A 72089-nucleotide genomic window follows, 5' to 3' on the forward strand; every position below is an offset into this window, starting at 1 on the left:
GGAAAAGAGTTTTGAGCAAGGGTTGCTGGGGAGAAGGAAAAGGAAGAGACTTGGATCCATCTTGGGCAGGCTGGCTGCAGGCTAGCTAGGAGAATTGCATTGGACTTCAAGGCTGCACTGCTGTGGGGTATAAGCCCCTCTCGAAATGACCATGCTGCAAGATCTGGACTCCCTCCTTGCAGACTGAAGGTGTAAATAGCTGAATTAACCATATTTCTTAAATCTACAACAGTGGTCTGTCCAGTCAGCCCATGACATCATATCTATCACGTTTCAACGGATTGTGCACAATGCAACTAGAGTAACGTTCTACCACCTCATCAGTGGACCAAACCAGGAAAAACGTGAGTGCATGATCTTATGAAACCAAAACGACAAATTTAAAACATGATCAAAATGGAAGCAATAAGCTGTCAGTAATAGTTGGGCCTTGAATTAGGGGCTTTCATATCGCTATCCTGTGGTGAGCTACTCAAGACAAAAGAGCGAAGTCTCTAGGAAGGTGACAGACTTTTAGCAGAACAGAAAGCAGAAAGCACGCTGCAGTTATGCGCTCGCCCACTCTTTCCCTGAAACCTGGAATCTTCATCAATGCCATCTGAGGCGCAGAGAATGGATGTACCTGTCAATTTCAGTTTCTCTCGGTTTCTTATTTTTCCAGCCTTAGGTTCACATCTTCACTAGTTCATTTATTATTGTTAAAACCGCATGAAAATTCACTGGCGAATTAGTGCAAATTTTCCCTGAACATCTACATTTGAACACACCTTTGCCTGATATATGTATTTTTACATGCCATTTCCTCTAACAGAGTCTGTTATTTTCACAAATATATGCATTTTGATGAACACGTTGCGCAAGTATACGCATTCGTGTACGCGTTCCTTGGCCTAAGAACTAAAAAGTCCCAGCATTCTTTGTTAGAGAAGCCACCCAATCACTTTGGCTGTCCTTTTATTGTGCCTTTCCCAGCTGATTCCCAAAAGATAAGGCCTTAAAGCACCTCTGATGCACCTCAGGAGGAAAAGAGCTGGGGGCACCACTGGACGAGTCTTATAATGTGCACTCAACATTAATGTGCCTTCCAGATGTTTTGGAACTACAACTCCCATCATCCCTAGCTAACAGGACCAGTGGTCAGGGATGATGGGAATTGTAGTCTCAAAACATCTGGAGGGTCGAGTTTGCCTATGCCTGGTCAAGATGGTCTGTGAACTTAAAACTTTCTAGGGAGGTGTTATGTACTGAGCTTGGATCCTAGAACAATAGGGTGGTAGGATCCTAGAAGGCAGCAACCTGATTGGTCTACAAGAGCCGCCCAATCTGGCTCCATAGCTTCCTGCTGAAATCCTGCAATTTTTCATCACACACACACACAAACACATTATGGGGTGTGTTCCTGCTTTCGGGGCACTGTAGCACTGGGGTGCTCTGGCAATGTGCTAATGTGGTGTTTTCCAGATGTTATGGAACTACAACTCCCATCATCCCTGACCATACTGGCTCCCTCGCATCTATGCCTGTGTTAGATCAGTTTGTGTTCAGTGAGGAGAGAACTCCTACTAAGCGAGGAGTTGGGAACCTTTGAACCTCTAGATGTTTTTGGACCACCCCTCCCATCAGCCCTCGCCAGTATGGCCAATAGTCAAGGTTGATGGGAGTTGTAGTCCAACAACTCTCAGGAAGGCCAAAAGTTCCCCATCCCTGAATTAAGCCAAACCTTGGCTTAGCTCAGTGTGGTGCAGGAACATAAAGGACCAGGGAGGCTGCAAGCTTCTCTCTGGGAGCCACACATTCACGTAGTTCCACTAAGCTCTAAGCTGTAGTTTGGTTCACTGAGAACAAACCATCGTATGCATCCTGTGTTGGACTTCAAACTATGAATGCCAAAGAGTAACACATCTGCAGTTTGGTGTTGGCAGCCTCTTATAATGTGCTTGTGTGCTTGTAATCTCTGGTGTGGGAATATAGAAGCAAATCCACGAAGCTCATCTGAGATTATTAACACCTATGAATGTCAACATCCACCACATTTGGAAACAGTCAAGGAAGAGTCTTCCAGCACTTTAAAAAGTAACAAATATATTGTGGCAAAGAAAAAGTAAAAAATACACACCCAGCAAATACATTGTGGCATAAAATGTCCACAAAAGCTTATACCATAACAAATTTGTTTAGTCTTGAAGATGCCACAGGACTCATTGTTGCCTATATGTATTTGTATCTACACACTTCTGTTGCAAACATCCTCCAATTCTATACTTCATGTGTGGGGAACCTTTGGCTTTCCAGATGTTGTAGAACCTGCTATACTAATTTACCTGGAAGTAAACCTCATTGTGTTGGGACGTGGGTGGCGCTGTGGGTTAAACCACAGAGCCTAGGGCTTGCCAATCAGAAGGTTGGTGGTTCGGGGTGAGCTCCTGTTTCTCGGTCCCTGCTCCTGCCAATCTAGCAGTTCGAAAGCACGTCAAAGTGCAAGTAGATAAATAGGTACCACTCCAGCTGTTGAGTGCGGCTTAGTCATGCTGGCCATGTACACCGGCTCCCTCAGCCAATAAAGCGAGATGAGCACTGCAACCCCAGAGTCGGCTACGACTGGACCTAACGGGCAGGGGTCCCTTTACCTTTACCTAAACCTCATTGCACTCAACAGGACATATGCAGTCCATATGTCCAAACAGGTATCTAAATATTGATCACTATAAGCCACGTGTTTAAACATAGAAAGGGCAGCAAGATCTTCAGACCACCAATTAGGGGATGGTGAGTTTTTGCCCTTCTGGCTTTGTAATTCAAGTCCCTTTGTCATCGTACATTTTGAGACGTCCCCCTGTATATGCAATTTTGAGTTAGAGGATACTGTTGACTGGTTCTGTGCTGCAAATCATGTTGAGATGCACAGCTGACTAAGCCGGTGAAACACACCTGCTTCACGACGACAGAAGAAACAGTGAAACTCTGAAAATGGTTTGATATGGTTTCAGCTCTGAAACTACGACAAGACATTTTGGCAAAATACTCCAACCAACACAGGAAACCTACCTTCATTTCTATAGTGACTTACCCCCCGAATATTTGGCCAGATACTATCAGTTTATATTAAACAGTAAAATTACTCAGCAGTGGAAAAGCTCCTAAATATGAAATTGTCTCTCTACATTACTGCACTGCCCAGATATTCAAGCAGATTAAGATAAGTTTCATTTTCTGTGCGACAGTGACAAATAAAGGAACCATCACAGCAGGTGAAATAACAACAATAATATAAAAGGATATTGTGAAATTTCCTGGAGTGGCTGCTTGCTTTTATTTACAGAAATATTTGGTCAAGTGATTTGTTTGCTAGTGAAATGACTTTGCTGAGGGTGACAGTTTCCAGTGGAAAGCTGTGGCAAAGACTATTATATTTTGGGTGCCTTTCCTCATGTTCCATCATTAGATGAAGTGAATCATGGAGTTTCAGAAGGGTGGGGTATAATAATAATAATAATAATAATAGCCTGCTCTGAGGTAAGGTCTGGCACTGACACCGTATTATTTCCAGCATCAGATTAAACCCCTTTTGCCTCAGCATTTTACATTAGGGCATTTCTAGCTGGCTGAATGGTTTTTAATTCTTAACTTTAGGGAATTGTTGGTGATGCTTTATTTTGCAATTCTTGATTTTAAATTATTTTATCTACCCTGAAATCAATTTTTGGATGAAGCAGGACAGTGGCACAAAAACCTCCCTGGTCCATTCAGCCCATTCAGCTTCCACTTTGTAGAAGTCACCAGTTCATATACGGTATTTCCTGTCTCTTTGATTACATACTTGCCTTCTAGCAGGGAGAGGTGGGCTGTCATTGCAGTAGCTGCCACCCTGATTGCAAAGTAATTCTTTCTCCTCTTATGTCTGGGGTGAGGGTTAACTTTGGGTGCTCTTTCCAAGGTGAAATTTAACAATGGAGAGCAATGATTTTTAGAGGACTTCATCCTCTGCACTGGCCAGCGCCATGCAATGACAGAACCTGGACAGAGAGGAACTGGCTGAGGTTTATGCATTTTGTGGTCCTAAAGGTGGGAGTATGTCATTGTTTGCCTGTCACTTCCCATCCACAATGTAGGCCACAGGAAGCTTTGGGAACTTCACACAGGCCATGCCGTCTATACAGTCACAATAACAATGGGATGAAGGCGCCCTTCCTCCTTCAACAAGGTCCCGGGCTTGACAGACCTTCCTTTTTCCTTCTGCCCAATTTATCAAGGCAGAGATTTGCAACAAGTGTCATTCTAGTACTACCCTTTCCTGCATCTGGTTAGGACCTTTGCTGAATTTGAACAAAGGCCAATAATTTGCAGAACCATCCTTCAGATTGCAAAAGGGAACTCTGGTTATTCTTCATTTTTTAAGGGACTTGGGCTTTTGAGAATGGAGCTATGAGTCAGGGTAGTGAACCTGTGGTTTCCCAGATGTTGCTGAACTCTAGCTACCTTTGGCCTCAGCCAGGGGTGATGATAGCTGTGGTCCAACTACATCAGGAAAGTCACCTGGTCCCTTTCTTTGCTATAAATAGGCATACACATACAAGCAAAAGATATGGAAGTTAACCAACAAAGTATTTTTGGCTTTTTTTCTCCATTATTCTCAGCTGTGCAAAATTAGCTACAATGCCCTTTTTTGTTGCTGGAGGAATGCCTTATTCTTATCACTGTATGACAGATTACTGAAGGGTGACACTATTTTGCCTGGTGGGCTATACCTAATCCCAGCAATCCCTTTAGGGTGGGAGAGAAGTGTGGCTCATTTAGTATATGGCATTAAATCAGAATGACCATAGGGCTTCCTGAGTGGGTTTTTTAATGTACAAAATCCAGACCCCTGGTCCAAGATATCTATTTTCTCCATACTATCACAATCATAGGTGCCCACTGAACTATATACATGCTGCAGTTGTAAGAGTCCTTGGGATTTCGATGTGAAAATTCTAGCAGAAGCTCATTGTGCAGCCAATTGTCTCAAAGCCTAAATGAAACAATATAGCTTGGAGAGAGATACAAACATGATAAATTAGCACCTAATACAGTGGTACCTTGGGTTAAGAACTTAATTCATTCCGGAGGTCCATTCTTAACCTGAAACTGTTCTTAACCTGAAGCACCACTTTGCCTCCCGCTGCTGCCATGCTGCCTGAGCACGATTTCTGTTCCCATCCTGAAGCAAAGTTCTTAACCCGAGGTACTATTTCTGGGTTAGCGGAGTCTGTAACCTGAACAGTCTGTAACCCAAGGTATCACTGTATTGGAGTAACGTCTTAATTATGTCCTATTTCTTTTATGGAATATGTGCAGGGTTCCTCTTGAGATGCTATGAATCTTATTTCCTGGCTTCAAAAAAGGAATCTTGTCTTAGCTTGCAAGACAAACATTCCAGCCCTATAAATTATTCTCTGGCCTGGATGTGAATCAAAGCTGGAAAAGGGGGTCAAGTCATTCCTTTCTCTCTCTAACTCCCTTGTTGCTTCAGTGATGGTGGGAAGTACAGTGGTACCTCGGGTTAAGTACTTAATTCGTTCCGGAGGTCCGTTCTTAACATGAAACTGTTCTTAACCTGAAGCACCACTTTAGCTAATGGGGCCTCCCGCTGCCGGCGCACCGCTGGAGCATGATTTCTGTTCTCATCCTGAAGCAAAGTTCTTAACCCAAGGTACTATTTCTGGGTTAGCGGAGTCTGTAACCTGAAGCGTATGTAACCTGAAGCGTATGTAACCCGAGCTACTACTTTATCCCCCATTAAGGTAAAAGGCCCCCTGCTACACCTGTGAATCAGCTGCACAGGGATATATGCATAGCGCCACTAGTGTCCTGGATTTCCAACACTGCACCTGAAGTTGACTTTTAACTCTGTTATTCTGTCTTCTGGCAAACAAGCAGGAGTGAGAAGATATGTACTGTAATTTCAATGAGGTGTATATCCACAGGGATGCCATTAGATCCAGCTTGTCTCAGAATAAACCAAGTTTTGGGGGAAACCATTCCAGTTTTCCAAACACAGTTCCAAGCCTGACCACAGGTGACTTTGCTCCGTCAGAGTGGAATCTGCTTGTGACCTGTCAGATCAGTGTCATACTTTGCTGGTATGTTGATTCCTGGTCCCTTTCATCAATGTTCTAACAGGCTATTGCAAACAGAATAAAGGATAGGGAGGAGGTGTGGTCTGTTTAAGTTACTAGCAACTGCAGATGCTTCTAAAGAAAAAGGCTTGTCAACTATAAGAATGGCTTTTAAATAGTGCAGTTCCGTAAAGTTTTGACTCTCCAGTTGCCGCACTCCAACTCCCATCAGCCCCAGTCCAGCATGGCCAACAGACAGGGATGATGAGAGTTGTAGTTAGTTCAACAACATCTGGAGAGCCACAGGTTCCCCACTCCTGCTGTAAACTATATTTGGGTTTTAAATTTATTCTTTTTTTAACGTGCAGCTGTTTCAAGCTTGTTTCTCTAACTTTTGAGGTACCCAAAGCACCAGAAAACCGTTAGCTACTGTAGGAGACCAAAAAAGTTCTTAAAGCTTGTAGCTCTTTTACCTGGGCTGTGGGTTAAACCACAGAGCCCAGGACTTGCCGATCAGAAGGTCGGTGGATCGAATCCCTGCAACGGGGTGAGCTCCCGTTGCTCGGTCCCTGCTCCTGCCAACCTAGCAGTTCGAAAGCACGTCAAAGTGCAAGTAGATAAATAGGTACCACTGTGGCTGAAAGGGAAACTGGCCACATGACCTCCCGGAAGCTGTACACCGGCTCCCTCGGCCAGTAAAGCGAGATGAGTGCCACAACCCGAGTCGGCCACAACTGGACCTAATGGTCAGGGGTCTCTTTACCTTTACCTTTAAGCTCCACTTCTCTTTTTATGGGAGTATTTAACTGGGTACCAAACTGCGGGGGGGGGGGCAGTGGAAGACAGGAGTGCCTGGCGTGCTCTGGTCCATGGGGTCACGAAGAGTCGGACACGACTAAACGACTAAACAACAACAATTTAACTGGGTGTAAACATGCATAGGATTCCATTGCACTAAAGCTGAGTAGGTTGTGATGGATTAAAAACTGCATGCAGAAATCCCCACATAGTTTCTGGTAAAAAAACAACAACAGGGGTTTTGAGGGCAATGGAGGCGGAATTTGCAAAAACGGATGGGATGAAAACACGGCACACACCACAGCCGATAACACTACCTTCGACACGCCCACAAAACAACTCCTGCTTATCTCCAGCTCCGAAAACTTTGCTATAACTGGAACATCGAAATACACGTCGTGGTAAACAATGTTCCAATGTAGCCATTTACTGGAAGAAGAAAAAAAAGATCCTGCAACGAGGGCTTGAACTCTTTTCTGACAAAGTGCTGATTTGCATGAACGGCAAAAAATAGAAATATTTTATATGCAAGAGAAATAAGTCGCGGAATTGGGCTGCCCCTGCTCAGAAACTGAACGTCCACGCCCACAGTTCGCCTAGAAGCCCCAGACGCCGCTTACTCATCCTTCCAGGAATGAAAGCTCACGCTCCGCTACGCGTTCGAAAGGGCGGAGCCCGTGCTTGGCGCAGTGCATGCCGGGAGTTGTAGTCTTCGAGCCGCGGCTTAGCCCGGCGCGGGGTTAGCGTAAAAACTACGAGCCCCAGAGTCGCCGGCGGCGAGATCGGGGGGAGCTCGCTCGGCGCCTGGATTTTAACCGCACGTGGGAGTGGTTGAAGGCAAGGAGGGCCCGGGCGAGACGCAATTCCTGGCAAGGGCGAGCTCGCAACTAGTTCAAGCTGAGCTGCTTCTCCGATTCCAGCCGAGTCCAGGGGCGGCCGGGCGGAAAAACCTCCGATCATAAGACGCCTAGGAGGAAAGTCCCGGGCTCGCAGGCAGTTTTGCGGGCGGGGGGGGGAGGGGGAGAGCAGCGCAGCAAAATAACAACACAACCACCCCGTTTACCCAATTTCCCATTCACAACGGAGTAAATACTTCCTCCTCTGCCCATCGCGCATTTTTATTTTATTTTATTATTTGCGGCGTGCCACCAATTGGGCTGCTAAAGTTTCAGACCGCTTAGAGCCATGGGGAATGGGATGAACAAGGTAAAAAAACGCTGCTTATTCTGTTTTGTTTCTGGTTTTTGTTGTTTTTTTAAAAAAATGCGTTCGCGCGCGAGGTTTCAGAAACGATTCAGTGAAGAAAGAAATAGAGAGGATTCCCCCCCCCCCCCAAACTAAGCCACCCACTCGATGCTTGTTTTGATCCGTGGGAAATAGGGCGTTTAAAAGCGACGCTTCCTTTAAGGGGAACTTTCTGGATACTGAATGGCAACAAGCGACTGCTTTTGTGGTGGTGGTGGTGGTGGTGGTGGGTGGCTGGCAAACGAAGGCGCTTGAAGAAATGGGAGGCTGGGTTTGCCCCGTCTCTGCTCCCCCCCTCCGGGGAGGGCGAGTGCCGTCCGCACGTGCATCCCGACCTCTCCCCCCCCCCCGGTTGTTTACTCGGAAGTAAGCTGCAGCGAGGTCAATGTCTGAGACTTGAGGCTGCAAGTTTATTTGCTGCTGGGGAGGGGAGGGTAAGGTGCCAGCGGGACTTCCTTTTGGGCACACGCATCATCATGTGCGTAGGCTGGGTTTGTGAGCCTGTGTAGAACAGAAGCCTTACACAGTTGGGCAAGCTCGTGTCTTGCCTCTCGTCCCCAATAGTGGGGGAAGCAAACGCCTCATAATTCACGCGGCTGGATCTGCGCCAGCCTTGCCACGCATCAACCTCCTCCTCCACCACCGCACATAGTGTGCTATTTTCACGGCTCGTTTCCTGGCGGCGCATTCGGTCTTTTGCATAGGCAGGCGGAAACGCTCCGGTTAGTCGAAGAACTTGCAGCTGGGTTCCTCCTTGGCCAGCTCGTGCATGCTCTTTAAATCGCTAGAGGAGCCGCTTGCAGTCGCCTTCTCCTTTGGCCATAAGAATGGTGGTGTTAGCTTTATAGAATCATAGCATTGTATTGCTGGAAAGATCATCCCGTCCAACCCCCTGCAATGCAGGAATGGACTCGCATTTGGCCAGTGGTCAGGACTGATGGAAGCTGGAGGGTCACAGATTCCCCATCCTTGGTTTATATTAAAAATAAATAAAAAGAAGAGATCCTGGGCTTCTTGCACATTTCCACAAGGGCTGGTGGTTTGCATGTGTGTGCATCTCAGCTGCCCCCACTGATACGGATCGTGTTGGAAGTTGGTGGCGTTCAGTGTGTGATGGCTTGGTGCTGCTACCCATGGCTTCCTGATGCCACATTGTACCAAGGAGTGATGCCCGTATTGCAAAGTGGGAGGCTGACAAAAGGAAGCCGGATAGTTTCAATGTGGGGGAAGAGGAAAGAAGCAGAACACTTTGGCCAGACTTGGTTATGTCTGCCTGACAAGAAGTTGGATGATATGCTTCATGCCCACCTCATGATACACTCTGATGTCTCTCTTAATAAAAAGGAGGACACAGGAAGCTGCCTTATATCAGGAGCTGAGTTGGTCGAGTAGGAGGCTCTTAATCTCAGGGTCATGGGTTTGAGCCTCATGCTGGGCAAAAGATTCCTGCATTGCTAGATGACCCTTGTGGCCCCTTCCAGTGCTACAATTCTATGATTCTAAGTCAGATCATCGGTCCACCCAGCTTAGTATTATCTACACCAGCCTTTCTCACTTTGGGTTCCCAGATGTTCTTGAACTGCAACTTCCACCATCTCTGACCATTGGCCATGTTGGCTAGGAATGGTGGGAGTTGTAGTCCAGCAACATCTAGGGACCCAAAGGCAGTGGCTTCCCAGTGTTCCTGACATGAATATTTCCCGGCCCTTTCTGGAGATACTAAGGATTGAATCTGGGGCTGTTTCTGTACAAAGCATATTGTCTACTACTCTGCTGGAGTTACTTAGAACATAGTGGAAGTGGAAGTCCTATCCATCACTATGAAGCATCCGTGTAAGATGGTTTAGGGCTCTAATTCTCTTATTATTGTTTAAGGTACTTGGAGATGGCCTTTAATGCAGCTTACATAAAAGGCTTCCTTCGCATAGATTGATAGGATTCTCTGGCCAAGTGTGTGGGCGGGGCTAAGTAGGAAAGGTGGGCGTGCCCATGAAGAGTCCCACCCACCTTGTACTTTGATTTACCGGGCTAGATCTTGGCCCCAACAGCAGCAGGCAAGTTTGGCTGTAGCTGGGGTCATAAGTGTGCAATTAGAAGAGGAAGCGGCTGCTGAGTGAGTGGGCTTGCGAGCTGCTTTTGGCCACCTTTTTCATCCGTAATTACCGTGATGGGGCTGTAATGACTTATCGCAAGAAGCTCAGAGGCTAACTGCAAAGCCACGCACCCCTGGAGATGACCAGGCCTGTTGGTATCAATGCCCTTAGTTGGTAAACGGAGTGTACCCTTTTCCCGTAACCATGTATGGTGTAGGCAAGAGAAATCGGCCAGCAGTGGATTACTTGAATTTTTCCAAAAACACCGCAGCCCTTTGTTCGTAAGCCAGACAGGCTTACTCGCTTCCTTAATGTTTCTGACAAAAGGCAACCCCCAGAGATTGCTGACAGCTGCTGTTGCCACAATTGGATCATCTGGCTGTTGTTTGCTCCTGCCCATTGCCTGACCCGTCTATAATGCTGCGTTCAGTTGCTCGCCTGCTGCTGGAACCTCCCTGAAGCGGAATCAGCAGCATTTGCTCACATTCTTCCTCTCACACACTGTGGTCTCTCCCACCTTCTGCGCCTTCGGTTTCCCCCCACTGTCTGTTTCATCTTGTAAGCTCCCTGGGGGCGGGGATCTGCCTCAGTAACTTTGGCAAGTCATCGAAGATGCTTTGTTCCGAGTCAGACCAATGCTCTTGTCCACATGGAACCGGTAGCAAGGTTTCCAGGGGTTCACGCAGGAGTCTCTTCCGGCCCTTCTTGGAGTTGTGAGGGATTGACCTTGGCATCTTTGGAATAGAAAGCTTGTGCTTTACTGCTGAACCGTAATTCCCTCCTCTGGGATCTGATGTGCCATGATATTGTTACAAAAGTTGGGTGCCTCCCCCTCTGTCTGCCGAGCGGTGGCAAGAGCCCATGGGGCTCCAGACACAGCGGAGACTGTTGCAGCTTTAAGAAATATGGTTTATTCACTTATTTACACCTTCAGTCTGCAAGGAGGGAGTCCAGATCTTACAGTATGGTCATTTCAAGCCACCCAGCCAGCAGCCAGCCTGCCCAAGATGGATCCTAGTCTTCCTTCCCTCTTCTTTTTCCCAGCAATCATTGCTCAAGACTTTTCCTTTCACCTCACACCCAGTTACCTTGGCAACCTTCCAACCCCTGTCTCTGTCCCCTCCTCAGGTGGGGAGAGGGGGGAAGGACAGTTCTCTTGCATTGCCCATGGCCCTCAATGGCCCTAATTTGTTTCTTAATGGCCCTAGCTTGGCCAGGTCATTTTGCACAGGCTAGCCCAGGAATTCATCTGCAGTTTGTTTCTCCCTTCACACCTCAAATAATTAAAATCCTACAATTTCTTAATTTCTAGGGTTTGGGGGGGTCTCCTCCAAATCTATAAGAATATAGATCATGAACAGGAAAATTGAGACACTCCAGATATTGTTGGACTTCGGTTCCCATCAGTCGTAGCCAGCATGGCCAATGGTCAGGGATAATAGGAGCTGTAGTCTAGCAACATCCGGTGGGCCACAGTTTCCCTATCCCTGTTGTAAGTAACACTTCCCTCCCGTGTATTTAACCCTCGCCCCAAAAGCATGGGCAAAGAGTTTTATGCATCAAGACCATTTGTGGCTTCATTTCACTGTGCTTTGGAGTTCAGTGGGCAACACTGAAGCATACTGAAGTGCATTTATGAGGATCTTATAATTCTCAGGCGGAACCGCTACTAAAGTTTAAGGACTAGGCAAGCATCTTCTTGTGCCGACTTGTGGCTGTTTGCCACTGTGATCTAAATCATGGGGGAACACATGCTATTTTCTCCTCGCGTAGCATCATTTCCATTCATCCTCTTCCAAAGAATGTGCGGTGCTGATGTGGTGGCACCGTATGGAGTGAGGGTTCGAGACCACCCAAAAAGTATGGCATGCATCAAGAGAAAGTTCTGCGCAGGGGCCATGCTAATCTTCTCTGTATCGTTCCAATTTTAGTATATGTGCTGCCGAAGCGAGCACCATCAAGAGAAAGTTCTGATCAGGGAGATTAGTGTTGGTTTGAAGGGGCCAAAGTGTGAGATGGGCATGGAAACAACATGGCCTGTTTTGTGGCAATTCCTGTGCATTAGCAGTGCTACATGTTAACTGCATTTTAATGTTCTAATATTGTATTTTGTTTTTTAAGCTGTATTTCAATCAATTGTTTTTATATTTGGTGTTAGCTGCCCTGAGCCCGGTCTTGACTGGGGAGGGTGGTGTATAAATAAATTTTTATTATTATTATTAACGAGAGTGCAGCCTCATTTATCATGGCTGTAGAATTGTAGAGTTGGAAGAGACCACGAGGATCATCTAGCATAACTGCAATGCCTGAATCTTTCACCCAACATGAGATTAAGAGTCTCATCCTCTACTGGTTGAATGATCCCTCAGGACTGTGATGCGGCCTGGTCATGGTGCAAAGGCCCGCCTGCCCTAAGAAGTGTTGTGGTGAGAGGAATGGCAACTGTGGTGGGAAAGGGGAATGGCACCCTAGTCCACACATGTGGACTATGACTTGACACATATGCTGGTCATGTTGTACCTGCAGGTCCCTTCAGAGAGAGGCAAGCAATGTACGAGGGTTGCATTGTTCTGGCTCTCATGGTTCCCTGGTGAAACAGGGCGTGGAAAAGCTTCCTGTGACTTTAACTGGCATGTGCCTCTTGGTGCTGGCCTATTTTTTTAAAAAATGTCAAGTTGCATGTTCCTTGCCATTGTCATACCTCTGATATCAGCCTGTGTACATTCCTAAAACGATGAGCAAGTTTCCTGCCCCCCCCTTCTGTGTCATTGTCACAAGAAGGCTGGTCTGCCAAAGAGTATGAGAGGCCGGATAAATCTTGAGCACATTATTTGTTCAAGCTGGCAGGCTTTTGATATATAACCTCTTGCCACGCTCAATCCATGTGCCTTACAGTCTTTTGCATTTGCTTGCTTTGAGTTTGGATTTCGTTCAGGACTTGGGAATGATAGAAAATGAGGTACTGGTCAGCCCTGGCTGTCAAGCGGCTTCGAGTGACCCATTTAGTCATATGGGGGATGCCACTAATGGCCATGGCACCTTAGGGGAGGGATATATTCATCAGAGCTGCAGCATGGGGCAGAAGATTTAACCAGCTTCTCCTCTTTCACATGCTGTGTGTTCTCTCTCTCTGTGTGTGTCCTCCTTCCCTGGCAGCTATTTAAATAGGGCAAACCAAAACCACCCTAATCTGACATTGGAGCTGCTTTATAGGCCAGGAGCTGTTCGTCTGTATGTGGTTGTTACTTCAAACCCTCTTGGTGCCCTCCTCACCTCTACAAAATGGCGGGAGGGCTGGAGATCCCTTGCCGCAAAAGCCACCGTACACAAATAGCTCCCCTTGTCCAGCAGATACCACGTAGCTGGGAGCTAATAGCAGATCTGGGCTGAAAATCATACCATGGATACACATAGTCCACCCCAAAATTTCTGGCTATCAATATATATGATGGCCATATAATGAAGAGGGCATGGAGAGTTGTCCCGTCTCCCATAATCTCCAGTCCTGTTTCCACAGCCACAATCTCCTCATGTCTTTTGCCTCTTAAGTTTCCAAATAGAGACCTAGTGAAACCCTCAAGGTTCAGATATGGCCCTTGGACTGCCAGTGTCTGCTCCTTCCTCTAATTCCAAATGTGTAAGAGATAGATTGTGGATGGTGATGAAGACCCATGCTGAAGGACACATAAACCAATGGCTACAACTTTATACAGTGGTACCTCAGGTTACATACGCTTCAGGTTACATACACTTCAGGTTACAGACTCTGCTAACCCAGAAATAGTACCTCGGGTTAAGAACTTTGCTTCAGGATGAGAACAGAAATCATGCTCTGGCGGCGTGGCAGCAGCAGGAGGCCTCATTAGCTAAAGTGGTGCTTCAGGTTAAGAACAGTTTCAGGTTAAGAACGGACCTCCGGAACGAATGAAGTACTTAACCTAAGGTATCACTGTATTAAGATGTAATGTCATTAAGTTCAGGACACTTCAAAAGAAGTCAGAAACCATCTAAGGGACAACTGAGTTCAGAGATAGCTTCAAATCAAGCCATTCCCATTACTGATTTAAGTAAAGTTACAGTACTTTTGGTGTAAAATGAGTGATAGATTCTTAGTTTAGAGCAGGGTTTCCTAGCTGTTTTCAAACTACAACTTCCATCATCCCTAGCTAGCAGGACCAGTGGTCAGGGATGATGGGAATTGTAATCCAAAAAAATCCCTGGAGACGCACGCGAGTTTGAGAAACAGTGGTTTAGGTTTCTTTTACTGGTCCCCTCCCACCTTTATTAAACTGCTGTTAAGCTACGGGACCCTGAAACTAAAAAGAAAAAAGCTTCAAAGTGAAGTGGGGAAGATTGGAAGGAAAAACACGCTGCCCTTACCATGTTGCCAGACTCTGCAGATATAAACAGTGTTATGTTCCATTCTGTATGCAAATTGAACTGCGTCAGATCATGTTACCACAAGAGATATACATTTGATATTATATTTCTTTCTGTCTCACAGATTCTTCCTGGCTTGTTCCTTGGAAATTTTAAAGGTAAGTTCAGTGTCATTAGCAGTCATAGTGCCCAACCACATTTTGCTTCCAAACTTTGTGTCTCTCTGTGTGTGACAGCTTTGTCTACGCTTGCCATACGTCAGGAAAATTCCTGGCATGTCCTGGTTTTTGGGTGTAAAAATGGCATGGGGGGATTTGCTGAATTGGCAAAATGTCAGGGAAAACCTGGATGTATCGTATCACTATTTGGGGGGGAGGGCTTCCTAAAAAAAGGCTGAACAGGAATGTCAGGAATTTTACTTTTACTTTGTCTCTCCCAAACTTTGGATGGTTCTTCTAAGGCAGGAGTAGGAAACCTGTGGACCTCCTGTTACTGTTGGACTAACCATCAGGCCGAGCTACCTTGGCTGATGTCATGGCTGATGGGAATTGTATTCTAATAAAAGCCATCAAAAACCACAGGTTCCTTGCCCCTGGCCTACAGTTGCTTATGTGAAAGAGACACAAGTCTCTACCTAAACCTGTCTGGTTTTGTGATCATCACCACTAAGCTTTCAAGTGGGGTATCTGCCTACTCCTTCCCCTTTGGTGCAGAGTACATTGCCACAGCCCATAGAGTCTTGTACACTGGTGCCTCGCAAGGCGAAATTAATCCGTTCCGCGAGTCTCTTTGTCTTGTGGTTTTTTCGTCTTGCAAAGCACGGCTATTAGCGGCTTAGCGGCTATTAACGGCTTAGCGGCTTTAAGAAAAAGGAAACAAACTCGCAAGAACTCGCAAGACGTTTCGTCTTGCGAAGCAAGCCCATAGGGAAATTCGTCTTGCGGAACGACTCAAAAACCGGAAAACTCTTTCGTCTTGCGCGTTTTTCATCTTGCGAGGTATCACTGTATTTGAAGCTAGCATGGTGCACACTCCAAAATCTGAGGAAGGCAAATTCAGGTTTGCCCAATTAAAGAAAATAAAAATGGTCATGGGACAGAGCTCAGCAGGTTCTCACAGAACAATATGAAGAAGCTTTGCTGAGTGGCAAGTCTGATGCTAGTTCCCATTGCCTGAAGAGAGGGAGCTGCAGGAATGATAGTTCCCCACATCTGTTCCATCACTGCTACCTACTCATTTTGGTCTTCAGCTACCCTGCTTTCCTCAGCTCAACACAGCCTTTGTAGACATTAGCTGAGGAATGGATGAATGAGGCCCATGCTGTAAGTCTGAGACATAGTAGTATGTGAAATGGTACTCTAGGGGCAAGCTCAGCATCTGGTGCCACAGAAGTATAAGGTAAGGGACCCCTAGATGGTTAAGTCCTGTCAAAGGCGACTATGAGGTTGTGGCGCTCATCTCGCTTTCAGGCTGAGGGAGCCGGCGCTTGTCCACAGACAGCTTTCTGGGTCATGTGGCCAGCAGGATTAAACTGCTTCTGGTGCAACGGGTCACCATGACAAGTGCTAGAGTGCGTGGAAATGCCGTTTACATTCCTGCTGCAGTAGTACCTATTTATCTACTTGCACTGGTGTGCTTTTGAACAGCTAGGTTGGCAGAAGCTGGGAAAGAGCAATGGGAGCTCACCCCGTTGCAGGGATTCGAACCGCTGACCTTCCGATCGGCAAGCCCAAGAGGCTCAGTGGTTTAGACCACAGCGCCACCCTCTCCCCTGCATGGGCCACATAGCTCAAGCATGATCTGTAAGGATCATAGAACTGTAGAGTTGGAAGGGAACCCAAGGGTCATCTTGTCCAACCCCCTGCAGTGCAGAAGTTTGGAAGTTTTTACTTCTGTTTTCAATTAACCACAGTTTATGTATTGGCCAAACCTCAACAAACTGTGGTAAGACTTGACTCCGGTTTCCTGAAACAAACCAACTTCAGATTGCAGTTTACGGAGTTGGCTTGTTTCATTAAACTATTCAATAATCCATTATTCAGATTAAGCTCAGTTTAAATTTAGATGTAATGGTAAACTTCCAGCCTCCTTTCCCAGATTTGTTCATGCAATTCATGTAGTTTAGTATGACATGTGACTAATGTTGGAATATTTGCACCAACACCAATGCCAGACTGTGCATCAGTAGAGATTTTAATTTTTAAAAGTGAGGTATTGAGAGGCTTTCCCTTTTCACCTCTGCCCACAACCATTTTAAGGGGAAACGAGATGACGATGGCAAATCCTATGTCGACATACAGTACTTCTTTTTTCCTCTAAAGCTGTAGTGGGCCATGGTACATTTTCAGCCTTGTGGCAGAGTAATGGCATTTTCAAACAGGTAAAGACCGGATGGCGCGGGTGGTGCTATGGGTTAAACCACTGTGCAGCTTGGGCTTGCTGATCGAAAGGTCGGCGGTTCGAATCCCCGCAACGGGGTGAGCTCCTGTTGTTTGGTCCCAGCTCCTGCCAACCTAGCAGTTTGAAAGCACGGCAAAGTGTAAGTAGATAAATAGGTACCGCTCTGGCGGGAAGGTACCGTAAATGGTGTTTCCGTGCACTTCTCTGGTTTCGCCAGAAGCAGCTTAGTCATGCTGGCCACATGACCTGGAAAAACTGTCTGCAGAAGCGGACAAACACCGGCTCTCTTGGCCTGTAAAGCGAGCTGAGCGCCGCAACCCCAGAGTCGTTCGCGACTGGACTTAATTGTCCCTTTACCTTTACCTAAAGTCTGGATGGGCGGCAAGGAAGAGATGGCAGGGTTAGACACTGTTGCCAACTGCATCCCAAGCCACACCTTGGGAGAGTAGCACTGCTTAAATTCGTACCTGAAAAGGATCGTTCTACAGTTCCAAAAGCAGGCCTCAAACCAAAGAGGCTTAGTTGTGTAACCTTGACAGCACTATGTTTTTATCAGGTTTGACTAAAAGCTTACCCCTTTTATTGGTTCAGTGCTTTGGCAGTTGACAAGAATGTGTCATTTGGTCGATGTAAATAAACGATTAAATGGTGGATAAAGAATAAAACTGGTGAACATGGGAAGAAGGTAAGTAATGTGGATTAAATAACACGGTGGTGTGGTTTTGCGTTTGTGAGAAACAAACGTACAAACTGATCTGAGGTTCGTCGGCTGTAACACCGAGACCTTGGTGGCTAAAGGTTGAATACACCCAGCGCGGCGAAACCGAGACCTGGTATCTGTTTCCCAATTTGGTTCTTTTTAGATTTCTCCCTCTGTGATTGAGTCAAGGCAAAGAGAAGCTGGCTGATATTGCAGAGTGAGTCAGCACTTAACCACCGACTTCGAGCTGTGCAGCTTTTCTGACTTGCAACCTCTGCTGGCTGCTGCATCAGTTGGCCTGTGAAGTGTTGTCCACTGTTTCTATGGAGGCGATATATAAATGCTGGTGGTTAAGCTGCGGCAGTTTAATCCTTCAGCAAGCTGCCCGTTAGTTCACCAGGACGACTGCTGGGAACTCTTCCCAATTCAGCAATAAGATCTACAGTTGGTTGTGTTTCGGCATGCTAAGTGGAACGCCACAGGCCAATTTCTAAATAACTCTCTCCTCTTGTCTTGGTTGTTCTGGACTTAAAATGTAAGATGGCTACATTTGAAAGGCCCCTTTTTAACTGCCATGGTTTTTACGGGTTTCTTGTTTGGAAGAACAGACTAGTGCATTTGAAGCTCGCAACTCCTCACCCCAGCTATTGGCTCCCTCAATGTTCCACTGGAATTACCGATACTTCAAGTGTGGATCATGTTTATCCTTAGGCAGTGTCCAACTGACATTAGGGAAATCTTGAATGGAGAAATGTTCTAAAATTTATTCTATGAGATGTAAAAATGGCATATTCTGTAGCATGTATATAAGTCACAAAACTTCAAAACAAAGTAGGCCTCGAGTGAACGTGTTTGGGGAGGGCGTTCTATAGTCAGGGCACCATGAGGGGGAAAAGACCCTGTCACTGGTGGCGCTCCCCCTCCAAGATGTGGCACCCAGCTCTTATTGTCAGAAAGTTCTTCCTGTTGTTTAGTCACAATCTCTTTCCTTGTAACTTGGATCCATTGGTTTGGGACCAGGAGAAAGCAAGCTTGCTCCATCCTATGTGTGACAGCTCTTTAGATATTTGAAGATATCTAAAAGGGTAGAAAGATGAGAGAGTTGGTTTCTTCTGGTCTCTCCACATGAAACTGGAATCTACTCATAACATGCTCCTCCACCTACCTCAAGGCCACCAAATAACACAGCAACAAAACAAAACAAAGCTTTGTTACATTAAAAACCTGCCAGCACCTTACTGAGTCAGAGCATTTCCTATCTAGCTCAGAACAGTCTACAGACTCTGTGCTGACTGATGATGGCTCTTCTTGGTTGCATTCAGACAGGAGTCTTTCAGAGCCCTGCCTACAGGAGCCGGGAGTTGAACATGGGTCCTTGGGAGCATGCAAAGCACATTCTCTACAACCAAGCCGTGGTTCTATCTGTACTTTCCATAGACTGTAAATCCAAGCTGCCCACAAATCCAAAGTTGATATTTGCTAGGTAGGAGAGGAGCATACATCTACTCAAAACACCAATGTGTACTTCAAATGTTGAGTGTCGCTAGAACCTAGGCAAGATTTGTAGATTTCCGGGTATGGTCTGCAAGCACATGAGGTCACTGCCTTGCTGAAGGTCAACAGGCCTTGGTCTGGTCAGTGCCTCAGTGGGTCACCACCATTTAGAGCCTATGTGTATGTTGACTTGGGTTTCCATGCAGAAGAAAGGTATGGTACAAGTGTCAGAAAATATACAAATAAATGAATAAATAAGAACATAAGGTCCTGCTGGATCAGTGGCCCATCTAGTCCAGCAGCGAAGCCCGCAATATTATTATTATTATTATTATTATTATTATTATTATTATTATTATTATTGCAAGGAGGACTCTCAGACATATACCTCCACATGTGGTGGGAATGTCTCAAAATCCAACTCTTCTGGACATCATTCATACAAGAAATATGTAAAATAACTAAGCAAGTGTTAGAAGTCACCCCAGAACTGGCCCTATTCAACATCTCCCAAGACAATAATGCCCATTCATAACACAAAGAGCTCATAAACCACCTACTCTCATCAGCCAGAAGCATCATAGCTAGACACTGGAGAGACCTGTCAGGAGTAAGCATAGACCAATGGTACCAAATAGTATGGGAAACAGCCTTATTAGAAAAACTCGCCAACAAACTGAAACTGACACGGGGACAAATAGAAGAAGACGCCTTCACCCCGGTTTGGTTTCCCTTTATCACATACACAGCCCAACAAGATAATGACAAGAACCCGCCGACAGCATTCAAATCAGTCTGGCTAACCTGATCCACACCCCACTCACACACAAAAGCAGATTTCACTAGACCCAATCAAAGACAACCAACCACACCCTAGGCCAACCTCTTTCACCACCAAAGGAATACAAGTGAATAGTAAAGAGAACTCGCTCAAGTGACACTGACACAAAGCCTCACACATACACTAAGTAGAACACAAGCATTGCCACCAGATCCCACCCCCACTCAACAGTCCCCCCTCCACCTCTTTCCCCCTTTTCGTCCTAATGTAACACAAATGTCTCAACAAATGAAACTGATCTGTAGAAAATGTAACTTAGAAAAAGGGACATTGCACATACTTTTGTAAACCAAGAAATCTTTAATAAAAATATATTAAAAACAACAACGAGGAGGACTCTTTTCGTTCCCAGCAAATGGTTTTCAGAAGCATCTGTGTCCAAACAGTAGAGGTATTCAACAGGGTTAGTAGCCACTGATAGTCTTATCGCCCATGAATTCTTTCCTGCAAGAAATCTTCAATGCATATATTTTGGGTGTCGTTTTACGGTACGGTATATAGGAGGCCAGCAATACCTTTCTTCCCTTTAAAGGTAAAGGGACTCCTGACCATTAGGTCCAGTTGTGGCTGACTCTGGGGTTGCGGCGCTCATCTTGCTTTACTGGCCGAGGGAGCTGGCGTACAGCTTCCAGGTCATGTGGCCAGCATGACTAAGCCGCTTCTGGCAAACCAGAGCAGTGCACAGAAACACCGTTTACCTTCCCGCCTGAGCGGTACCTATTTATCTACTTGCACTTTGATGTGCTTTTGAACTGCTAGGTCGGCAGGAGCAGGGACCGAGCAACGGGAGCTCACCCCGTTGCGGGGATTTGAACTGCCGACCTTCTGATCGGCAAGCCCTAGACTCAGTGGTTTAGACCACAGCGCCACCCGCGTCACAGCATGGGTATATTTCTAGGTTCTGACCTATAAAGTCTTAATTAAACAACCCATGGCCTTTTTTTGTGAAGTTAGGAGAGATCCCCACCAGGTCCTCTGGGGGAGAGCTCAGTAGCTGGAGAGGTGGGTGCATTTAGGACTTGAAATGTAAATTCAGTACCTTGAATTGAGCCTGGAAATGAACCAGGAGTCAGTACCACTGGCCTAGAATTCACTCCCCCCCTCCATTTACTTTGACGTCTAATGTCCAACTTTTAAGGTCGTAATTGGTGATAAATCTAGATTCCGCCCCCCTCTATTCTCCTCATTGTGACATGAATTGTTTGTTTAAATGATTAAGAAGATTAACTGAACATCTACAGAGCAGCACTTTCCATTGAATGAACTGCTTTTGGGGCTCGTGGTTTATAATGGGAGATGCCAGGGATTTTCCCTTCTTCAGAAAACATCCTTCTCCAGTTTATGCGTTCAAAAGCTTTTCTCTGTCGTTCCCCCCCCCCCCCAGCATGGAGATGCTGTGATTAGTGACAAAGATTGTGACTGCTGAATTTTGAGCTATTATGCAGCTTTTAAAGGTGCCTGAGCCAATTTGTGATACGGTGACAATTCTCGTGATCATGTATGTCTGGTTTTAAAAGAGCCATTGACTTTCCCCAAAAAAGAACTCACCCAGCACAATCCATTTATAGCATTTATATCTTCCCGTCCCTTTAAGGAGTTCAAGTCGGCACCCATTGTTCTCTCCCCACAACACCCCAGTGAGGTAGGTTAGGCTGAGAAAACGTAACTGGGCCCAGCTCACCCAGTGAACTTCATTCGTGAGTGGGGATTTCAACCCGGGTCTCCGCTGTCTTACTCCCAGCACTCTAGTCCAGTGTTTCCCAACCTTGGGCCTCCAGCTGTTTTTGAACTACAATTCCCATCATCCCTGACCACTGGTCTTGCTAGCTAGGGATGATGGGAGTTGTAGTCCAAAAACAGCTGGAGGCCCAAGGTTGGGAAACACTGCTCTAGTCAGCACAGCACACTGTTGTTGTTGACAGAAGAAGAGGAGGAGTTTGGATTTGATATCCCGCTTTATCACTCCCCTTCAGGAGTCTCAAAGCGGCTAACATTCTCCTTTCCCTTCCTCCCCCACAACAAACACTCTGTGAGGTGAGTGGGGCTGAGAGACTTCAAAGAAGTGTGACTAGTCCAAGGTCACCCAGCAGCTGCATGTGGAGGAGCGGAGACACGAACCCGGTTCACCAGATTACGAGTCTATTGCTCTTAACCACTGCACCACACTGGCTCTCTTAAGACCATTAAGTAGCCAGTCAGTGCTTCTGTGTAGCAGCTGATGCTCAGGAAAGCTTCTCTTCTTTGTAGCTCAGCAATCCGCTGCTAATAGGGAGAGGAGCCCATTTCAAAGTTATGCTTTTTGTGGTGGTACTTGATAATTGAGTTAAATATGGCTGACTGTGCTAATGGCTTTTCCTCCCTGGTCTCCTTTTCCACAGATGCTCGTGACACCGAACAGCTGAAAAAGAACAACATAACACACATTCTTTCGATCCATGACAGCGCCAGGCCCATGCTCGAGGTAAGGGAAGAAAGCTGGTACAGCTTGAGCCATCATCGCTTCCCTCGCCACAGCCTTCTCTTAAACTCCCCGTTACATTACTCCATCATGGTGTTTTAAACTTGCCTCGTACAATGGTCAGTGCATCGTGGGCACTGTCACCTGGCTTTCACCTGATCTGTCAGGCTCCAGGGACTTGGCTTCCTCCCCTACCCCCCCCCACCGTTGGCTGTAGATAAGCAGGAAAAAGCGAAAAGAGCTCCCTTGCCAGAGCCAGGGCTTTTTTGGCCGTGGCCCCAATCTGGTGGAACGCTCTGTCACAAGAGACTAGGGCCCTGTGGGACTTGACATTTTTCTGCAGAGCCTGCAAGACAGAACTGTTCCACCAGACCTTTGGCCAAGGCACAGTCTGACACCCTCTCTCCTTCTGCAATCCTCATAGAACTCTAGCCCAATGGTTGCCATTAATTTGAGTTGATTTTAGAATGTATTTCAATTAATTGATTGTGATTTTATGTAAACTGTGTTATTTTTACTGTTGTTAGCTGCTCTGAGCTCGGCTTTGGCTGGGGAGGGCTGGATATAAATAATTTACTATTATTATTATTATTATTATTATTATTATTATTATTATTATTGAGTCTTTAATGATCACAGCAAAAGAACAAAGCACAAAGGTGTTCCCACTTCCCCCCTAGTCACTTCTGTCTTGGAACCTGATCTCGCAACCCCCCCGTTTTTGTATCGCCACCTTATCTTTTCTATGTGACCTTGGACTGATAGGCTGGACACTTTCCAGCCAGAGAGAGTCTGTTAGATCTCTCTCTTCCAGTTCTTCTTCACCTTGCTGTCCACCTCCCAGTTCGCCCCAACTTTTGTCTTCCAAACTATGCCCCTCTGCAAACCACCGTTCCAAATCTATACTGCTCCACTGCTCCTGGGCAGCTTCAGGATCCTGGTCAGGAGCAGGGCGAAGCTCCCAGTTGCCCTCACAGTTTGCTTGCCAACTTCCCAGGTTCAGCTGGGAAACAATCTATGGGTTCATTCAGACTTCCCCTTGTCTCCCCTCTTTTCCCCAGGGGAAACCCAATCTTTAGTGCTGAATTGGAGGAATTGTTTGATGGCGGAGCAATATCCTGGACAACGGATGATGCAGAAGCTCTCTCCCCCATCTGTTTTCACAAGACTTGGGTTAGGATCCTTGGGCTGTGATAATCCATCTTGCTTGCTTGCAAGGGGGGTGGAGAGGCCTGTCTTTGGATGGCAACATTCAGAAAGGTTGAAATTTACGGCCAAGAGCATAATATCACAATTAAACACACACACACCCCGCCAGCAAGAAAGTTCGCTCAGTTTGAAAGCCTAGGTTACACTGTGGTTATTTGGTGTGTAACAGGTTTGGCGAGCTTAATGGGCTGGGTTTATTCTTTCTTGACATATATTGCCATCCACTTGGAAAGTTGAATTTTCTGTGCTCGGCGACAAAGACTCCATTTGCACTATGCATTTAAAGCAGTACCATGTCATGTTAAACAGCCCTGGCTTCCCTTACAGAATCCTAGGAATTTTAGTTTAAGGGTGCTGGTAGTTGTTAGGAGAACCCCCCCCCCCAACACCAATTCCATGGTCAGAGCCAGAGTTCTCATAGTTCCCTGGGAAGAGGAGTTGATTAAACTACTCTGGAAATCGTAGCTCTGCGAGAGGAATAGGAATCTCCTACACTCAGCACCCTAAAAAGGATTCTTTGGAGGAAGCCATGGCTGGCAAGATACTTCTTTAACTGTATAGTACAGATGGATTGATTTGGATAGCACTGAGCTTAAAAATCAGTGGGAGTTGTCATCTCTTCTTTTTAGATGTGGATGCACACTTTTAAGAAGATCCAAATTTAAAGGCACAAGGGCACTCTGTCTAACATGTCTGTCAGAGTTTACAGGGTAAATTTCCACAGTAAGTTCACGATTTACTGATGGGGGAAACTCTGCTAAGAAAAAATAACACCATTCCACCTATATGCTTCCAGCAGGATAGTTTCACACGAGTTGTGCATGTATATCTTCAAAAAAATAGTCAATAAGACATTGACTTGGATTTGTTCCAGGTTATAATAGGGATGATTGTTCACTCTTAATGCTTTATCAATTGACTGAAGAAATCTGGGAGGCAATTTTATTTTTCTTTAGTTACAGGATTCAGTTGACCTCTTCACAGCTGCAATTCTGCGGGGAATGGTGCTGTCAATTTCATCATACCTCGATCCGTTTTATCAATTTACTGTCAAATTTGTGGCTTTTAAGATTCAGAGGTTTCATAGTACTGGCTAATTAAATGTTTCTCTGTTTTGAATTTGAGATATTTCTATGTGTGAAGCACTATCGGATTTCATTTGATGGGTTGATCAGTTTCCCTGTTACTAAGCACATTTGAATTTTAATTCTTATTCTCCAAGCTGAGGGCAGGACACCCCCTGCCTCTTCTGTAGTCTGTGCCCTCATAGCGTTAAAGAATCAAACAGAATCGTGATCTGAAAACAATTGCTTGGAATCTGGGGAAAGCCCAGGTTCCACTGATCTCTTCAGAGAAGCATTAGGTTTACTTGAAATGATCATTTTGACTTCGCCTGAAGAAGTTTTAGTTCAAGAGTTTACCATTGGAGTTTTAATGTTTCTTACATTTTGGTTCTCAACACCAGTAATTCAGTTGCATGAGGATCTGTTTTTGTAAGGTGATGTCAATAGGAACCACGCTCAATGATGGTCAGGGCATTTCCGAAGCAAATTCAATCTTAAAGAGTGTGATTCAATTATCACTTTTATTAGTGGTGGAATGGAACTTGTCCTGGTTGGTTATTCTCTTGAGTTCGGAAATAATTGCACAATCCACCTTAGTTGGTTGTCTTTTGAATTTTGCACAGCCTGTTTCCCTCATGCGTTTTCAACAAATATTTCAATGATAAAATAACGGCGAAATGGCTTTGCTTATTGTTGAAACTTTTGAATATTTTCAATAATAAAATGAGTCATGAGCATTTGTACTGTACTTGGGCGACTGCTCCTTAAAGCAACTGAAAGGACAAATAAACAAATTACTGGGGGGATTTTTTCCCCCTTCTCCCCCGAAGCGGTTCTTTAGCTGCACTGGGCAGAACTCTTGATAACCTCTTGTTGTGCTCGAGAAAACCTTGAGAAACCAACTGTTTCCTAATTAAGCCGTTTTGATGAAATGGCTCTCATTCGAAAGAGGTATGTCCACCCCTCATCTGTTGATGTGGCAAGTCAAAATAACACATGGGGTTTTTTTTCTGGGCTAACCTGAAAGAACTTGCCAGGTGTTTGAGGGTTTTTATTTGCATCTTCCTTCAAAATGAGGTGCCCCGGGGTTTTGTTTTTGGCTCTTAAAGTGTTTCTTGGAAGCTGTCGTTGAAAGGTTTACATAAATTTAAATACCGAGAAGTTCAATGCCAAAAATAAGGCATTTCTTTCTTTCTTTTTAAACTGCTTAATTTCAGCCTAGACATTTGTGGTCATTTAGGACAGCTCAAAAGTCCTGATTGGTTATTGCCCTTTCCATTTAAAAAAGATGATGATTCATAAGTCTCCGAGAAGACAGGCATCTAAAGTTTCAAAGTTTCTGAAGTCTCAAAGCAAACTTTCAAACGGGAGATTGGTGTTAGATCAGGGGAATTAAATATCTGATCCTAAATTTGTTTGAACAGCATGTAACTGATAGAATGTACTTAAAAGTAGATGGTTACATTTTCTTCTTTCACCACAAATTTAGAGTACTTGAATTACTAGCTTAAAGAACTTGAATAAGTATTCTTTTCACTGAGAATGTGTATCTAAGAATGAAACAATTCATTTAATGATCTTTAATGTGGACATCTGTTTCATTTAAGTTTCTTTGAAAGTAAAGATTTTTTAAAAATCTGTTGTTCAGATTCATTTATAGCAATTGAATGCAAGTTGCTATTGTAAATTCTGGAGATTTTGATCTTACTATTCTGTGTTTGCTCATTCTTTATTCTTTTAAATGAACAAGAATTGGGACTTAGTTAAAAACAACAACAATTACTGAGTGGTCTGTCTACTTCAGAATCAGAAGTGGTGTTATGTGGCTAACAAAATTATGAAGCAGAATTTTCAAATTGTTGTCGGTTCTCTATAGAGTGTTAAAACAGAGGCTAAAATACCTTTCTAAACGAATACATGGGTTTGGAAAATCTGAAATATATGTAAAATTTGATGACAGCTTTTCTTTAAAATGTAAAATTGAGTGAGTAGTTTTTATCTGGGCAAAGCCCTGGTGAGGCAGTTTACCTAGCATCTGAATTTTCCAGCATCTTGACCTGGTACCAGCATGATGGCTGTTAGAGTAATAAGAGCGAATATCAGATATTCTGCAGAGCTGAACTCTTGCTTCTTTCAGCTATGACAATCTTGAAATCTGAATACTTGCGCTAGTTTTGTTAACTCTCCCTTTGTATCGGTTTAACAGTTCGCTTGACTTTCAGGGCCTAAAGAGAAATAAAAAAGCTTCTCTTTGTGGTTACTCTTGTCTGATGAAATAGAAAACTGAGAGGAAAATGAATTTATTGGCTTCCAATGCACGCCTTTTTGAAGGCACTGGAATTTGGAGAAATTGGCCTAGTTGTATTTTGACTGACTTTTGGTTTTTGTTGGTTGATTTCCCACTCTAGATATTATGCCAGCAACCCCGTACCCTCTAATATGATGTCAGGAAATATGAGAACGCCATATTCCAGGGCTGCACTCCCCCGTGAGTCATGTGACCTGCGTGAGATTGAGATTGCAGTCCCAAAGAAAGCACTTTTTTGGATACTGCACCCAAAAAGTGCATTTTTGGGCACCACACAAGATCATGCCCCCCAGCTTTTTTTCAGGCATAGTGCCCCAAAATGTGTGAGATGGTGTTTTTTGGGGGTGAGAGGACACCCCGAAATCACATGAGACCATGGTGCCCAAAATATCCACCATGCTCTCGCAGGGAAAAATGGATGTCCCTGTTTTTCTGGGACAGTTGTGGGGTATGCAACCCTGATGTAATAAGTTTCAGGGTGAGGTTCTTGTCATGATGACCTGTGATAAGACAGGTGTTTTTTTACGGTGTTACTTAGAAGATGCCTACACAAAATTGGGAATTTGCATGAAACTGCTCATGCCTGGTAACTATGTTTGTTGCTGCTTCCCTCACCATACGTAAGTAACCCATTTTTTATGCATCTATCCTGCTCTTTATATTGTGAAATTCAATGCAGTTTGGATGAAGTTGTTCGCAGAATCGCAGAATCACAGAATCATTGAAATTGGACCTGCAGAGGATGTGATTCAAAGACCAGCTGGAATCGGCGGGGTCTTCCATTCACCCCACTGCCATGTATTCACCAACCTTGCCTTTGATATTATCTGCACCTTGAATCAGTTACACTGGTGGCTGTCGTTTCCCTTTTTCTCTTGCAGCCAGGTTTCCTTTAGTCGTCCACACTTAGCCACAAAACCCCCGATGAAGTCTGCTTGCATAATAAGCAGCAAAGTTTGTTGTTGTTGAATGTAATGTATACATATCAAAAATAGATAGATAGATAGATAGATAGATAGATAGATAGATAGATAGGTGATAGATAGATAGATAGATAGATAGATGATAGATAGAATATATGCACCAGAACAGTGACTTGCTGACAATTGAAGGTCATCTTGGGACAATTCTTAGACAGCTTGCATGAGGGTGTGCACAGTAAGGATTCTGCTTTCGCTCAACTACGACTGCAAAATAAGCTCTGCAATATATGTGTGTGTGTGTGTGTGTGTGTGTGTGTAACAATTCTTGCAAATCAGGGAGGCCGAAGGCACATGGATCCACATGTGGTGGAACCGTAAAATGGAACTGTAAAATGATTTATAACAAGCAGAAGAAAATGTTCAAATGCTCCTTCCCTAAAAAGCCAGAAGCCTTCCTGCTAGGAATTATGGGCAATGAAATTCCCAAAAAGTTTAGGAGAGTCTTTATGTATGTTACAGTTGCTGCCAGAATTTTAATTGCAAAAGGCTGGAAGGGAGAAGATATCCCATCCAAATAAGACTGGCAAAATAAACTCAGAGAGTATGCTGAACTAGCGAGACTATCAGCAAGGTTACGAGAAGTTACAGATGAAAAAATTATCAGAGAGTGGGACATATATAGAGTTTATGTAAAAGAACATTGTCAAAATATTAATCCGCTGGCAGGTATTGATTGAACTTCTGTGGGTGAATAGGATAATATTAGAAGACTTAAAGTAAGTCAAACAACATGGAGAAAATAAAGTTAAGTGTGCACCCAAGAAATATAATCTGGGAACATAATGGGAAGATCAGAGGTCACGTTGAAATCAATTGCAAAAAGATGTAAAAAGAAAATAACTGAGGAACAAACGACTGCAGATTTTTTTCTTTCTGTTACTTTTTATGCTGTCTTCAACATCTAATGATAATTTCTGTTATACAATTTTCAATTAATAAAGCATGGAAAGGGGGGGGCAATTCTTGCAAATCTTGTTTTTAAGCAGTGGCATTTAGATTGAAGCAGTAGAGCAGGTTTAGCATTCATAGCTAAAATAAGCGTAGACTTTAAGTAATGAACTTAAGGTAAAGGTAAAGGGACCCCTGACCATTAGGTACAGTCGTGGCCGACTCTGGGGTTGTGGCGCTCATCTCGCTTTATTGGCTGAGGGAAGTGGCATACAGCTTCTGGGTCATGTGGTCAGCATGACTAAGTCACTTCTGGCAAACCAGAGCAGCACACGGAAACACCGTTTACCTTCCCGCCGGAGCGGTACCTATATATCTACTTGCAGTTTGACATGCTTTTGAACTGATAGGTCGGCAAGAGCAGGGACTGAGCAACGGGAGCTCACCCCATCACGGGGATTCGAACCACCCACCTTCTGATTGGCAAGTCCTAGGCTCTGTGGTTTAACCCACAGCGCCACCCGCGTCCCTTAGCTGTGTGTTAGAAGTGCAAGGGCAGGGCTGTTCTTTTGAGGATTTCTTACTGGCTCCATCAGTGGCAATGCTAAATGAAAGCTATCTTCTTGTTCTGCGGCAGTGCAACACTAAAGCCGCTTCCAGGTGACTTGTGAGCATTGATTCTGGTGCGTTCGCACAGAATTTGTGGGGGGCTCACACGGTACCCACTGTTCACTGAGCATTTGTTCGCAGGCAGGTTACACGATGTCCCATCAAGTAGTTGTTACCTTGTAGTTTCCAATGCATTTCTCCAGCACCAGCCTCATTGCAGAGAAGTCTAGTATTGTGCAACCTGCATGTGGTGGAATCCCACACACAAAACAAGGAACATATGAGACGGGGAAGGCAAGAGTTTTGCAGGAGATCATATGCTTTGCAGGCAGGAGGAGATGAATCTCTATGTGGGTCTGGAGGAAACCACTGTAAGGAACCCTAGGACCATTGTGGTTCTCTCCTTATGTTGTTTGACTCCCAACTCCCAGTAGCACCCAGCCAGCATGGCCAATGCTCAGGCTTGATGAAAGTTGTAATTCATCTACAGTGGTACCTCGGGTTACAGACGCTTCAGGTTACAGACTCTGCTAACCCAGAAATAGTACCTCAGGTTAAGAACTTTGTTTCAGGATAAGAGCAGAAATTGCACGGCGGCAGTGGGAGGCCCCATTAGCTAAAGTGGTGCTTCAGGTTAAGAACAGTTTCAGGTTAAGAACGGACCTCCAGAATGAATTAAGTTCTTAACCTGAGGTACCACTGTACATTCGGAGCATGTTGGCTACCCTGGCCTTGGAGCATCCTAGTGCCCTCCAGATGTTGATGGACTACTGTTCCCATCATCCCATGCCATGCTGGCTGGGGCTGATGGAACCGAGAATCCAACAACATCTGGAAGCCACCATATTGGCTGCGCCTGCCCTAGAGCACCCTTCCCCAACCTGGTGCCCCCCATATGTTTTTGATTGTGCTGCCTGGTGCTCATGGGAGTTGTAGTCCAATTCATTTGGAGGATATCAAGGAAGGATGCTGTAGAGAGATGTCATTCTATATACGCAGCACTTAGCAAGATGGTCCCTTCCAGCTCTACAGTTCTATGAGTCTATAAGATTGATCAAAGGTCTGTCTTTAAGTTGGCTTCCAGTGAGCGAGGGAGTATCACCTTTGGGCCCAGCTTTTGAAGTTTCAATGTTGTCTGACTGGCTGCTGTTGAAATGTTGGACTAGATGAGACCCTTCCATGAGTTATACGTATCTAGTGAAGCAATTTTGGGGGGAAGATAATCTTTATTGATTTTATGATTACATACTATACATATACACATTACTTTACATTTACATTTACTCCTATGAGTTGACTTCCCTCCTTCCTTCTTCTGGCTTTTAGTTTTTCGCATTGTCTCTATTGATTTTGTATATTGTTCTTCTTCTTTCAACTTTATCCCTACAGTGTCTATATACAAATAATTTTTCCTGTATGTACACGTCTTGTTGTTTGTCTATATTCATTTACAGATACAATTGGTTACCTTGATTGTATTTTACATTTTAATTCATATTGTCATTTAACATCCAATAAAGTTTCTTTTAATTTCCCATTATGAAATCAGTAGAATGGAAATAGTGAAACAATTTTTAGCTTAGGTTTCTCTGTCTCTTTCTACCGAGACGCCCACTTCTAACTCTGTCTGAGATTGAATTATTTTGGTGAGGACTGATTAAGAATACGTTTTATTGTGGGGAGGGAAGGCTTCATTCAGCTCAGCACTGTACTAATCTTGAGAACGAAAACATCTATTAAAAATTAATACCCATGCTACACTGTTACTCTTTGCTTTCCATTACTTATTTAACTAATTCAATATAGCACTGCAAATAGTAACAGCCTTCCCCAACCAACATTGACTGCACACTTACTTAATCTACATTCATTTTAAGAAAGCAGTAAGTTGTGTAAAACAACACATTAGCAATTTATACCACTGCAGGACAAACAAGACATGTTAAAATGACAAATGCAACAGAAGGGCTGGAGGTAATGTTTCCACCGCCAAGATTCACTTTGACGTCTGGGTACGTGGTGGTTTGTGATCGTGCGCTGATGCAACCAGGTCTTAAAATGGCTTCCTGGGAGCAGCACCAAGTGAAAGAAGACAGTCTTTGAATGTATGTGCACTTTCTCTTCCTTGATATATTTATATTTTTTTTATGCAGGGAGTGAAGTATCTGTGCATTCCTGCTGCAGATTCGCCCTCACAGAATTTGTAAGTATTTTTTTTAAAAAATGGCAACACTAGACAAGTGAACCGTAGACCCGGTACTGTTTGATATGGAATGCCTCCCTCTTGGATATGTAAATATCTTTGACTTCTTAACGACTCCATTTTCCTTTTTATTTTTACATGGAACAGGTGGCGGTATTCTGTGCTAATCCTACATGGAATAGTTCCGCTTAAGTTAATGGGCTGGTTTGTGTCCCTTCATTTCGTTGGCTCTACTCTGTGTAGAAGTTTGCTGGATACAGCAAACCTATGTCTGAAAGTCCTGTTATTCGTGAGAGATATGTGTAATAGTGGACTCTTTGACTCGGGAGATCTGGGTTCAAATGTCTATCTGTGCCATGAGGTTTCCTAGGTAGTTTTGAGCAAGTTGGTGTCTCCTTATCTGCCATATTTCAAAAACACAAAAGTTGTTGAGCTTTTTTAAAAAATTGACCAAAATCTCCAAAAAAAGAAAAGATGATTTGAGCTATTTTTAAGGAAACTTGCCAAAATGTACACTTCTGACGTGTTGCCATATGTCTGGATTTCCTGGACATTTCAGTGATCCCCCCTCCCCGAATGCTGTTTACGAGGGCCGAATTCTGGCTGTGTCTGGGAAATTCCAGGCGTATGGCAGCCCTAAGTTTGTTGGGAGGATAAAAGGAATCAGTGCTCCTGGAAGAGTTATGCCAGGATAGAAAAGTGGTAGATAATGGGAATCGGAAACATGCTATCTGTGAGCCTGGCATAACAGTCTCCTAAAACAGGTCTGTACAACTGGAGATACACCAAGCCAAATGCAGCCAAATGTTCTAAAAAACCCTTTCTTTGTTTTTTTGCCTCCTACCTAGAAATGCAAGAATTGGGGAGGGGAGGGGAGGGGAGGAGAGATTGCCATGCACCTTGCAGGCCACAATAGCTGGCTGGGGGAGCTGCATTTGAGTTGCCAGTTCTCAGGCTGGGTTGTCCTGTCAGGTTTCTCCCCCATATCGTTTCGATGCAAATGGGCTTTGGGCTACCTTGATTCTGAAGAGTACAGTGGTACCTCAGGTTACATACGCTTCAGGTTACAGACTCCGCTAACCCAGAAGTAGCACCTTGGGTTAAGAACTTTACCTCAGGATGAGAACAGAAATGGCGCCGCGACAGCAGGAGGCCCCATTAGCTAAAGTGGTGCTTCAGGTTGAGAACAGTTTCGGGTTAAAAACAGACCTCCAGAACGAATTAAGTTCTTAACCCGAGGTGCCACTGTAATTGCATCAACTTTACAAGAACACTTGGACAGGAACCAAGTTTTTCTTCTCATCTTCACTGTTTATGCGTATGGGAGGTGAGGAGAGAGGGGGGTTTCAGCCACTTCCTGATAATTTGTTTTATAGAGAAACAAAAGTAGTTTCAAAGGGCCTGCCTGGTGCCTACGGAAGGAAACGCAGCGCTGCCTTTTTCTCTCAGATCAAAGCACTGCCTCTTTGGCCTGATGCTTTCGAGAGATCTTTTTAGTAGATTTGCTTCTCTCGTGCAACAGAGAGATCCCAAGTATCTTGAAAAACGAGTTGATTGATTATTTCAGCTCATTTTGGGAATACTGATCTGGGGAGCAATATTTGAGCACCTTTTTTCTTTCCACAGTGCTGTTGCATATATAGTTCCATTTATGCCCATAGAGCCTCACAGAGTTGTAACAGTATTGAGAGAGCCCGAGATTGACACTCCCTATATCTGCTGATCTGAAGATACAGTGCCATACTCCACTGGTGCTTGGTACATGGAATATTTTCATCAGTGTTTACTGGTGTTCCCAAGAGTTCTAATGTGGCTTAGGGAACTGGATCAGACCAGATCCTCTGTCCCCTAAATCTATCCCCCACCTTGGGCTAAATATAACAGGTTGGCAGGAACTCCTCCTGTTCAATCACTTGGCATTACAGTGACATTGAGTGATGCAGCGCTTTAGAGACCCGACAATCAGCTGCTCACTGGGACGTCAAAGCACCATGCTGGGTTCTTTAGGATATTCCTCTTTGCTGATGGTTTCTGCAGTTCCTCTTGGGTTATCTCTGTGTTAAGCCTTTGTGCAGTTCCTCTTGGGTCATCTGTATGTTAGACTAGTTAAGACTTTTTATCTATTAGTTAAGAGACTTAAAATAATAATAATTTGAAGCAAAAAACAAGATGTGACGTTTTTGTACCATTGGAAGAGTTTCCAGCTACAGATTCAATGAATTCAGGTGCATTTGGATGTCTTGAAAAGCTACCACCCTGAAGTGAATTATGTGGCACCCCGCCCCCAAGGTGAATCAAAATGTTGGAAGGTTGTGAGTCTAAGGAATGCGTAGGCAAACTATGGCCTGGGGGCCAGATCCGGACCATGGACGGTCCGTGAATCAGCGTGTTTTTACATGAGTAGAATGTGTCCTTTTATTTAAAATGCATCTCTGGGTTATTTGTGGGGCATAGGAATTCGTTCTTCTTTTTTTCAAAATATAGTCCGGCCCCCCACAAGGTATGAGGGACAGTGGATTGGCTCCCTGCTGAAAAAGTTTGCTGACCCCTGGTCTAAGGGCCTTTCCAAACTTACCATTTATAGTGATATAGTTGCTGGGGTTTTTCTGTTTTTTGTTTTAAATGGCATGGTTCCAGAACAATATACTCAAAAAATCCATTTCTTTCTATTGAAAAAAAATAATAATTAAAAAAAAATTAAACTTTTGGGAGAGATCCGGAATAGTAATAGTAATTTATTATTTGTACCCCACCCATCTGGCTGGGTTTCCCCAGCCACTCTGGGTGCCTTCCAACGAAGATTAAAAATACATTAAAATGTCACACATTAAAAACTTCCCTGAACAGGGCTGTCTTCAGATGTCTTCTAAAAGTCATATAGTTGTTTATTTCCTTGACATCTGATGGGAGGGCATTCCACAGGGCAGGCGCCACTACCAAGAAGGCCCTCTGTCTGGTTCCCTGCAGCTTAGCTTCTCGCAGTGAGGTAACCTTGTTATTTCCATTTGTGTGGCATGTGCACAATCATGGTCCCAGTTTCTGTGCAGGAGGGGTTGTTGGGTGTGGTTTGGGAGATGCCTGTCTTGCACCCCTTCTCCTTTGACCTGTGCAAGTGTCCTGTGATCTCAGCTCAAAGAAAAGAGATGGCAGAGAGAGAGAGAGATGATGATGGTCCTGACTCAAAGTCCTGCCCACGACAGCAGTCATTAGCTACAGACAAAATTTCATCACAGTAGCCAGGTTTTCCATAGCTCAGGCACAAACGTTTTTCTAATTTCCTGGTATGCCCCGCAGAGGACCTTAAGGTCTATGAATGATCATAGTTTAGAGGTCCTGGGCCCTAAGGAAGTTAGATTATCCTCCACCAGGGCCAGGGCCTTCTCAGTGATGGCTCCGACCTGGTGGAATGCTCTGTCCCATGAGACCAGGGCCATGCAGGATTTAACTTCCTTCTGCAGGGCCTGTAAGACAGAGCTATTCCGCCTGGCTTTCAATTTGAACCTGGCCTGATCTTTTGTTCCCCTTCCTTCCCCCCCTCCCCTTTCTGTGAAGATTGCCCGCTCTGGGATCCCACAGCTGGTTTTCCCCTGGTCTCCTCGCTGGCCCAAGTGGGACTAATTTAGCCAGCTAGCCCTGGTGATCATTTAATGTTTATTGGATGGATTTCCCCCTTAAATTGATTTTTGATTTTATTGTTATTTACGCTTTATACCGTATTTTATGCTGGGTTTTTTTGTAGCATCAATTAAATATTTTTAACTTGTTGTTAGCCGCCCTGAGCCTGGTTTCCTGAACCAGGAAGGGTGGGGTATAAATAAAATTATAATTATTATTACATACAGGGGTGTTGAGCATTAAACACATATATACCCAAAGGAAGCATGCTCCTAACTCCAGTGTGTACTGGGCTGGAGGAGCACAAAAGTACACAAGGGGTGTGACTAACGGACACAGAACATTTCTCAACTTGGGCACAACCCGCCATTAGTGTGGAAAGGAAAACCCCGCACTCGCAGTCTAATAATGGCAATGTGTGACCAAAGGTGCAGCCGGGGCAGCTACAAATTCACTCTTGAAAACGTCGGATCAAACAGCTGCCAGGCCACTATAAATGGTGAGCGTGGAAAAAACCCCAGTGTGATCCCTGTTTCCTAATGAGTCGCGCTTCTGGCCTGCTGAACTGGTTGTTGAACGAGCTACTAGCAGGCAGCTCTTTCCCAGAAACCAGATGTGCACTTGGCGCTGTCACTGGGCGAAAGGGCAAGATGGGGACATAGGAGCTGCCTTCTTCCAAGGCAGACTGTTAAGTCCATCTAGGCCAGGATTGTCTATGCTGACTGGCACTGGCTCACCAGTTTTCAAAGAGGAATCCCCCAGCAGAACCTGGTACCTTCTGCATGCAAAACATGAACCTAACCGCTGAGTTACAGGCTTCCCCTCCTGGCTGTTCGGTTCAGTGAGTTCCCTTGAGACACTGCAGCTCACTGTGGTTACCGTGACTATACTAGTAGATGCCTTTGTGTATGTGTGATCTGGTAGCTTTCCCAATTTAAGTAACCAAGACCCAGAACTCCTGTGCTCTGGATTTCCCTGGGCCTTCCATTTATTCCCCTGTGGCTCTCGCTTGGCCTCGGGTGGGCCACAGGGGCGGTTGCCCCAGGCATGACATTGTTAGCATGTGTGAGATTTCAACACCCAGTGCTGCCTCAATATAGCTGGGCTCTTTTGAAAACGAACCGGAAAGTTGCCTCTCCGGACAACATAATGACTCTTCTTTTATTATCTCTGCGGCTGCAATCTCCCGGGTGACATGGACACCCTTAGGCCGTTGAATATGCATGTGTACGCCGTGCATCTCCCTCCCAGCCACCCCTTCCGAGTGGTCCTGGGCACTGGCAAACCACACTATGCCACTAGGAAGGGCCCAAGCATCTAGTGGCGCTACAAAATGGCAAGAGTGAGAAGATGGGTTCTTAATAGCTGTAAGACCTGTTGCAGCAGTAAGAACAAATTCAAAGAGCCCTGCTGGGTCAGCCCCAAAGGCTCTTGTAGTTTAGCATCCTGTTCTCACAGCAGCCAACTGTATGCCCATGGGAAGCCAGTCAGCAGAACCTGATTGCTACAGCACTCTCTCCACTGGTGATTTCCAGCAAGTAGTAGTCAAAGGCATAGTGCAGGCATAGGCAAACTTGGCCCTCCATATGTTTTGAGACTACAATTCCCATCAACCCTGACCACTGGTTAGCTAGGGATGATGGGAGTTGTAGTCCCAAAACAGCTGGAGGGCCAAGTTTGCCTATGCCTGGCATAGTGCCTCTAGCAGTGGAGATGGAACATGCCCAATGTGTCTAGTAGCCACTGATAGACTTATCCTCCATGATGTGTACCTTCTCTCAACACATTGTTGTCTAAGCTGAAGATAAACCCCACAAAAGGGGTTGTAATTTCACAAGGCCGAGCTGAAAAGCTAGGGGTGGGAAGACTCTAGCCTTGCAGATGTAAGATTTAGGAAGTTTACACTCTGAGAACGATTGTGGGGATTTCTTCTGCGTTGGGTACAAATGTTTATTTCAGACTGTGCTGTGGGTGGTGGTGAAGTGTCCCCAACCGTGGAGCAGCTGCTTCAAATGAGCTACTAACACTATACAGTGGTACCTCAGGTTACATACGCTTCAGGTTACATACGCTTCAGGTTACAGACTCCGCTAACCCAGAAATAGTGCTCCAGGTTAAGAACTTTGCTTCAGGATGAGAACAGAAATCGTGCTCTTGCGGTGCAGCAGCAGCTGGAGGCCCCATTAGCTAAAGTGGTGCTTCAGGTTAAGAACAGTTTCAGGTTAAGAATGGACCTCCGGAACAAATTAAGTACTTAACCTGAAGTACCACTGTGGTTATGGTTTGGGGAAGGGGAGGGGAGCACTAAATCCTAATATTTTATCACCCATTATCCCACCCATCCTTACAACAGCTGTATAAAGTAGACTAGGACACCACGTTAAGGTCCTTGGAAGACAAAGTGGTATATAAATGTAATAAATAAATGAAATATCTCTTTATTACAGTTGACAGCTGTGGCTGTAGCTTGCCTAAGGTTACCCATAGGCTTCACGGCTGGGCTGAGATTTGATCAAGCCCAAGGAGTTGTGAGTTGGACCAAGGGGTCCTGGTGCACAGAGTGTGCTGCTAACCACTGAGCTGCTTGGTGTTATTCATACATCTGGACCACACTGTGTGTGCGTCCAGCCACATGTCACCACCCAATTTACTGGCTGCAAAAAGTGGGAGGCCAGGGAATTTGGGAAAAAGAAGTGAGGGTAGAGGGCGCTTGCTACCTCGATTTCCTTGTGATAATCACTGGCAAGGTAGCCATCATACATGCAGAGTTTGAGATGGCACTACATTTATAAAAACATAAGAAAACATTACACATTAAAAAGCTTCCCTATACAAGGCTGCCTTCAGATGTCTTCTAAAGCTTAGTTATTCATCTCCTTGACATCTGATGTGAGGGTGTTTCGCAGGGTGGGTGTCACTACTGAGAAGGCCCTTTGCCTGTTTCCCTGTAACTTCATTTCTTGCAATAAGGGAACCACCAGAAGGCCCTTGGAGCTAGAGCTCAGTGTTTGGGCTGAGCGATGGGGGTAAAGACGCTCCTTCAGTAACAAGGGGAATGTCCTTCCCAACCCAACGAAAAGATGAAAAGCACGAACAGGCCACAAATCAAACCACATCAAGTTCCACACGCCTGGGAGAACAAGAATGCCTTTGCCCTTGTCCCCAGAAACCCACTAAGTTGGTGTTACTCAGTATGTTGCATTGCTATCCAAATATTTGGCTGCAAAGGCAACCATGTCTCTCTAAAATACAGCATTGGGCAATACTGCAAACCTCTTTCAGAAGGCAAATCAGTGGGACAGAGGAATAAGAAATCCCTTAGCTTAACTGGGACTAAATCAAGTCTACGTCTAATTTTTAAGGGTCAGACACTTCAAAGAAAGCATTGAATTTATCCATGAATGCCGACTTGGAGGTCAGAGCTGCCTTGTTCACTGGTACGTATTTCATTTAAGACTATTCTGCATGTGATTATTCCTTTTTGTTTCTCAGCCTTTCCAGTCTCAGTCATGATCTTGCCTTCCGCTCCTGAAGATTGGGGGAAGCAAACGTGTCTCTGAAGCCTTGCCGCTTCCCCTTGCAATAGGCCCACTTTTGTTATTAGTTTCATGGGTCCAGAAAAAAGTGTGGCATTGAGAGCCGGGCTATACCCACCAGATTGCCCCCAGTGTTGGTGAAGCCTGATTGCATGCGTGCATGCTATACTGCATTCCAGCTGTGCATTGTTCCAAGTTTCATGGAGCATCTATGCTGCTGAAGGCATGAAGTTGCCCATTTTAGATTGCTTGTGGTGCAATGTCTTTAAAAATAAGGTTCATTGAGGGCAGGGCATCTTTACCAAACTACAATTCCCAGAAATCTTAGCAGGAACTCATGCCCACTAAACTGGTATAAGCTTGTGGCGCATTCCTGTAACAACAACAACAACAACAACAACAACAACAACAACAACAATTTATTATTTATACCCCGCCCATCTGGCTGGGTTTCCCCAGCCACTCTGCATGGCTTCCAACTGAATATTAAAAACAATACAGCATCAGACATTAAAAACTTCCCTAAACAGGGCTGCCTTCAGTTGTCTTTTAAAAGTAAAATAGTTGTTTATTGCCTTGACATCTGCTGGGAGGGTGTTCCACAGGGCAGGCGCCACTACCAAGAAGGCCCTCTGCCTGGTTCTCTGTAACCTCACTTCTCGCAATGAGGGAACTGCCGGAAGGCCCTCGGCGCTGGACCTCAGTGTCCGGGCTGAACAATGGGGGTGGAGACGCTCCTTCAGGTATACAGGACCGAGCATTTTCCGCAAATGCTCGTATTTTTGAATATTGCCATCATGTTCAGCACTGCACTGCTTTGGGAAGTATGCCTTGCTTTGAAACTTGAAATTTATACACTTGCCGAATGAGAATCATCATTATTTTGCATGGTTTGTTTGGTTGTTTTTTAAAAAAGAAAAACATGCTTTCTGTCAAACCTAACGTCCATGATGTGCTTTCAGCTTACTATAACCTCTATGTATCTACTTGTCCACACCTGCTTGGCAATGCAGCCTTGCTGGCGTTTCCAGGAGTGCCACCTTGGTTGTGGCCTACATAATGACCATCACTGATCTCGGCTGGGAGGACGCGCTGTCGGTAGTGCGAGCGTCGAGATCGTGCGCCAACCCGAACGCAGGCTTCCAACGGCAGCTGGAAGAGTTTGAGAAAACTGAGCTTGCTCAAGTAAGTACGTAAGGACTCCATGCAAGAATCAAGGTTGGGGAACTTCTCTTAACCTGAGGGGTATGTTCCCTCTCTTTGGTAGCCTTCTGGGGCCACTTGCCGGCAGTGGGTGGGGCCAGAGCAAGACATTTAGCAGCAGCTTGGCTGCAGGAGTTGCTGGAAGGAGGCCTACAAGGCCTCATCCAACCATCTTAGGGACTCCACTCTGGATTTACTCCTTAGCCTTTTCCTGAAGATATCCCGCAAGGCAGCAGAGGTTGAGGATCAGAGTTTACCTTCTCCTAGATGGGCTACCTTCCCAGGTTGATGAGCCCCATCTGCCCCTCACTTCCCTCTACAACACATGCAGAAACTGCCTGCTTGACCGTTGGACCCACTATTCGTCTCATCCACTCTATCTGCCAGAGCCTGCCTTTGCATGCAGAGGAAGTCCCAAACCATTTGAGACCCATCAGCTACCCTCACTTGGCCAATCAAAACCATTTCTTGGGGTGTGGCTGCTGTCACATGCTGGCAGCTTCTAGGAGCCACAGGTGAGAGCTGAGCGCAGGGTGGGGACTACCCCAGAAGAATGGGAATGTGTATTACAGTGGTACCTCGGGTTACATATGCTTCAGGTTACATACGCTTCAGGTTACAGACTCTGCTAACCCAGAAATAGTACCTCAGGTTAAGAACTTTGCTTCAGGATGAGAACAGAAATTGTGCTCCGAAGACGCAGCAGCAGCAGGAGGACCATTAGCTAAAGTGGTGCTTCAGGTTAAGAACAGTTTCAGGTTAAGAACGGACCTCCGGAACGAATTAATTACTTAACCCGAGGTACCACTGTAGTTCACTTCACAGTGTGGTAAGTCTTTCCTCCTATATTTGGGGGCCATCCTGCTTATTCTGCTGAGTGGGGCTGTGGACCTCTGTCCCCAAGGCCTCCCTGGATGGCAGCATGGATCTGACATGTCAAATGTCCTCTAATATATGATGCCTTCGTTAGTACATTTTGGGCAGCTCAGTGCATTTGTAAAGTCTGTTTAGCCCCTTATCTTTTAAAGGAGAGGCAAACTGGCTTTGTTAGAACATGCTTGGTAGCTCTGAATCGGCTGCTGCATATAACATGAATGTATTATTGAGTTCTGAATATTTGTTTCATCTCAAAGGCTTACCATTCCCAAGCTATGGAGGAGTAGAGTCCATGGAAATAAACTGACTTTACATCACAGAGGGACTTTCCAGCCTGGTTGTCTCCCTCCTTAATTTGAACCCTCACAGTCATTTCTGATCTGATAAAGTTTTGACTTGAAATGATGGATTGTCCTTGCATTATGCAAATGGTGTTTAGGGAGATCATAGCATGTATTTGGGTTTGGCATTTCGTGCTGTCCCCCCCCCCCTTTCCTCTCCCCCCCCCCAATTCCATGTAGGAGAAGAGTCTGCAGCTTTCATAGAAAAGCACATACTATCTTGCGAAAATATATTCCTACAAATATATTCCCCAGAGTGGCTGGGGAAACTCAGCCAGATGGGCGGGTATAAATAATAATATATTATTATTATTATTATTATTATTATTATTATTATTATTAGGGGCTGCTCCATCCATCTTGCCCATATGACAGGGGTGCCATGTCCACCTGCCATCATATATATAGTGAAGGTGAAAACCTGCCTGGGCCAAAAGTGGGGTGGCAGGTGGATCAGTTCTCAGTACCTCAGGTTACAGATGCTTCAGGTTACAGACTCCGCTAACCCAGAAATAGTACCTCGGGTTAAGAACTTTGCTTCAAGATGAGAACAGAAATTGTGCTCCAGCGGCGTGGCGGCAGAAGGAGGCCCCATTAGCTAAAGTGGTGCTTCAGGTTAAGAACAGTTTCAGGTTAAGAACAGACCTCCAGAACAAATTAAGTACTTAACCCGAGGTACCACTGTATAGCACTTTGAAAGAGGCTCTCAAGTAAAGACGAAACAATCATCTGATTGGTGGATCTTGCTGAGCCTCTTTGAAAACGCCATCTTGTGGAACACATTGCATCCCCTGATGTCATTGGAACATCGGGTGATTGGCAGGTGGGTAGCCCTGCCTACCTGTCAAACATGGCCTGTGAAGGTTAGGGGAAGTAATCTGGCTTGCAGACCAGATTGTGTTCCTCATCCCTGCTATATATGTATGCAGTGCTTTTTTCGGGATGGACGGACGCAGGGGTATGCATACCCCTAAACATTTTGTGAATCTAAATTCGGCCTCATTGAGGGGCAGTATTTCAATATGAGTAGGAAAATGAGACTACCCCTAAACATTTTTAAAGAAAAAAAGCACTGTATGTATGGGATCTGTACATTTCTCCCTTTGAATCAGGGGTGCCAACTGAAATAAAATATTGGGATGGGGAGGTAAGCCCCACCCCACATAATCACATGACATGACACTTGCACATGACATGACACTTGATGGGCAATGCCCATCAACTTTGCGGTGGGACCCTCCAATACTTTATCAGGTGGACTTTTGCCCCTAGGAGTTGGCTCCTATGCTCTGTGTTATGTATCTGTTGCCAAGAAACGGGCAGTTTTGATGTTGACTGCTAACAGCATGGAGCTCTAAGCAATGAATCCTTCTCAGCTCAGTGGGTCTCTATAGGAAGTGTGCATTGCAGCCCTGATCCCTGCTTTCCCCTGCCCCTTCAAGTCATGTGACACCTCAAAATAATGTAGCTGCCAAGGATGAGTGAGGTGCAATCCATCTCTCCTCTTCACCTAGTGCAGTCTGAGGCATTTAATGTTCGTTTCGCTTTAAGGATGGTCGTGCTCAGAGTAGCCAATATGGCTGCCTCCAACTCTTGTTGGACTCCCAACTCCCATCAGCCCCAGATATCATGACCAGGAGTCAGGCATGATGGGAGCTGGCTCTCAATAACATCTGGAATGAGATCCCAAGAGTTAGAGCCAGGGAAATAAATTGACTTAAATTCCTTCATTTAATTGTACCTCCCACCCTTAGTTACCCATTAGGGTAAGCACTGCTTTTTTTCTGCTACATGAGCCTTTTCAAAGGAGCAGAAAAAGAAACCTCCTTTGGCTAAGGTTATTTCTCTCTCTCAGCTATGTTTAGCCATTTCACAAATATTTTTAATATGATATTTTCCCCCTTTCAAAGGTTGCCGGCTGTCCCTTCCTTGTCCCCCAAGGGAAACTATTTCCTGTTTGTTTTATTTAAAGACCACATTACTGCCAGGCTTGTGTCCACCTCCCACAACCAGAAAACTGCTGCTGCTACTACTGGGTTGACTATCCTAGTATGAGAAAAGTTGGGGAGAGATGCTGCTGCCTTCATCCTTTACGCACCTTCATAGTTGGCACTCCTGCCACTCTGTCATTTGTTTATTCCCTTTCTATTCAATGTATAAATATTATAAGCTGCTGCAATCCTAAACACACTTGCTAGGGTAGGCATCCCCAACTTGCAGCCCTCCAGATGTTTTGGCCCACAACTCCCATGATCCCTAGCTAACAGGACAGGTGGTCAGGGATGATGGGAATTGTAGTCCAAAACATCTGGAGGGCCGAAGGTTGGGGATGCCTGTGTTAGGGAGTGAGCCACACTGAACTAGGAAGCTCTTCATACCAAGCTAGACTGCTAATTGATCTAGTCAGTACTTTTTTTCGGGGGGGGGAGAGTGGGGAATAATGATTAATAATAATAATAATAATAATAATAATAATTTGTAACCTGTCCATCTGGCTGGTTTCCCCAGCCACTCTGGGCGGCTTCCAACAAAGATTAAAAATACATAAAAATTTCACACATTAAAACTTCCCTGAACAGGGCTGCCTTCAGATGTTTTCTAAATGTCAGGTAGTTGTTTATTTCTTTGACATCTGATGGGAGGGCGTTCCACAGGGCAGGCGCCACTACCAAGAAGGCCACTCTGCCTGGTTCCCTGTAGCTTTGCTTCTCACAGTGAGGGAACCACCAGAAGGCCCTCACCACAAAGTTTGTATGTTTCTTTATTGTGGGCCCAAGTCACAGTGCCACAGCCCCACCCCACCCTGGCAGTGGCTAAATGTAAGATGTGATTAATAAACTCAAGCAGACATTGATCTGAATTAGAAATGGCCACAGCTTTATTGATTACAGATAGAGGTGGATTTCTGGCTCAGGCATTGGGTGTATATCTGTTCCAGACTCCACCACCCCGTCCCCGCCCACAAACAAAAAACTATTTAATTTTTAAAAGGTAATGGAACACAGTTCCCGCCAAGTTCCTGCTATAAAAAAAGCCCTGCATCTAGCTCAGCTTTATCAACAGTGATGGAGAGCAGCTCTTCAGGATTTCAGATGGAAATTTGTCCCATCCCTTCTGGAAGATAACAGGGCTTTAATATGTTGGGGATGATCAGGGCTTTATTTCAGCTGGAACTCGCTGGACCTCAGTTCCTGCACCTCTCTGACGGGTGTCATTGACATTATAAGGAAACAAGGGAGGCGTTCATGGTGTGTTCTGGCACCTCTTTTTCTAGAAAAATAGCACTGGGGCAATGTAAACTTGCATCAGATAACCACGAATTGTACTTAGATTTCTTTCTGAAAACAGCCTCTGGTAGTTCCGGGAAACATCTCTCCCCAAACTTTTGACCTTTCAAATAGCATCTAATGTCATATTACATCTTTGCATAGCCTAGGTATACCATTTTTGCCACATGTCAGACAGACAGACAGACACTCCATAATGTTTTTCTGTAAGGGGGGGGAAGGCTTGCATTAAAAAAGGACCGAGAGGTGGATTTTTTTTTGTTTTTTGTTTGCATAGATTCAAATCAACTAGATAAAAATCATATTTTATTCAAATTCCAATTACCTAGATTAAAATCGCTTAGGTATATAGTGGTTTTTAAAAAGAATTCTGTATTGACGATCCAGTTTTGAATGCAAATTTTCAGTTCGCTTCTTTCCCAGAAGAGCTAAAGCAAACTTCCACCTCCACATTTATCTTTTCACAGGACAAGAGGCCTCCATTTTAAGTGCTGCTTCCCATATTATTCTTTTTTATACCCTTTAAATATTTTTCTAGTATAGGTTCTTGTATTTTAAAGAGTGTTTTTTATGTTTTCAGGGTGCCTTCTGATTAATTGAAGGCCTATTTAGCCAATCATAACTAAAAAAAAAAAAAAAAATCCAATGGCAGGGGGACATTTGGCCCAAGTCCCTGCTTGACGCAGGAAATCCAGAGCTAGGATATGTTCACCTTACTGTTTCCTCCACACCCTCTGCTCGTTTCTGAAACTGCACTCACGTGGCATTAGCCAGAATCCATATTGATCCACAGATTCTTACAAAAATACTGTTTTTTGGTGTGTGTGTTTCGCCTCTCAAACCAGCTTCAATCCAATTAGAAAAAAATGCCAACAAAGGTCCGTATAGTTAAAGCTATGGTTTTCCCAGTAGTGACGTATGGAAGTGACAGCTGGACCGTAAAGAAGGCTGGTCGCCGAAGAATTGATGCTTTTGAATTATCGTGCTGGAGGAGACTCTTGAGAGTCCCATGGACTGCAAGAAGATCAAACCTATCCATCCTTAAGGAAATCAGCCCTGAGTGCTCACTGGAAGGACAGATCCTGAAGCTGAGGCTCCAGTACTTTGGCCACCTCAAGAGAAGAGAAGACTCCCCAATACTTTGGCCACATCATGAGAAGAGAAGACTTCCTGGAAAAGACCCTGATGTTGAGAAAGATTGAGGGCACAAGGAAAAGGGGATGGCAGAGGATGAGATGGTTGGACAGTGTTCTCGAAGCTACAAACATGAGTTTGACCAAACTGCGGGAGGCAGTGGAAGACAGAAGTGCCTGGCGTGCTCTGGTCCATGGGGTCACGAAGAGTCGGACACGACTAAACGACTAAACAACAAGGAGAAGGGGACGACAGAGGACGAGATGGTTGGACAGTGTTCTCGAAGCTACCAGCATGGGTTTGACCAAAATGCGGGAGGCAGTGGAAGACATGGTCCTGGCGTGCTCTGGTCCATGGGGTCACGAAGAGTCGGACACGACTAAACGACTAAACAACAACAAGTGTTGTTCCACCACTTTTTTTTTAAGCTGTGTACGCACAACTGTAAGCCACAACCCACACCTATCCTGTAGCAACATGTTTGACCAAACTGTGGGAGGCAGTGCTCTGGTCCATGGGGTCACACCAAACAACAACAGTTGGTTCCACAGTTCACCTGTACACAGTGGCATGTCATAGGCAGGACAAGGGGGGCTGTTGCTGGGGCGCAGGTTTGTGGGGTGCATTTTGCTCCTCATACCGCCCCTGCTAGCCCCACACTGCTTTGTGAGTCCAATCACTCATCCCAGCCTCTCAAAGCAGTGTGGGGCTGGCAGGGCGTTAGAAGGATGCAACAGGCATGCACCCTTAAAATCAGCCCAGACTGATTTTATGGCTGCAGGCTTGCCCTTCTGCCTCCTCCTCATGCCCTCCACATACTCCCCCGGTATAGCCATGCCCTCCATCCCTCGGTGCCTTGAAGACACGCTTCGCCACTGCCTGTATATACCGTTAAGAATTTTCTTTTAATAGTCACCTGACATCTTCCTTCCTATAGCTTATGTCTACTAGGCAGAACAGAGGTTGCCTTTTTTCGATCAAGGGCCATATCCACTTGGAGAGGATCTGTCAGGGGGCCACATGTGAACAGTGGGTGGGGCAAAGGACAGGTGGGAGGGGCCAGAGCCTAAAGTGGGCAGGGCTACCCCTTTTCCTCGCTCTCTTTTTGATGCTGCCTCCTCTTTCCTCCTCATCCAACAGCGGAGGGAGATATTGCCCTTGCCAGAGGTCTGAATGGCCACCTTTTGACATTAGGTTTTTGACATTAGGCCGAGGGGTTCATGAAACGAAGCTGAGAGACACATGCATCCAGGGCCAGATTTAGGTTTGATGAGGCCCTAAGCTACTGGAGGTAATGGGGCCCTTTATATGTCCAGCTGTCCTTTGTCAGCAACAAATTCTCGCTATTTTTTGTGTTGAATATATGCTATATGGTAATTAATGGACTTAATAGTTATCTAAAGCCATTTGCACATGCAGAATGTAGGCACCCTATACATAGAAATGAGCAAACCAATGATATTTTAGGGAGCAGGCTAGCAGGCGCGATCCATTACTTACATTATAGGAGCCTATACAACACAAAACACTGTTGCTGTATGTAGGTTTTATTTTATTTGTTTTTTATCTTATATTTTGGAAATGTACATCCAGGTTTTTTTCCCTTTAAATTTTTTGGGGGCCCCCAAGAGAGTGGGGTCCTAAGCTATTGCTTGTTTAGCTTAAACATAAATCCAGCATCCCTCCCTGAGATCTGTAATCATTTGCAAATCAATTTTAAAACTACCTAAAACATTTAAAGCCGCTCAAACCCTTTTTATGTTATGCTGTGTTTCAATGTTCTTCTTTGCCTTTTCTTTGTTTCGTCCCTCCAGGTCAGAGAGTGGCTCAGGGCTGAGTATGGAGAAAGCCCATTGCAAGACAAGCAAGAAGCCCAAGATCTTCTGCAGAAGTTCAAGGCGCATGCAGCAGCAGCAGCTCAGTCAAGTACTTCTGGAAGGCAGTGGAATGATAGCTTTGCATCGGTAGCCTCCTTGTCAATGCCTGCTCCTCAGTAGCAGCAACTAAGACACTAATGCGTTGCTTTTCCGTGGCTTCGTTTGGACAACATGATAAATCATCATGGTGGGAATGAGCCTGAGTATGTCTGGGACTCACGCCTTTCCCCTCCTCTCCTCCCCGCACAACCACACAGAGAATGGAGGTTTTAGATTAACCACAGTTTCGCTTGTGTCTGAACCCTAAATTGTGGCTCATCATAACTACGGCTTGTTGAAACAAGACAGCTTCATAAACCATGGCTTGACGTTGGATTGTTTCAGAAAATTATGTCCAACTATTGGCATGGATATGCCCAAGTTTAGAGGACACAATGAACGGTAGTTAATCAAAAACAGAAGTAAAAAAAATCCTTGTGGATGTGCTAGAGAGGGGAGGGAGGAAACATGTGAAGCCAAGGCCCTCCTAGACTCATTTCCATCACAATAAACCGTAGTTTAATCATGGTGTCTGAATGCAGCCAGTCACTAGACAGAGCACCTTTGATGCCCTCCTGCACATGCACAAAGAGGACTTGTTTTGTATGTGTTGGCTCCATGATGAGATGTCTTACGTTTTCTTAGTAGGCACATCTCTGAGATATGAGGAGCAGGACTCCAGAATTCCCAACTTGGCACCACACTCGCAGGTTGACATTGGCTTCCATTGTGTGGGCACCAAGCCCCACTTTCTCTCCCAGTGGCTGTGTAAAGAGGATGCCACATTCTAACTGTCGAGATGCCAAATTGTTTTCTATGTATCCCTCGCGTGTTCTTCAGGTTGTCTGTATAACCAGGGTTTGGCACAGCTGCACTTTTCAGAGTTTCTGGTTCTTTCGGCACGTAGTGCTCTAAATAAGGGCAGTGCGTTTCATGGAGGCCTTTGTGCTCACCTTGAGCTCTGGTTTTGCTGCAGGAAGCCCCTTGGCTGAAGAGGCAAGCCATTTTCCAATGTAAAAAAAACCAGCTGCTCTCTTCAGCGACAGGGAAATGCTGCAGTCCCATCAGGGGACAAAGCCCTTGCTGTGTGCATGGTTGTCTCTTCTTGTGTATATCCCTTCTTAAATTATCTTGGAATGTATGGCTAATAAAGTTATATATTTTGCTCTAGAGTGAAGCAGAAGTATCGCAACTAACCTCATCAGTATTTATTGTCATGGCTTTCACCTCAGAGAAGTTGTTCACTCAAAATATTTTTATATTTTGGAGGGATCTGAAAGTATATTGCAAGATGTATATAGAGAGAGAAACTAAAGATACAATGGCTGTTGTGCTGAATTAAAGTTCCGAATGTTATTCTCACAGTACTACTGAAAAAAGGTTTCTTGTATATTAGTCAGCTTGATGGAGTTCCATCTTTAATTGCACTCCCCAATGGCATATATTCAATAAAAGCTCCAGTCTTTTTCTAAATAAAAAAAGCCAGTGTTATCTCATTGCATTTTTCTGGATAAGAATGACTGCGGTTGACATCAGTTGTTGGTGATGCCACTGAATGATCAACCAACCTGAGTGTGTTATGGAATCTGGACAAACTCCCAGAAGACAATCGGATTTGTGAGCTGTGTCTTATCTACAGGGGAAACGAGCCATCTGGATTCATCATGGCAGTAAAAAATGCCCCACTAAAATTAAGAAGTGGGGAACCCCCTCCCAAGATTGTTAGGGCTAGAATTTCTTTAAAGTATTGCAGATCAAATGCTTAGAATACTGGTTGCCTGAAGCAGTGGTAGCAGGAGGAGTAAAATCAATGTCCTATAGCCTGATAGCAATTTCAAGAGCACGATGACACTATGTGCTTAGGACAGGCCATAGAATCCTGGAGGTACCCCTAACAAACTACAGTTCCCATGATTCTTTGGGGGAAGCCATTGGTGTGGATGTGCCCCAATTCTTCATATGCCTGGAAAAGGGTGTGGTTGCCTAAAATCCTGAATCGGAGCACTCCATATGGCAACCTCTTGTTGCTGGTCACACTTGTAGCACTTTAGTACTCAATGTGCTTTAAGTACTTTACCTTACAGCCACAGAACAAGGAAGGATGAATGCCAAACAAGGTATTTTGTACTGTATTGTAGATGGGGAGGGTGAACAATAGGGAGAAGAGAGTTTGGTTAAGACACACAAAGCAAGTTCACTCCCATCCTGTCTTCAGCACCAAACGATGCTCAGAATTCACTACGTTACAAAATATAACCAAATTTAAATAAAAAAAAATATATGTTGATTGAAATATTTCATTAATAAGTATACTATGAAATTAAGCAAGCCTCTTACAATTCGTCATAAGGCCTACCAGTAAAGTATAATAGCATATAATAAATCAAAAAGGGTCCCTCCAAAATTAGTTCATGGCAGAATCAAAATCTGAACTAAGTTCAAGGCAGCTTACAGTGAATCTTGCTTCAAACTAGTTTCCCATGTTAATAAAACCCTTTGGGCTTTATTGCAAATGCCTAGCCTCTACCTTTATGTTCGTTCATTTTTATTTTGTGCTTTTTTTGGTAACCCACCTTGGGACCATTCATGGAAGCGTGGGCTTGTAAGTACAAATACATTTGCAAAGTAAGCTTTGCATGTGAAAATGTGCTACTCCCTTGGCTCACTCTTTCTCGCTAGATCAGGAGTAAGATTTTATATGTTGCAACTCCCATCCGCACTGAACAACATGGCCAACAGTCAGGGGTGATCACAGCTGTCGTTCCCAACATCTGGAGGGTACCATGCTAGCTATCACTACAGTAGATTATTAAATACTGGGATCTAATGAGTGGGGAAACCCATCCAGATGGGTATAAATTATTATTATGATTATTATTAACCTCTCATTGGGTGTTTGGCATCATGGGCTGATCACAGAAGGAGACTGACTGTATACCTGACCTCCTGGTGCAGCTTTGCTCGATTGTTACAGCATATCTGGAAGTGGTTGTGGTGTGGTTATTGATTTAGCAACAACGAAAAGGCAGATTTGAAATGCCTTCTTTCATTTCTGAAAAGCAAGTATCTGGGGGCATTATCAGATCGTGATTTTTGTGTCACCTATTGCACCCTCATCGTGGCTTGCTGCCTTGGCCACCTGGCTTGTTTTCATTGGGTGTGATGCTCTCCTAATAGAATTCACAGGCTCATGTCCTGACAAGCCTACAACCTTTCCCACCTGGGTTGCTAGGAAACAAGCTGAAGAGATGAGGTGGACCAGGCATAGGCAAACTCGGCCCTCCAGATGTTTGGGGACTACAACTCCCATCATCCCTGACCACTAGTCCTTGTAGCTAGGGATGATGGGAGTTGTAGTCCCAAAGCATCTGGAGGGCCGAGTTTTCCTATGCCTGAGGTGGACCAAGCAAGCAGAAGAGAGGCATGAGTGCAGGCAGGTGAGACCTCAGGGCATATGAAGAAGAGAGCTAGTTTTGGTAGTACTGACACTACTTGATAAACATGTAGGTTTCTGCTCCGCTTTCTATAGGCAGCTTTTTAAAATCTGAACAGACTCAGTGCCTCTCCTAGGGTTATATCCATGGCTAGTCCACACCAGAGTAGACCTACTGAAATCCAGTTGAGTAACTGAGCTCCATTTCAGTGGGTCTACTCTAAGTAAAAACATAGTCGGCTACATACTTGTGTACATGTGCTGTTGGTGTCTGACAGGAGCTGTCCAAAAATATATGGAGGGCACCAGGTTGGCAAATGTTGTATAGGCCCTCAAATCAAAACAACTGAACATTAATACAGACGTAGAACATGTCTTCTTGAAAATGCAGGCCCTAGTACTTAACAGGAATGGGGTTTTGTGTTCGTAGAAACCCATATTTCCATTTGGTCTGAAGGCCCACCCACCCTTTGTGACAAACCATCCCTGAGTGATAAAAGAAAGCGAGAAGGAAAAAACCCAAGAGTTGATGATTCAGACAGGAGTGAGGACAACCAGTCATTTGAGATGTGTAGATGACCATAATTGTCATCCTTGGATGTAATGATAACATGAGGGGAAAAGAAAGATCACATTCATTGGCCACCAAAGACCGACATTCAAAAATCCCACACTTCCCCCTCTCTGGTTGTCTCAGAAAGAAGACAGCTCTCTGGTTCTGTCACATTTCGGGGCTGTGGCTCAAAGCAGCTGAATGGCTGGATGTTGCTGAGGCTCATGGGATATCCATACACCCTAATACGAATAAGGATCATGCTGGCCTAGATGAAATGAAAGCACAAGGTAATGAAATGTCTTTTTCAGTTAACACTGGCATATTTGCCATGCTGCACTTGTGTCTCACATAAAAACCGACAGAACTTTAAAAGTGATTTTAAGAGACTGGACCATGCCTGTGTTTACAACTTCTGATTCTAAACTCTGGTGTTGCTGTTAGAGGCCTTGCTATGTATGTTGCTGCTCTTAGACCATGGGTAGGCAAACTAAGGCCCGGGGGCCGGATGCGGCCCAATCGCTTTCTAAATCCGGCCTGTGGACGGTCCGGGAATCAGTATGTTTTTACATGAGTAGAATGTGTCCTTTTATTTAAAATGCATCTCTGGGTTATTTGTGGGGCACAGGAATTCGTTCCTCCCCCCCCCAAAAAAAAATCTAGTCCGGCCTCTCACAAGGTCTGAGGGACAGTGGACCGGCCCCCTGCTGGAACAGTTTGCTGACCCCTGTCTTAGAGATTAGGGCTGCAGTTCTGGCCCCACTTACCTGGGAGTAAGTCCCTTTGAACCCAATGGGACTTACTCTGAGTGGACAAGTTTTAGGATTGCACTGTCAGCATCCCTGTAGAACAACAATTACACAGTTACGGCACATCTCTCTGGAAGGCCAGCTGTTTGTTCAGAAAATGGGTGGGGAAAACCTTTACATTACCATACTTTTGATGTTTGGCATCGGTGTGTGTGTGGGTGTGTGACTGCGGGAGCATTCAGAGTCACTACTAGCTGTATTAATCTTGAGCTTGCATTTGTTATCAGTGTGGCTCTGTTGTTGTTTTATTGAATCTTGATGCTTTCCCTTGTTTTTCTGCTATATATTAGGATGTTAGAGGAGCCTGGAGGGGCTGACTGTGAACCAAAAGGGGGGGCTAGGGATGGGGAAACAAATATATCTATCAAACATTTTTTGGTATCCTGGGGCATTTTTGCCACTGATTATGAGAGGGAGTGAATAGCATTTAGGTCAGGTTGTGCAGGGAAGAAGGTGCCCATCAGGAAAGTCAAGTGTAGTGTTAGGCTGAAGGACCAGGTCTAAGAACACCCAGATTCAAGTCCCAGCTAAGCCACGGAGCTCCCTGGTTGAGTTTGAGACACTCATCATCTCTCCGCCTAAGCAACCTTACAGGGTTGTTGTGAGGATAAATCGAAGGGGAAAGAAATCCTTTCAGGAAGATATGGGTAGAAGTGTAAGGTAAAGGGACCCCTGACCATTAGATACAGTCGTGGCCGACTCTGGGGTTGCAGCGCTCATCTCGCTTTATTGGCCGAGGGAGCCGGCATACAGCTTCTGGGTCATGTGGCCAGCATGACTAAGCTGCTTCTGGCAAACCAGAGCAGTGCACGGGAACGCCGTTTACCTTCCCGCTGGAGCAGTACCTATTTATCTACTTGCACTTTGGTGTGCTTTCGAACTGCTAGGTTGGCAGGAGGGTAGAAGTGTAATTAATATTAAACGATCTCCTCCTTCATCTTCACATTCTTATTCCTTCCCCTCCCCTTGCTCCTTAAGTATTCAATTTAAGAGGGATTGTGCCTTCACTTCCAATTTGCTTCCAGTATTAATTGCTTTGTTTGATTTTCCCACCTGTTAGGGCTGCTCCTTGCACCACAGTCGCAGTTCAGGGAAAAACACTACCTGCTTTGAAGATGCTACTGTAAACAGCAGCGAAGCTTCCCTAAACCTTGCAACTAGCACTGTAAAGTTGGCTTCACTTTTTTTTTCCCCTGTGAAAGCTTATGAAGGCCCCCCAGTGGCTGTTGCTTTCAATAGCCTCTTCTGGATGACTCTAGACTGAAGGACAATAAGAGCTGCCAGGTTAAGTCTTGTTTGCCCAGGCAGATGGAAAGGGGCATACATTTGCATTTTGGTCTGCTCTTTGGTTTTGGTCTTTTGCATTTATTATTATTATTATTATTATTATTATTATTATTATTATTATTATTATTAACTTGGAATCCTTTTGGGTGAAGGGCTGCTTAGAATTTTTAATAAATATCTCTAGTAGAGAGTTATTGGGGGGGGGGTCTTCCTTCCAAATTATTATCCTTAGTAAACATGAGTTATTGTTGGGTGATGGTTGTTGTTTAAATCATTCTGTGTTTAGAGATGGGAAATTAAGGTAGTAAATAGACACACACACACACACACACACACACACACACACACACGTGTTCTTTATCCTTCTTTAGTTTTTTCTTTCTTTCCCTTTTCTCTCCTTCCTCATTCTTCAGGTTTCTCCTTTCCTTGTCTTTTCTTCCTCCTGACTTTGTTCTCTTTTAGACTAAGTAGCTGTTTTATCTCAGTATATTATTAAAAAGATACTTTGTAAGGGGTGTGTATTTTTGTATATCTTTGAATAAGTATCAATAAGTTATTTTTTTTAAAAAAAAGATAATCAAGTTAGTCATCCTCAATCCTTACATGGATTCTACCAAAATCAGCATTTATTTCCAGGTATCTGTTTAGGATCAGAGAGAAGCTGTCTTTCGGCATTCATTCTGACCTAACTAGGGCTGCCAAATGACCTATGGTCTTCCGATTTTAACATCAGTGTCCCTGGCAGAAATGGGTAGAGTGGGGGCTTTTCACAGCACTGAATTTATTTAGCATTATCACCTCCTAATGTTTGGAAAGATCATGCCGCTGTTAGGAAGAGGAGCAGGAGCCATTAAAAGCTGGCACCTTGAGACTTTTTACAGATGAGGGGGAAATGGACCGTGGGAAAGCTTAAGACAACCAGCTGCAAAAGATGGCATGGCTTGTCTTGCAGCTTGCTAATAGTTGTGTGGCAAAGGGAAATTAGGTCAAGCAGTTCACCATGCGAGCAGGTGGAGCTGCAGCTGCTGTGAAATTCCCCTCCTTCGTCCCCTAGCATAGGTAGAAGAGTCTTGTCCTCATTTGCATCTGGTCTCCCGCGATGTACAGAGGCCAACTCTGTGCTCAGGCATGGACAAGCAGAAAAGAAATACAGTGGTACCTCAAGTTACCACTGTATTTCTGGAGGTCCGTTCTTAACCTGAAGCACCACTTTAACTAATGGGGCCTCATGCTGCTGCTGCCACGCAATTTCTGTTCTCATCCTGAAGCAAAGTTCTTAACTCAAGGTACTATTTCTGGGTTAGTGGAGTCTGTAGCCTGAAGTGTCTGTAACCCGAGGTACCACTGTATTCTTATCTCTTTCATCCCTTCAGCCAATAATCTAAGCAACAGGTTATTGTTTCCAGTAGGGGTTGACTGCTGTGCCACACAAACTCTGCACACAGAAAGTCCCAAGGACAGCTCCTGACATCTCCAGGTAGGTTTGGGAAAGACCCCAATCTGTAACCCTGGAGAACACTGGACAACATTGAGCTGGATAGACCCACAGCATGGCATGGGAAAAGGAAATGATCTCCTGTTCTGGAGATGAAGCTTGCTGAGATGTGTGTGCGTGCAATGTTGTTGTTGTTGTTGTTTAGTCGTTTAGTCGTGTCCGACTCTTCGTGACCCCATGGACCAGAGCACGCCAGGCAAAGTATTGGCCAAAGTATTGGAGCCTCAGCTTCAGGATCTGTCCTTCCAGTGAGCACTCAGGGCTGATTTCCTTAAGAATGAATAGGTTTGATCTTCTTGCAGTCCATGGGACTCTCAAGAGTCTCCTCCAGCACCATAATTCAAAAGCATCAATTCTTCGGCGATTTGCCTTCTTTATGGTCCAGCTCTCACTTCCATACATCACTACTGGGAAAACCATAGCTTTTACTATACGGACCTTTGTTGGCAAGGTGATGTCTCTACAATGACGCCCTATCAAAAAGGCCTTCAGCCAGGGAGCAACTTGGGTAAATACTTGGTTAGCTGCCTCTCCAACTCTGTACAGTGGTACCACGGGTTAAGAACTTAATTCGTTCTGGAGGTCCTTCTTAACCTGAGGTACCACTTTAGCTAATGGGGCCTCCCGCTGCCGCCACGCCGCCGCCATATGATTTCTGTTCTCATCCTGAAGCAAAGTTCTTAACCCGAGGTACTATTTCTGGGTTAGCGGAGTCTGTAACCTAAAGCGTCTGTAACCTGAGGTACCACTGTAACGGACAACTATGCCACATCATCCAACAATGCAGTTACCCTGCATCCACTGTGGAGCGACTTCCAGCATGTATCACGAAAGCGACATTAGGCTGATCTGATTTGGGAGTCAATTAGATAATTATAGAAAACTGGCATCATTGCATTGCTATCCAAAGTCCTAGTTCAAAGGCAGGATCAGCCACCCTCCAAACAGCCACCCACTGTGTCATTCCCCACCGCAGTGTGCCATAAGCAGAGTAGGAAGATTACAGGAGGGAGCTTTCAAAAGCAGCTTAGAAACACGGAAGCCAGCCAGGCAAGTTATGTCTTACAGAGGAAGGCAAATGGCGCCCTGAATCTCCCACCAGTGGCAGTTGTACATGGGGCATGACTTCTCTCCAGTCCATAAGGCAATGTTGATGTACAGAAGGGACTAGATACCTCATGTGATTTGGACGTCTCAGCTACCTGCTGTCTGTGATTTCTTAGATCAGAGAGGTTGGCAGGAGGTAGATGGGAATCCACTTGTGATTTGCGGTGGATCGGCAAGGTTTTTCCACCTCCCAATCGTGTAACAGCAGCAGCAACAAAAATACTTCCATTTACCTAAATTTGGTTGCTGAATGGAAGAAAGCTAGCCCACGGTGGACTTTTGTGCGAAAGGTCTGTGAGCTGTGGCACTGAAAACTAATTCCTAGCTGCAAAACCCTCTTTGTTAATTATAAGTGTATGTCTTTTGCAACTGGGGTTCTAGTAAAAAAAACCAACACCAAGTAGATTTCACATGTCTATAGCCTGTCTATAGTTTAAATAAGAGGGGAGAGTAGATTCCAGGCAGATTATGAGTTCCCATAGCTCTGAATTTTAAAAGAGCTGACTTTTGATTCAAAGGGAGAATGAGGAAAGTCCATTCCTGATCTTACTTCATTTTTAGCCACAACTTGAAGTTTCCTGCTGCAGACATCGTGTGTGATTTTAGGTGCAGGGAAAGTGGGTGTGATTTACCCAGAATGCCTGGTTCTCCACCACTGGCCTAGACGGTGATCTAGCTAGCAACAACACCTTTCAAGTCTATGCTATCTGAGAACCAACGCCACCAAGTCTCCAGTTATACCCAGGACCCTAAGGCAGGACAAAGCCAAATGCGGGAGCTTCATGTGGTTGTGGTCTTTTGGATTGCTCCATCTGATCTAGTCCAATAACGCTGCTTCACATGCAATGGTCCAATATGCCAGGGAAATACTATGGGAGTATTACCCTTCTTGATTCAGTGCCAGGTAATCCTTGGTATCCAGTATTGTAACAGGCATTGGAAGAAGTGGGTGGGTCTTTGCTCATGTGAAGATCCAGGGCTGCATCAGATGATGATGATAATTCATATTTTATTATTTATATGCTGCCCACCTGACTGCGTTGCCCCAGCCGCTCTGAGTGGCTTCCAATATTAAAAACATAACTCTACAACATTCTGAGAACCCCCTGCTATTCTATTGTATGCAACAAATAATTTCTAGGAGACGTGACCATGGTTTATTGTATTTGCAGTGCCTGATGTTTTTATGGTTATTGTTGTTGATGATGATGAACAAGTATGGTGTTTGCCTCCCAACTATTACAGTACTTTAAGAACTAGGGACATGGGTGGCACTGTGGTCTAAACCACCAAGCCTCTTGGGCTTGCTGATCATAAGGTCAGCAGTTTGAATCTGCGTGATGGACAGAGCTGCTGTTGCTCTGTCTCAGCTCTTGCCAACCTAGCTATTTGAAAGCATACCAGCGCGAGTAGATAAATAGGTACCACTGTAGCGGGAAGGTAAACAGTGTTTCCGTGCATTCTGGCACTCATCATGGTGACCCCATACACCAGAAGAAGTTTAGTCATGCTGGCCACTTGACCCAGAAAGCTGTCTGTTGTCAAATGCTGGCTCCTTCAGCCTGAAAGCCGAAAGGAGCACCACAACCCATAGTCGAATTTGACTGGACTTAACCATCCAGGAGTCCTTTACCTTTACGTTTACTTTAAGGACTACAATTTCCCCTCTTTCCCTTCCTGTATGCGTTGTTCAACCTAGGAAGTTTGGCTCTGGGTCCCTCAAGTCTGCCTCATGGGTAGCTACCATGGACAGAGATTTCTCTGCACTGAGAGCTACTTATGGAATGCTCCTCTGACTGAGCTTCACCACATTCAGTCTCTTCCTTGATTTAGGATGCCAATAAAACAAAAACAAAAACCCTGCTTTTTTAAAAAAAGGCCTTGGCCTGAATATTCCCCCTGTTTTTTTGAAAGCTTTTCCCGTCTGCTGTCCCTAGGCATCAGGTGTGATTGTTGTTAAGGGAACACTGTGTTTTTTGTTTTTAGCTTTCCATGATTTTGGAAGCAAGACAGAATATCTACAGTTGAAACTCGAAAAATTAGAATATCATGGAAAAGTTCGTTTATTTCAGTAGTTCAACTTAAAAGGTGAAGCTAATATATGAGATAGACTCATGACATGCAAAGCGAGACATGCTTCTACTTCTCAGAGGTCAAATATTGCTCTATTTGCAGTTCTTGTTTTGCTGATTTCATTTAATATTCTAATTTTCTGAGATTGTTGATTTGGGTTTTCATCAGCTGTATGCCATGATCATCACAATTATAACAAATAAAGGCTTGGCATATCTCACTTTAAGTTGAATTACTGGAATAAATGAACTTTTCCACGATATTCTAATTTTTCGAGTTTCACCTGTATTTTGCAGAGAAGTGTAAGAGTTGCCACCTTCTACCTTGAGCCTGCTTCTGCATCTAAGAGAGAGTGCCCACAGGCAAAAATGAACGAGACACAACATTTCCTGCCATGGAGAGTGTTGCCTGAAAAGTTTGTCTGCTTTGTGTGCTGCTATTTAAGGCCCAGGGGCAAGGGTCAGTAAAAATGTTAGGAACATTGAAAGCTGTGGATTACAGCCTTGGTATTAAAGTTTAATATAAAGCAACCAGATGCCAAGTTACTGCAGTGGTGAAAAAAAAGAACTGGCAGGTGCCGCCTGTCATGCAGGGGTGCACCTGAGGAAATCCCCACTTCGACGCAGCTGTCAATGGTACAGGAACCCTGTTGTAAATGGCATCTGTCAATCAAGATTGCCAAATATTCAGCCTATTTCTGTAGCTGTGCCGTTAACAGCAGCTTGATGTGTCGGCATTAACCGACAATCAGGGACTTGGTCGAGGATGCAGAAAACCCCTCAGGGTTTGAGTAACTTATCCTCAAGTAACTTGAGTAACTTATCCTCAAGCATTTTTAAAATGCTTATTTTAGTATATTTGCTTTTTTAATTGGCTTGAGGATTTCATCCATGTTTTATCTATAGTTTTATCTGTGAACCCCTTGGAAAAAGTAGCTTATACATTTTCTTTTTACTGAATAAAAAAATTACCCATATAATTTTTTTTGAAAATACACATTTTTAAAGCCTTTTCGGCATTGCTAATAGAATCCCCAAGTGCTCAGGGAAATTTCGGGAAATGACTTAGGGAAGGGGTCCTCAAAATGTCGCCTGTGGATCACCAGTGGTCAGCAAGCTTCATTCAGGTAGTCCATGGCATGCCTGTAAAAATGAAATTAAAATCATCCAGCATATAGCTGGATTACCATCTAGCCCAGGCATAGGCAAACTTGGCCTTCCAGGTGTTTTGGGACTACAACTCCCATCATCCCTGACCACTGGTCCTAGCTAGGGATGATGGGAGTTGTAGTCCCAAAACATCTGGAGCCCCAAACATCTTTGCCTATGCCTGATCTCGCACATTATCATTGCTACAACAAGCAGGAGATTGCCATTGCTACAACATTACCAAAGTGTTGCAAAAGCACATTGTCTCCATTTCAATTCTCAGTCAATTGATTGACAGCTCCCACTTTTTGTGACTCAGATACAATGCCCCTCTCTTGACTCCCTTTTCACTTTGCTTTGGCTATATGTGCATAGTCCACTTTTGTTGTTGTTGTTACTCTCTGCATTATTTTTTTTAAAAAAAAAACACCACAAACCCTGTAAGCGTATCATTTAAAGGAATTAAAAGCAAAGCACTCAGCCATGCTGGGAGCTCAACCTTTCGAGTCTCCTTCCTGTTCACGGTGAGCAGTCAGGCATTTAATGGCACTTTTTTTTATGAAGAAGAGAGGAAGGCGATTCTCTCTGGGCTTTAGCGAGATGCAGTTGAGATTCCATCAGCTGTCAACAGCCGTTGCAGCTGCTTGTTGGAGGGGGAAAAATTGTGGGTCACCATTAACCGTCAGACAAAATTCGCAATCTTTTCAGAACCTGTTCATAATTTCATCGTTGAGTGGAGCAGGCCAAGTTACTGATCTTCCAACTGTTTTCTAAAACAGCGAAATGTCATTCACGGGGGATACAGGGTGCCAGATTTTCGATGCTCTGTGTGTTCCTCTTCAAGGCTGCAAACTGATGTATGTTTCTTTCACTGAATCTGAATTCGGTGCAAGGAGGCATAGGATCAGACTGCTAAAAGGTCCTTTTGCCGAAATTTGAGACTGTGGCGTAGCAACAACTCTGTGGAGTTTTCTCCTCACATCTTCTGTGTGCAAGAAGTTCTGTCCCTGTCATCTCCAGGCACACCTGAGAAAATATCTGAAACAGAGAGTTGCTACCAAGCAGTGAAAATACTGAGTAGATGAACCACTGCTCTGGCTTGATATAAGGCTGCTTCCTATGTTCCTAACAGAGGCGGAAACAAATGAAATGTCTTTGCTGGACCACCTGCGTGTGTTTAAACCAGCAGCTTTTAAACTACATAATTCGCTTGTGTTGTTCCCCCGTCCCAAGAAAAAATGGGAGAGTTTTGCATGGAGACACCAAAGATGAAGGTTTCTTATCTCCCCCAAAATGTTGACTCAGATGTTCTGCTGAGTTTGCTGGGAGGTACTTCTGTTCTTTAGAAAATGGCAAGGGAGTGTAAACCAATGATAAAGGTAAAGGTAAAGGTAAAGGTAAAGGTAAAGGTAAAGGTAAAGGTAAAGGTAAAGGTAAAGGGACCCCTGACCGTTAGGTCCAGTCGTGGACAACTCTGGGGTTGCGGTGCTCATCTTGCTTTACTGGCTGAGGGAGCCAGCGTTTGTCCTCAGACAGCTTCCAGGTCATGTGGCCAGCATGACTAAGCCGTTTCTGGCGAAACCAGAGCAGCACACAGAAATGCTGTTTACCTACCCGCCAGGGTGGTACCTATTTATCTACTTGCACTTCATGCTTTCAAACTGCTAGGTTGGCAGGAGCAAGGATTGAGCAATGGGAGCTCACCCTGTCACGGGGATTCGAACCGCCAACCTTCTGATCGGCAAGGCCTAGGCTCTGTGGTTTAACCCACAACACCACCCGCATCCCAGATAAACCAATGAAGCACGTGTTTTAAAATCCTGTTTGATCTGAGTGATGCGTCCTGATTGCTTTTGCAACATTGTTCCCTTTGCAGGGTTTTTTTTAAAATGTTACTTTTAAAGATATAACTCTATGGTTTATTAAAAGAGCATGTCTCCCTCACCCCAAATGATGTATGTTTAAAGACATATGCATTATAGGCACCCAGTTATGAGAAAGCTGGGATTGGCTGTAGCTGACTGCCACGTATGTATTTGAAGTTAAATCTGCATGTGTAATATATGAACTAGTCCATTGTCATGACCCTGTGACAGCTTGTTATGACTTGTGTATTACCCGGAGACGCAACTGTGTCCAGAAATCACCTCTCACACCTCCAGCTCAACGGCTTCATATTATCTGGGTCACAAGTTGGCTTTTCATTATCTAAAAATACTTGTTGAACTTGTTGCAAAACCAGAAGGATGCTGCGTATTGCTATCCAAGCTGGCTGGAAAAACCCCAGGCTCAATTTCCCCCAAGCTATATCCATGAAGATTATAATTTACTCCATTCATTATCTGTTAATGGCACTCCCTCCCTTGTTATTTAATTTTAAAACAACAGAACTTTTCTCATTACATGGTCACAATGTTTAGGATTTCAAAGTATTGTATACTAATAAAAAAAACCTTAATTTTCTAAGCACTGGTCCTTATGTAACCAAAACAGCACTGCCCACGCAGAAGAGGAGGGTGTCCGTACACTTAGGAAAACCCCAGGGTTTGCTAATGTGCTTTATTTTTTTTTAAAGGAGGGGAAAACCCTAAAGCAGGGACCCCTACCAGTATAGTCCAATGAAGACTGAGCATATTTAGTGCCCACAGAACAATTATGTATCATAACTGTTGCATTTGTGGGAGAGAGAATAGAATGTGGTATCTAGACCAAGAATACTCTACGGCCACCTTTTGTTATGAGACACACTGGTTGTTATTGATCCTGATTCCATGCATTTCAAAACATGGGAACATGAAGCAGGCGAAGCTTTTCCTGGCAACGAGTGAGAAAAGTGTCATCTGAATAATTTCTATACAGAAGAAGGACTAGTAACAGTTGGCAACTCTAGTGCTGTCTAGGATACATCTGCAAAAATCTGTTGGGTGTTAATGTGGAAACAGGTCACAGAAAAAAGTTTTAACAAAAAAAAAACCCCTCAGTCATACTAGGATATATTTATTTACTCTTAACTGAATTTATACAGCCAGCCCAAAACGTAAGTTGCTCACAAAACGAATAAAACAATGAAGATTCAATATAAACTACCAAAAGCAATTAAAAACTAAAAAGCAATGAATTCGCAGATTCTAAAGATGAGGAGAAACATTTGTTCATTCATTTTATTTTTGATGTGGATCTTTATATGCCCCTTGTTCCTGATTTAAATCTTCCCTTATCCCTTCTTCACTGTCAGGAAGGGGGGGCTCCATTTTGTGGTTTGCCTCAGGTGCCACAATGTCTTGGGCTGGCTCTGACACCACCAGACACACACATACACAGAGGATGTGGATGTTTTCATATGGCTTCCATTTTCAAATCGGATTGTATTTGGTTTTAGGGGAAATTCATCAAGATGCAGTATATTTCAAGAAACTAAAGGATAGGTGTGGGTTGTGGCTTACAGTTGTGTGTACGCAGCTTCAAAAACCAGTGTTGGGACAATACTTGTTGTTTAGTCATTTAGTCATGTTTGACTCTTTGTGACCCCATGGACTAGAGCACGCCAGGCACTCCTGTCCTCCCGCATTGCCTCCCGCAGTTTGGTCAAACTCATGTTTGCATCTTCGAGAACACTGTCCAACCATCTCTTCCTCTGTCGTTCTCTTTTCCTTGTGCCCTCCATCTTTCCCAACATCAGGGTCTTTTCCAGGGAGTCTTTTCTTCTCATGAGGGGGCCAAAGTATTGGAGCCTCAGCTTCAGGATCTGTCCTTCCATTGAGTACTCAGGGCTGATTTCCTTCAGAATGGATAGGTTTGATCTTCTTGCAGTCCATGGGACTCTCAAGAGTCTCCTCCAGCACCAGAATTCAAAAGCATCAATTCTTCAGCAATCAGCCTTTTTTATGCTCCAGCTCTCACTTCCATACATCACTACTGGGAAAACCATAGCTTTAACTATATGGACCTTTTTCAATCCAAGCTTATTTTATAGGGTGAGAAAGAGGATAAAATGTAGGGTTGCCATATGCCCTCTTTTTCCAGGACACCTCCTCTTTTTCGTGCGTATGTAAACTGAGAGTTGTCACAGCAATCCATAGTTAAAAGCAGAAGCCAGCAAATGCAACCTCTTTTTGGGTCTTCAGAATATGACAGCCCTAAAATGTACATCTGCTTGATCTCCATGAAGGGATGCATATGAGATAAGGAAGTTTTAAAAGATTAAAATTAAATGTTTTTTTAAGGAATGTGCTTCAATTAAAATCAACTAAAATATTTATTAAATATGAAGTCAGTTATTAAAATCTGCAATTTTCTTTTGAGAATTATTTTAACTGCTATTCGTACTTGTGTCAAACTGATTCTGTGCTCCCTGACATTCATTATGACACAAAATTTGATATGGCCCTTCTTGTTTTGCAGCTTCTTTGTGAACATGCCGCTTCCCAAAGAGCTGTCAAGAACAATGACTCATCATTTTCTGCTGAGTGTTGGGTCAAATGCAGTAGTGGACTGGACTGTAGATCATTGTAGATCTAGACTCAGGGCTGGATTAACCATTCAGCAAAATAAACTCGTGCTTGGGGCATCAAGAGAAAGGGGCCAACGCAGACATTTTTTACATTGATGGTCACAAATTGCTCAGCTGAGCGTTCGTTTTCTCACTCAAAGTATATTTTTTAAAATCCCAACAGAACAACCATGCAACAAGGCAGGCTGGATGCTTGATTTCTATTAAGTATAGAAGCAGATGTGTTACGTAAGATTCGTTTTGAGGGTCTGATAAAAGACTTTGCAATTGGAAAAAGTAGGGGAATTTTTTTCAATAAAGTGGAAGTATAGAAAAATAAACGTTGTTTTCCACCTCACTGTAGGTTTCATTTCATTTCGAAAAATGAAATTGTATCATTGTTTATATTTTTAATTAGATATATATGGGGGCATCAAACTCTTTTGTGTACTTATGGTCTTAATCAGGCCCTCCCTAGTCTATGGGCTTCTTCATGGGCTATGCTCTACAGTAATCCTTTATGAATGTAACACCGCCCACTCCAATCGGCGCTGGCTAATTTCTGTTTTCTATGTGAATTTGACATCTTCTGGGAACTCTTTGTACTGAAATAGCTGCTTAGACTAGAGGGAAATTCAGACCAATAACGAAGGTGGTAATACCACGACTTTATGGTGACAGTTGATGCCTCAGAATCATACAGAAGAGATGCACAATACTATCTATCTATCTATCTGTCTATCTATCTATCTATCTATCTATCTATCTATCTATCTATCATCTATAAAGGTAAAGGGACCCCTGACCATTAGGTCCAGTCGTAGCCGACTCTGGGGTTGCAGCACTCACTGGGGTTGCAGCACTCATCTTGCTTTATTGGCTGAGGGAGCCAGCGTACAGCTTCCAGGTCATGTGGCCAGCATGACTAAGCCGCTTCTGGTGAATCAGAGCAGTGCACGGAAATGCCATTTACCTTCCCGCCAGAGTGGTACCTATTTATCTACTTGCACTTTGACGTGCTTTTGAACTGCTAGGTTGGCAGGAGCAGGGACCGAGCAACTGGAGCTCACCCCGTTGCGGGGATTCAAACCGCCGACCTTCTGATCGGCAAGTCCTAGGCTCTGTGGTTTGGCTCACAGCGCCACCCGCATCCCTATATATATATACTTTAATGGGAGCCCAAATCTGTCCGATGAACTTGTGACCAAAGGCCAATGATACCTGATGTTAGTCACATAGGTCTGTGCTTTGTTAGCTTGGTTTGAAAAAAGAAAAAAGAAAAACAACAAGTTTGGGACCTTGAGGCCACATTTGGGGGGGATGCCAGATGGACTATAACCCTTTGATCCTGTGTGGGTGAGCCTAAAGATGTAAAGGCTCAAACAGGAAAAGACAGATGTGGGGGGACTTCCCCCATTTTGCCCCAAAGCCTTTCTTTCCCACCCCCCCAAAAAACTGAAGAAGACTTATGAAATAGTATTTTAGAAAGATGATCAGAACACTTAAGACAAAGTGTTCATATATTTAGTCCCCCAAAATGATTTCTGAAACTTTTATTTAAGTCAGGTCATTATAATTTCTGTATACTGACTACAAGCAAGCCCTGAGTTGTACACTGAGCGAGATGCATTTCTGCCTTTTGGAGGGCCCTGACATGGTCTGAAGGGAAGGAAGAAGGATGTCGTATTTGCATGGGGCCTCCCTTTTGCTGGCTTAGTTCATACTCTCCAACATTTCTCCGATGAAAATAGGTGCACCTATTCCATTATTGTTGTTGTTGCTGCTGTTGCTGTTGCCATCCACTTCATGGTGTTGCCGATTTGCCGGATCCAAGATTCAAAGGCAGAAGCATGTGATGATAATGCAGTATTTGATGAAATTACAAAGCAAGCAGCACACTTAGAAGACATCTGAAGGCAGCCCTGTTTAGGGAAGGTTTAAACATTTGATGTTTTATCGTATTTTTATTATTCTGTTGGGAGCTGCCCAGAGTGGCTGAGGAAACCCAGCCAGATGGGCGGGGTATAAATAATATATTATTATTATTATTATTATTATTATTATTATTATTATTATTATTATTAATGCTGGAAAGGTACTTTCAAATGTTGCAGGATATAGAACATGGGCATAGCCGGGATTTTTGTTAGGAGGTGGCAGGACTTGGGTGGGAGGCAGAACCAACGTAATTGGTCAGTTAGTTAAGTATACCTATTGTTTTACTTGATGGGGGGGCAGCTACCCCAACCCCTTTGCAACGCCCATGGTATAAAACATCTTTGGGTATTTGACCAAGGAATTTAGTTTGGGATTTTGCCAAGTGTATCTCTTTTGCACAGCTAGGGTGGCCATATTTCAAAAAGTGAAAATCCGGCATTTTGGGGGGGGGGGAGGCAAAATTGTTTACCTTTTTTGAGTAAATCTCCAAAAGAAAAAAAAAACAAGACACCTCTTGCTTCTTATCTACTTCAAATTCCTCCATCTTCTGCAGCATGTGAAAGAAACTAATCCATGTCTGGAAACACTCACAGCAAATCAAGAAACAAACTGACATATGAAAGTGTAGAAGCTTGTTTCAATCTGGGCAAGCCTTCAGTTTTTAGAAGTCCGTGATAAATATGATTACAAACAGGAAGAAACAGAAACATAGTGATACCTTAGAAAAAGAGGTTGATTCCATTTCATATAGTGTTTTGTTCCTCCACCCCTCTTTTTCTCAGCTCTTTCTATGGAAATGAGTATTTATCTCTGCTCAACACTGTGGAGGACTGGAGGAGTCATAATAATTTTCAGAATAAATAATAATATGTTTTAGTATAATGTTGATGGTTTCGGCCTGCTCCTCAAAAGTGGCAAAACCAAAGAGATTCTAGTTTCCTAACAGTTCGGCAGCTTTCAGCTCCATGTGTAACAAAAACTTTGAAGAAGAAATCCCATTTCTAATTACTATCTGAACAAACTGTAATTTTAACATACCAAACATGACAACTCCATAGTAAACCAAGTTATGCAGAATGCATTTTATGGTCCTAAATTAACAAAGCGACTTTTGAAATGTAAAGAGAGCTAAAGAGAAATATTGCACTTTTTTCTTCTTCGTTTTTGCAAAAACATTTGTCCTACCCCCTCAATGCCTCCCCCTCCCTGGGATAAAACTCAGGTCCACCCCACCCCACCCCCAATGACTGCATAAAAATCCAGAAAATTTACGTCTCTAGGTGGGCCAGACTCTGAGGGAGAGGGGCTCCAATTTGCATTGCTTAAAAAGGTCCCATCGAAAGGAACAGAAACACTGAATCCTGCATCTTTGAGTGGAGAAGACCAATACAGTGGTACCTCGGGTTACATATGTTTCAGGTTACATATGCTTCAGGTTACACACTCCGCTAACCCAGAAATAGTGCTTCAGGTTAAGAACTTTGCTTCAGGATGAGAACAGAAATTGTGCTCCGGTGGCGCGGCAGCAGCAGGAGGCCCCATTAGCTAAAGTGGTGCTTCAGGTTAAGAACAGTTTCAGGTTAAGAACGGACTTCCAGAACTAATTAAGTACTTAACCCGAGGTACCACTGTAGTGGGTCCACTGGTCAAGACAGCAGTTTCTGCATGTGCTGTGGACGGAAGTGAGGGGCAGGTGGGGGCTTGTCTGCCTGGGAAGGCAGTCCATCGAGGAGAAGGAAAACTCTGATCCTCAATGTCTGCTGCCTTGTTGGACATCTTTGGGAGAAGGAGCAAACCATACACAAATCCAGAGCCGAGTCCCTAAAATGGTTTGATGGCACCCTATACATCCCCTGCCAGCAAATCCTGCAGCCAAGCTGGTGCCAAACATATTGCTTTCCTTTCCTTTGGAGCACATCAGCAAGATCAAGAGGGGGGGGGGTCTCGTCATTTCAGCAGCCCAAGACCTCCATACACACTGCCCAGGCTTGCGCCCCAGGGTGTTGCTAAATCAAGACAGACCGATGCCAACAGCCAACCAATGTCTTACAAATTCACAAAGCAATAATTGATTTGCAAGTTCACCTAACTATTAAGGAACCCTTAATACATGCTCTTTGATAATAAATACCTTGTTGGAACCAGACCAAAGTCCATGTAGTCTAAGATTACCAGACGTCCCCATTTCCCAGGGACAGTCCCCAGATTTACAATTCAGTCCCCTGACAAAATCCATCTATTTAGTAGGAAGTAGAAAAGTGTCCCCAGATTCAGAGTATCCATGCAGAACTGCAAAAACTGCTAAAGATCTCTTAAAAAACAACAACCCAGAGGCCTACCTCCTGGGAATAACAGATTTGGATATTCCGCAAAAGAGAAAGGGTACCTTTTTATATGCGACGGCAGCAGCAAGAGTTCTGATCGCGGCAAAATGGAAGAGTAATGAAATCCCCTCTATACAAGATTGGATCCAAAAGCTGACAGAATATGCCGAATTAGATGGTCTATCAGAAAAAATAAAGAATAAATCAAACCAGGAATTTGTTTCAAAATGGGAGGTTTTCAAAGAATATCTGAAAAATAAATATAGTAGTTTAAATTCTCTTGCAGCATTCGAGGAACTTCAGTAATAGGTGCAAGGTAGATATAAGAAATTAGATATAACAAGAAAAAGTTTAATTATGATAAAAGTGTGTATTGGCAATAAGTAATATGAAATCGAAATGTGGAATAGACGGGAGGTTGGGTCTTTAGTGTTAAGACTAATATATGTTTTATTGTTTGCTAAGAAATTTATGTGTCTATGGTTATTCCTGTATGTAATTTGGTATTTGTGGTGTTTTTTTTCTTTCTTGCTGTATCAATAAAAATCCCCCCCCCCAAAAAAAGTGTCCCCAGATTCATTGAAAAAAATCTGGTAACCTTAATGTAGTCCAGCCCCTATCAGGATAAGTTAGCTGGCCTACCAGATATGGGCACATGGTGTTGAACTTTCCTTGTGTTATTTCTGTTTGCAGAAATTGTTTGCAGAAAGGAAAAGGCCAGGCATCTATAATGTGAATAAGCATTGTAGCCATCATTGGCTACCTCTTCACATTACAAACATCTAAATGAAGTAAGAACCACCAGGTTGAAATCACACAAACATTTTCAGGTCTTTTATGATCACAGGGATTCTCCCCACCTCTGTTTTATGTTACAATACCACCATTCACAAAATTTTGCTTTCACTGAATTCAGTACAGTCACACACTCTCTCCAGCTAATGCACGACAAGATACCTTCTTGCTTAACTGCCCCAGATCCTGTTCTGTACTGACTTACTACTCGATACAACTGCGGTCCTCTCATGTTGTGGTTGATGAATGTCTTGTCAGTGTGTGCAGTCTTTCATTTTCTCAACATTTCATTCATGTTCCCATCCCTCTGGTGAAACTGGGAGTTTTCACCAATACCTTTCTAGTCAATGATGAAACTGACAAACTTGGGGGGAAATTCTCAATTTCACCACCATCTTTTGTTTCCTTTATTACTATCTGTGTCTGCAATGGTGAACAGACTATTCATTTGAAAGAAATGAAAAGGCCAGAGAGTGGTGCAGGAATAGCAAGGGCAAAGGGCCCCAACCACAAACAAGAGTGGAAAATTTTGAAAAACAAATTGTGTAAGCAGCTGCACTATGTCTGTTCTCGGGACCACAGAGATACAGGGAGGAGAGTTTGAAATGTGCGTATTTGCAGGTTCCCAAATGTGTACAATCTTATGGGGGTGGGGAATGGGGGCAGATGAAGAACTAAAAGGATGCAGTCAGAATGGATGCAAACAGAATGCATTCATTCACAACTGACACTGAAAACATTATAATTGTGCAAAAGTTGATTAAAATGTAATTTTAAATCCTCCTTTCCACAACCCATCGTGTTGCCATCGAGAGACAATGGAGTGCACCTCCAGGAGTGAAGTCAAACTATTGTGTTAGCAGCACCAAAGTTACCTTCCTGGGGTGTAAGCCTGGGCAGTGTGTGTGGAGGTCCTGGGCTGTCCAGACGGCAAGACCCTGCCCCCCTCAGTCTCACTGATGTGGTCCAAAGGAAAGCAGAGCAACAGATGTTTGCAAGAAAGTGTGTGGGGCTGATGGAAGTTTGGAGTCCTGCAATATCTGTAGGGCCACAAGTATCCCCTCCTCCCCACGGAAAGCATGGGGAAAACTGTAGCTCTACAAGCAATATGGACTGGATACAAAAGGCCACATCTGATATGCCCACATTACATAATTTTTGTTGTTGTTGACATCCATCTGTCTCAAGAGACAATGGAGTGTGCCTCTGGGGGTGAAGTTAAACTGCTGGAGAATCACAGCGCCTGCTGTGGCTGCAGAGCCTGGTAACTTGTAGCTGCTGCCTTCTCTGTTGTTTTCACTGTGTTAGCAGAAGTGAAGTGACCACTCTGGGCTTCAAGCTTGGGCAGTGGGTATGGAAGTCCTAGGCTGCCCAAACTACATGATCCCCCCCAGCCTGCTGATGTTGTCCAAAGAAAAGGAAAGCAATACATTTGGCACCAGCTTGGCTGGAAGAGTTGCTGGAAGGAAGCATACAAGGCACCATCAAAACTTCTTAGGGACTCCACTACAGATTTGTGTAGGGTTTGCTCCTGAGCCTTTTCTCCTCCCAATGGTTTTCTGGAAGGCAGAAGAGGTTTAGGATCAAAGCCTTCCTTCTCCTGGATAGGCTACCTTCCCAGGTTGACGAGCTCCATCCAATGGTGGACTTTGGGCAATCAAATTTCAGTAGCGCCCCTTGCGACTCTAACATTTGTCAACCCCCATGCTTCGGGTGCTGCGTTCTACAGCATTGCTGTGGAGCCTCCTACCAGTTGTGCTACCTTAAAACTGTGCCCCATCTGCCCCTCCTTTCCCCCTACAGCACATGCAGAAACTGCCTTATTGACTGTTGGACCCACTATTGGTCTCGTCGCCTCAATCCTCTGGAGCCTGTCTTTGCATGCAAAGGAAGTAAGTCCCTAACTCACCGTGGGTTTGCGGCACCTGCTTCAAACTAAATGAAATACCGTGAAAATCCCTGAAACGAGAAGTAATCAACTAGAAAAGCTCTCTTATGGAAATAAACTAAATAATAAAAATCAAAAAGTTTAAGGAAATAGAGAAATCAGAAACTGTACCTTTGAGTCCTCAATCCTTTATTACTGCACTTTGCTTCAACTAGGTCTAGCTAGGATTATAATACTTCAGAATTTTTGGGAGTTTTACCCCCTTTTTTGAATTTTGGTCATTTAAGGTTTATGATTTCTCTATTTCCTTCTGAGGAAACTGAATAGTTCAGTGAAACGAGGTTTGTAGCCGGCATCCCATTAAGGCTTTGTTGAATTTTAGGTTTTTCTAATTTTTTTCTTAAACTTTTTGATTTTTATTATTTAGTTTATTTCCATAAGATAACATTTCTAGTCGATTACTTCTCGTTTCAGGGATTTTCACGGTATTTCATTTGGTTTGTGCAATTTCTCGGTTCCGTGAATTTCTCGGTTTCTACTACTCTCGCCTACTTCAGCTGGCGAGTCGAAGTCTTTCCCTGGATGTGGCCGCTGTCGCATCCTGACAGCTTCTAGGAGCCACAGGTGAGAGCTGAGTGTGGGTTGGGATCTCAAGGTAGACAAACTACACCAGAAGGAGCACGATGTATCCCCCACCAGAGGTACAACTCCTCCCCTACTATCCCTCCCCATACACCCATGCAGGCAGCCCATCTATCAATGGGGGGAACCCAAGAGGCCACAACACTTCAGGCTGCATTTCTGCATCTTTCACACATGCATAACAATGAGAGAGACTTGGAAGTGACACATATGAGATCAGTGAGAGTTTTTCACCACAAACTCCAAAAAGTTCAGCAATGATTCTGCCTTCCCAGTACTGAATTCTAGGAAGGGCATGGCTGCAATACCTGGAAGATTACAGGTCGCCCATATCTGAGAAGCAGGCGAAAGCTGTCTAACCAATCATTCTCTGCACCTTCGCCAAACTACGAGCTTCTTTGGGCAAAGCTGTGGCTGATAAACTAGTTTGAT

At 44.3% G+C, this 72089-nt stretch overlaps 1 protein-coding gene across 1 annotated transcript; it reads left to right on the top strand.

The window, feature by feature from the left end:
* Positions 1–7760: 7760 nt before the first annotated feature.
* DUSP22 (dual specificity phosphatase 22) lies at positions 7761–49157 on the top strand. Its single transcript, XM_081873179.1, has 7 exons — positions 7761–8099; positions 14736–14769; positions 22425–22507; positions 31719–31768; positions 38746–38820; positions 39933–40104; positions 47575–49157. The coding sequence occupies exons 1-7, from the start codon at positions 8079–8081 to the stop codon at positions 47755–47757; spliced, it is 618 nt and encodes a 205-aa protein (XP_081729305.1). The 5' UTR covers positions 7761–8078; the 3' UTR covers positions 47758–49157.
* Positions 49158–72089: the final 22932 nt, after the last annotated feature.

Source organism: Podarcis erhardii (genome assembly GCF_964252035.2).
Source record: "Podarcis erhardii genome assembly, chromosome: 8".
NCBI lineage: Eukaryota > Metazoa > Chordata > Lepidosauria > Squamata > Lacertidae > Podarcis > Podarcis erhardii.

Bases quoted from the DNA above. Each gene is read 5' to 3' on its own strand.
- DUSP22 (XM_081873179.1), top strand. From the start codon at position 8,079: ATGGGGAATGGGATGAACAAG. The intron at 38,821-39,932 runs GTACGTATTTCA...TTGGCAATGCAG, and splicing joins CAGAGCTGCCTTGTTCACTG to CCTTGCTGGCGTTTCCAGGA. The intron at 40,105-47,574 runs GTAAGTACGTAA...TCGTCCCTCCAG, and splicing joins AGAAAACTGAGCTTGCTCAA to GTCAGAGAGTGGCTCAGGGC.